The 71,373-nt window shown below is 48.5% G+C and overlaps 2 protein-coding genes across 3 annotated transcripts in view; one reads left to right on the top strand and one right to left on the bottom strand.

Annotated features, from left to right (window-relative positions):
• The first annotated feature begins 34,778 nt into the window (after positions 1-34,778).
• Acan (aggrecan) lies at positions 34,779-68,718 on the top strand. 2 transcript variants are annotated; one of them, XM_027408304.2, is made up of 18 exons: positions 34,779-34,845; positions 37,281-37,664; positions 39,415-39,589; positions 41,634-41,761; positions 43,160-43,453; positions 44,788-45,186; positions 46,341-46,515; positions 46,912-47,039; positions 47,961-48,254; positions 49,987-50,202; positions 51,201-52,157; positions 52,398-54,887; positions 62,188-62,301; positions 65,355-65,513; positions 66,083-66,165; positions 66,977-67,121; positions 68,003-68,185; positions 68,642-68,718. In XM_027408304.2, exons 1-18 carry the CDS (start codon positions 34,779-34,781, stop codon positions 68,716-68,718), a joined length of 6,468 nt encoding a protein of 2,155 aa, XP_027264105.1. The 2 variants fall into 2 exon arrangements, with proteins under 2 accessions (XP_027264105.1, XP_027264106.1); XM_027408305.2 differs by lacking the exon at positions 62,188-62,301.
• A 1,883-nt stretch (positions 68,719-70,601) lies between these two features.
• The window catches only part of Hapln3 (hyaluronan and proteoglycan link protein 3), a 12,182-nt gene continuing 11,410 nt past the window's right edge, over positions 70,602-71,373 (bottom strand). Inside the window, exon 4 of the mRNA XM_027408183.2 lies at positions 70,602-71,288. Coding sequence (XP_027263984.1) covers positions 71,005-71,288 — 284 coding nt within the window. The 3' untranslated portion in view covers positions 70,602-71,004. The remainder of the gene's footprint in view (positions 71,289-71,373) is intronic.

Here is a 71,373-nt window from a genome sequence, read left to right as displayed (position 1 = left end):
TCTCTTAGGATCCAGAGCAGAGGACAGAAGGGATCAGGCCCCCCAAATGCCACAGGGGCTGCTTACGAACTCAGGACAACAAAAACCTCAGTCCTCCTTTCCCAGAATGCTTGGGAGATGATGATGATGGTGACAATGATGACAAAGAATGACAGGGTGGTGGTGATGGTGATGCTGCATAAACCAAGACAGAAGCACCCTACTCAGGCCCTCCCCACACGTGGATTCTCAATAGTAAATTCATGGAGGAGGCATGACTAAAACACTTGTGATAGTTTCCATTTATAAACAGCAGGGTTTTGCTGAAATACCAACCTACTATGAATTCAGGGAGAAGCTGCAAACTGGAGCTTCCAAAAATGCCAGTTTCCCTAAACATGCCCTTCCAGGTCTGTGTCTTAAGTGACGCAGAGTTTTCCTGTTCCCGTGTGTCATCCTTGCACACAGACATGTGGGGACTTGGAAGTGTTTCATTAAGTTACCCCGTGTTCTTTATTCTTAGAACATTTTCCTCTTCAGTCGTCACTTGTACAGTGTTAAAGTAATAAAATAACACTTTCCAAACATGCCACTGGGGACCAGGAGGCTTCACTTCCTGGCCTAATTCTGGCCTGAGAAGGGTTTTCTGTACTATATTTCTATGACCCTTTGCCTCCAGAAAAGATGGCAACCCCCACCTCTCATTACAGCCAATGTTTATCATTACTGTGTTCTTATTTTTAGCTTCTTTTTACAAATGCAGACAGCAACACACACACACACACACACACACACACACACACACACACACACACCACAGGTAAAGCTCTTTATAAGGGTCTAGGAGAAAGGAGGGAATTGATCACACTGCCCCCAAAGCCAGTCCCTTCTCCAGGTTCAGGTGCCAAGAATCCACATCTTACTTTAATTCTCAAAAATCTCTGGGGTGTCTTCATTTACAGGTTGAAAACAAAGGTCCAGGGGGTTAAGAGAGTTACCCAAAGTTTCTAAACAAAACTGAAATTTGTATCCCAGGCTGTCAGACATGTGAGGAATTGTCCTGGTCCTTAACTGTTTTATAGCTTAAGATAGACAGGAAACCTCTTTCTTGTGGCCTATGGGAAAATAGTTGGATCTCATTTTGTTTTGTTTTATGTAATTTATTTGCATATGGGTATTGTATGCTTGGGTGGTTGTATGCTTGGGTGGTTGTGAGTGCTCTGTGTGTGTGTGTGTGTGTGTGTGTGTGTGTGTGTGTGTGTGTGTGCATGAGTGCATGTGTAGACCAGTTTCAATCATCCCTCAAACATCATCTACCTTATTTTCATGAGACTGGCTTTTTCACTGGCCTGGAGCTTCTATAGTGGGAGAGGTTATCTAGCCAGTGAGCTCCCCATATCCCCATATCCACCTTCTAGCCCCAGAACTGCAAGTGTGCCACATGCTTGGGTTTTACAGAGGGGTTCTGCAGATTGAGCACAGGTTCTTATGCTTGCACCCCGAACACTTTAGCCACTGAGCTACCTTGTATCCCCAGTGGTTTGATTGTAATTATCTCCAAGTTTTTGTGTCAACCAAAAGGTGTAACAGTGCTCCGAAATGTGATCATCTCTGGTCACATGAGGAGGAGCTGAACGTTCAAGTGTTAAGAAGGAAGAGCCACCTTTGCCCCTCCCTGGCCAGTCCATACCTGTTGTCAGCTGCCAGTCCTGGCAACTTTATTTCAGAGAGACGGCCACAAGTAGCCATTGCCCAAGACCAAGGAATCCAGAAGCAAACCTCCTTAGAAAAACCATTAAGGACCCAGTAGCCTAGAGCTGTGGGGAAAGAGAGGCATGGAGAGGTCAATGATAGCCCAGTGCAACTCACTAAGCTATCTGTCCTGTATACCTGGGACAGACTGTGTTGCTCCTAAGAGCCCAACTGGACTACTTGAGACAATGGACAGATACATCCATGGAATTCTGTTAGTGGCTCAGACCCACACTTAGCAAGGCATTTACATGGTGTCTCCCTATAAGAAACAGAAGCAAGTATTCTACAGTGACACACTTCAGTGCCCTGTGATATTGCCTGTATTCTGAGAGTCAGTTTAATGGATGGTACAGGACAGCCACCATAATGCATCCAGCAATATTTATCCTGTTACACTATTATGTGTACTAGTTCAGGGGTGGCCTTTGTGATCAATCAAATAGAGAGCAGGTGACATGTGTGTGACTCCCAAAGATAAAAAGGATGAAGAAGTATTCCTGTCCTGCCTGGCCTCTACATCATCACCATGGTAGTAGTCAGCCACCATGTCATAGGCACACTCTCTATGGAGAAGAACCTCGGCTGCTAGTCAACAGCCAGCCCCAAGCTGCCAATCATGTGAGCCAGCCACCTTAGCTGTGGGTCCCGAAGCCTCTGGAAAGCTATTGGCTCACTGCAGCTGCACTGACATCCAAGTGTAACCTCATGAGACAACCCATGCCAGAAATGCCCCGCTGAGTTTCTCCCAAATTCCTGACTGTAAGACCACAAGCAATGGTAAATGATTACTGCTGTTTTAAGCCACTAAGTATGGGGAGGTTTGCTACACCACCATAACAACTAGAACATGGAGCTGTGCCATCCTGGGAGGCCTGCCTCCAGGGTTCTGCTCTAGGCTTTGGCCCCAGGCTCTGTTCTCAGTAGAACTGGACACTGGGCATGGTATGCTGGTGAGCTTCATAGACAGTCTGCTACCGAGAGCAATAGCAACCACATATCACCAAGATACTGTGGAGAGGTGAGCTGAATGTATATGAGGGCAATCATAAACAACAGATAAGACAAAGTTCCACCCATTCATCATACCAGGACAAGCCGCAGGAGATGGGGGGAGGGGTCACAGCAGTACAGGTGAAAAAGTTGCAGGCTCAACCTTGATGAGACTATCAGAAAGATGCCAACATGTAGGTGGCATAAACTAAAAGCATGAGATTCAGACAAAGGCAGTGCACACATACACACCTACACACACACTGAACACATCAACAGGACTGAATTCCACTTTAAATCCCTCTTCTGTGGGCAATGCAGACTACCTTAATGAAGATTTCTAGGGACCGCTCAAGATCTGTTGGTTGAGACAAGTGAGAAAGGGTAGAAAGAAGCAAGGATGCCAGGTCCAAAAGAAGGAGGCGCTGGTGGAGAAAACAAAGGCCTGCCATGCACAAGAGGTTCAAGAGGCACAGACAGAGGGTGAAAATGGATCCACTTTATTCCCTGCAGATTCCACACTGAGACAAGAGCACAGGCTGCAACAGAACCCGAGAGAATCCTAAGTGCTAAAAACCACAGAGAAAATGGGGCAAACCATGGATAAGTCCGAGAAAGTGTGCTGCCCAGCCTGTGGAGGTGTCATGGTAACAGCCAGCACGCTATCAGAAGGGGGTGTCTCCTGAGTTTGGTCAGAGCCCTTCGACACTCTGAGCATCTCTGTCTACGGTTCCATGATGTCATGAACTGCTGAGTGATGTCATGGCAACGCCTCTGCTTCAGCTAGTGTGTGAAATAGCTGGGGGATCTTGGGAAAGTGAAGATTCTGAATCTGAAGCTCTGGGGTGGACCTGAGGTTCTGTGTTTCTCACAAGCTCCCTACTGCCATGAGAGTCTGTGGACCACACATTGCGGAGAGAAGTCAGAACTTAACCAGTGACTGCCAGTGTCATCAGGTAGCTCCTCAGAGACACCGAATGACTGCAAAGTAGTTTAGAAAATTACAAAATATTCTAGCAGGGAACAAGTGAACAGAATCAGAAAGACTGCCCAGCGAATGGGACTTCTGTGTGGAGTGGAACACAGTGTCTGTGTGCCACTCGGGGCTTTCTGAAGTTGTGACCTTTGAGTCTCAGAATCCAGTCTTCGAAGAATCGGACTGAGCATCATCTTGGGCTGTCTACATCATCCAGAAGGCAGTGTGGTATCGTATCAGTCTGGCCCCACAGCCCCTTCACCGCTTGGGTGGCCTTCGTCTCTCCATGTCTTAATGTGTACCTGGGAGCCCACAGTGCCACAAAGCATCAGGCATATACAAAATGGCTGCTGTCTTTTCGTTAACCCTTTTAGGTGACCAGTGAACACTTGTTCCCTGCATTACATCGATGAATTATCTAATGACTATTTGTCCTCAGTTTGAATGGCTCTTCATCAAGGCACCCCCACAAAGTATGTCATATACAATCCCACTTTGCAGACAAAGACAGTCTGTTGTCTCCCAGAATGTGACATGAGAAATGCATTGGAATTTAAGAGAACAGTATTTCCTCAAAAAGAAAAATTTTAATTTAATGAATTCATTTATGTGTGTTTCTGTTTTTTGAGACAGGGTTTCTCTGTGTCACAATCTTGGCTTCCTGATCTCACAGGACCCGCCTGACTCTGCCTCTCAAGTGCCGGGATTAAAGGCCTGTGACACCACCACTGGCTTAACTTAAATTTTTAAAAAGGAGACTGATGTTCCTAGAGAGCTCTTCCCCCCCCCTCCAACCCCTGCCCTGACCCACTGACTCATAAGGTTCCATTCCATCCCATTCCTCTAATGAAGGATTACTTTGTTTATTACTATGTGGCCGTTCCTTTTGATGCTCTGAGACTTGCTAACTGTGACCCAGAGAAGAAAACAGGCCAAAAAGAGCCAGCCAACAGAACACCTGAGGCACCGCTCAGCTCTCAGACACTGAAGGTGGCCTGAGTAGCACAGACCACCCTGGGCTTCACCCCCTGTACAGGGGAGAAATAGTCAGAGAATGTCCCCAGCCAGGGCCAGTCCCTAACACAGCTAGCCAATAAGATACCAGATAATCCCAGCATAGTCAAGCTGGGGAAACTGAGGCACCCCACTTCTGACCCTTCCTCCAAGAAAAACCCGGACAGTTCTCTCTGTACTGTATAGTCTGCAAAGAATCCACTTCTTGTCCAGTGAGAGACTGGGAGCTTTCCACCACACTGCCTGAGCCCACTGTGTTTTAATGAGAAGCACACTAGCTTCCTCTCAAGGCCATCAGCAGTCCGAATCCCCAACCCCCAAACGTTCTGCAGTCTGATCAGCTGTTCCTGGGACACAGAGGGTGACCTTGGTTTGAAATTAGCCCCCAACTTGATGGGCAACTCCACCACTTTCCGAGCTCCATGGTATGAGCATCGTTAAGAGGTGAGGGGTAGTGTAGTATTTAACTTACTGGGCAATTTAGAGAAATTAATATACTGTATGTTGCAACTAGCTCATAGTGGGTATTCAAAGACTTAGTTTTTTTTTTTTTTAATTCTTTTTCCAGGAAACAAATTGATTAAAGAGTGCCGTAGAGGCGGTAGCAAGTTCCTGCTTGAGATGTCCTTGGCCTATGCTGAGTTTTGAAGACCCTTACCTAGCCTTGTGCCTCTATGGTTGCCTCATCTCCTCTCTCTGCCCTTCTCTGTCTAGGGGTAACCCACCCCCCAAAACTTTCCAGCAATGCTCCGTGAGGGTTCTTCCAAATCGCAGCCCCAGAATAAGGGGTCCTCCTGCGCGATCCAGCCCCTCTGGGTCCCAACCACAAATCTCCACCAGACGCCTAGGGAACCCTCGGCCTGCTACCCTGGGCACACGCGAGCCGGGTGCTCTCGGCACTCTGCGGGCGCAACCCTCCGGGGCCGCCTGGACTGCGGAGCTGCCGACCGCAATGCAGACGCAGGGCCCTCCAGTGCTGCCCGCGTGGCTTTCCTCCGCCGGTCCCGGAGCTGTGGGGTCCGTGCTCCTCTCGTGCCCTGCGCTCCGGGCGGCTTCCCCAGCTGAGCGCGGTCCCCAGCCCGGGTCCAGCACGCTCTGGACGCCTCTGCCTTCCCCTCCCCCTGCAGACCGGCCCCAGGGGTGGGGTTTCCCTGTGCTCTCGCCCCCTCCTACCCCCACCCCTCATGTGTGCCCACCCCTCCCCCGCCCGCCCCTATGTATGTGTCACTGCGCGCCATTCCCGCCCACCTACCTCCCCGCGGTGCCAGAGGGGGCTCACTGAGCTGAGGACACGCGCAGCACCACTCAAGGTCCCTCACTCTCTCTCCGCACCCTTGCCGGCTGGCATCTGACGCAGGTGCCAAGGGGGCTCCGGGCACCTTTCTGTGTCCCTTCCCTCTATCAACCCTGCTCCGCAACCCAGCCAGCTAGCTGCCACTGCGGCCACCGCCCGAGGGGACCTGCGGACAAGACGCCGGAGGGAGGAGGGGTGCGCAGGGCACCCCCGCGCCAGAGCATCACCGCTGCAGCGCATCAAGACCCGGGGCTCGCAGCCCCCAGGAATCCCTAGCTGCCTCGCCAGCGTTACGGGACTGAAGTTTTTGTAGGAGCAAGTCCAACTCTTCAAGGTAAAGAAAGATCTTCTCTCCAAAAGAGCTCTGTCCCAGGGCATCTGAAAATGCTGCTGAGGCCACGCGCCTATGTGCTGGGGGTGGTGTGCCTCGGTGTCCCCCTTGGGTATGTGTGTTGGGGCTCAGGACCTGAGCTCCAGGTGCACCGAAGTTGAGCAAACTCAACTGCTGCCCTGACTCAGAATGAATGGGAACACGTGGAAGGGGCTCTTGCTCTTGCGTTTACAAGTTTTAGGTCTGGGGGCGCTAAACCGAAGTGTAGACGGAGAAGCAGTTTTAAAGCCAAGGAAATGTGGATTCAAATCCCCCGCTCCCCCGCTCCCCCGTTCCTCTTGGCGCTTCTTGGGGAGGCCAAGTGGCCAGGGAATCAACAAAATTATGTGAACAGCAGATCAGATAGGCAGCAGATACCTGAGCAGGGTTCAGAGAACTAGGGAGTCCCTTTGGCTTGCTACAGGGATCTTGGGGCACCCAAAGCGATGGGGAAGAGCTGGGAAGAGGTTGACAGAACCTGGGACAGGGTTACTGAGCCGCTCCCAGGGCAGACGAGAGCCAAGTTCAGAAATGACTGTCTCTACCAAGATGGCATTTGTCAAGATGGAAAGAAAGGAGGAGACCGGGACGCGCAACTGTCCCGGGGCAGCTTTTCCATGTCTGGGCTTCTCTTCAACCCTTCCAACTCTGGGGCTGGGTGGGAGGGTGACAGCGTGTCAGCTAGCTGTGGGCGTGGAGGGTTCCCTCCTTCAGGAGGAAGGATCCGGCCGAAATTTTTCGGATATGCCGCTCCCCACAGTTGGGAGCTGGGCCCTGGTGGGAGTATCCACTTGAGTTTCACTACCAAACATTTCAGGTCCCAGGTGGCCCTGTGGGTGTGTTGATTCCAGTTCTGTGGGCTGGCAGACAGAAGCAACGGGAGGAAGAAACGATGTGAATTGTCTTAAGTGGTGCCTTTGCCTCTGGATGTTGCAGTGGGTTTTTTGGTGTCTGTAGCACTAGACCCTGAAAAACACCCTTTGCATCTCCTCTGGGAAAGGGAACCTAGAACAGTGCAATGATTTTCTACAGGACATTAGTTTAGGGACAAAGACCAGATTAGGTCTTGAAATCAGTTTCTCAGCCTGATTTTTTTTTGTATTGTTTTGTTTTGTTTTGTTTTGTTGAGTCTGTGTAGCCTTAGCTGTCCTAAAACTAGCTCTTATAGACCAGACTGGTCTTGAACTCACAGAGACCCGCCTGCCTTTGCCTCCTGAGTGCTGGGATTAAAGGCATGGACCACCACCTCCCAGCTTTCTTGGCCTGATTTAAGGAACCAGAAGTCTCAATTCTTCCTTACCTCTGGATTACCATGACAAGGGTTATCAAGTTGCATATATGTACTGGGCAAGGCTAGTTAGTTAGGGGACTCTGGAGATAGGACTGCTGGCTAGACGAGTCACCAACCCAATGGAGATTCTACTCACCTAAAGAAAACCTTACAGAAGGAGTAACACTTCCACCCCCATTGAAAACATTTTAGATGAAGGAATTATCAAAATGGGGGAAATCTGTCTTAGAAATACTGGAATTCCTGAAGTTGTGTTGAATTTAAATATAATTATGTGGTATTTCTAGTGCAGGGCCTGATTTGTTCATTCATTTGTGTACTTTTTTCCAAGTATCATTCAGAAGCCAGGCTCTGGTGGCTCAGCAGGCACCCAGTAAAGAGCTGAGATGACCCAAGTGAAAGGCCAATGCCCACCCATCACCCAGCAAGTACTTGGGGAGTGTTTGCAGTTATTATGCATTTTAATATTGAGTAAGTGTGCTTGTCCTAAATTCTCCATGAAGAGCATGCTTAATCATCTTCATACTGGGACTCTTTAATGTTTGAAAGCCATTGTTACCCCTAGGCGCTCAGGGTACTCTGCAAACCTCCCACCATCCCCTGGCATTATTCTACCCTGGCATACAAAGGTGACCCATATCCCAAACAGCAAGTGGGCTCCAAGAGATAACTTGCCTCCTGAAATGGTGGGGAAATAGATTAGGGTTCAAACACCGCCACTTAATGTTACATGAGTTTGTTAAGGTCTTGAGCCTACTTGAGGTTCAGTTTCCTGTCTCTAAAAAAGGCAAGAAAGGGGGACCTGTAGGAGTGGATTTCTTCAAAGATTAAAGGGCAGAATGTGGGTGCCTTTTTAAACCCTCTACAGACATTATAAACCTTAGCTCTCCCTTACTGCGTCACAAATCATAAGCTCTAAGTAGTGCCACTTTTGAAAATTCTTTGAGACTGCGTGTCTAAGTTTTGGTGCGGATTTTTTAATGATACCTTCTAAAACTGGATCCTTCCCAGGCTCTGATGGTTGGACATTTGGGGCGCCTTGGCTGAGCCTGGCAAAGCCCATAGACTTTGGCTTGGAGTGTCATTGTGATTCCATGACTGCCTACAAGATTTATCCAACCTCAAGCTGTAACGCCAGGTTGGGGGGGGGGGGCTTTAATGAAATAGTAGATAATATTATGTTGCCCATAGAGCAAGGGCAAGTATTATTTCTAGAAATTTTCATTTCTGTTATGTGTTTTGCAGCCCTCTATAAGGCTATGTGTATTCATAGTATATATGCAAATAGACATACATTTTATATTTGCATGATGTGTTTCTTGCTGCAAGTTGTAGTCCATAAAAATTTGGAAGGTATCAGCTGCAGCCCAGTGTGATGATGGTACACTGTAATCCCAGCATTTGGAAGTCTAAAGCCATCCTGGACTACATAATGTGTTGGAGACAAGCCTAAGCTACATTGTGAGATCCTTTGTCAAAAATGAAGGATTACAAATATAACTCAAAAACAGAAAGAAAGGGAGAGGGGAAGACAAGACACCAATAGCAATGGTGTTTCTGTCTGAGAAATTCCTGCCTCGTGACTCCAGGTGGCAGGCACTCGCGTGACCTTGCTGCAATTGTACCAACACCTGGCCAGACTGGAGGCAGCTAGAGGTAGAACCTGGGGATAGGGAAGAGACAGGTTCAATAAAGAGAACACTCGGTGTCAGAGGGGAACCAAGATATTGGAAGACAGCACCAAGTACAGGTATATAGGTAAGTGCTGTCTTGAGATGTGGTGCAGAAACATGTCTTAGCGATAGTAGTGTTTCTTTCCTGCTGTCAGGAAGTCACACTCTGGGCCTCTGTGTCCCAGGAATATAGGATGCAGTTTCCTTTAAGATTGGCATCCTCCCCCTTCCTGGACACTAACTGACTGGATGCCTGTTAGAAGAATCTGGAGAGAGCTGGGGGCAAGCTAGAGAGAGAATGCAGGCCAGAAGAGAACCGAACCAAAAGGGAAATTTGTAGGGAAACCGGTAAAACGGTTCCTTTTTTCAAAAGTTGAATCCAGGGCAAGAACGGAAATGGTTGAGTTTACTTTGAAAAACTCAGAGCCTCCTTGTATGTAGCTCTGTGTGTGTGTGTGTGTGTGTGTGTGTGTGTGTGTGTGTGTGTGTGTGTGTGTGTTGGAGGGCAGGCTCTGTGGGCTGGCTGGGCTGTGTGAGAAGCAACGTTGCTCCCTCAATGGCCTTACAGTGTATCCTAAAGAAGCTTTTTGTTAAACTTGTGAATAGGTGGATTGGGGGTGAGGCTGGACATCACGAATTGGCTATTTGATTACCTTTGAGGCTCCCTGTTTTTCCTTTTTAAGACATCCAACCAGAAAAGGACTCTAGTCTGGGGGGGGTACTACAGGGGCGGGTGTTGGGGGGGCTGCCTGCCTCCATAATCCCTTTGGCTGAAGGAGCAAAAAGAGGAAAGAGACAGGACTAACCAGGTCTGCAGTGCCTGGCCCGGAGAGAACTATCTTCAGATTTCTGGTCTCTGGGTATCTCCAGACCATGGATGCTCAGGATCTTCAAGGCCTGTAGTGATCCTCATTTAAGTGAGTGCCAAGGGGACTTGAGGAGGGGAAGGATTGACCCTGGGTCACCCTGGGACTGACCCTGTATAGGAACCCAGAGCATCAGGATTTTATCTAGAACATTCCACATCCACAGCTACCATTCATTCATCACCAGTGCTTGCTCCAAACTGGGCTCTGTGTGTAACTGATACTGCCCTCTTCTTCATGGCTGAATAGGAGCAGGAGCTGTTATCAACTTGACCCTAGCTCGTCATTTCTATAAAAGAGTGGTTCTCAACTGGGAGTTCTTTTGTTCCCCTGCCTGAACATGCCTAAAGTTATTTTCTGTTGTCACTATTTGAAGGGGCATGCTACCCACATGCTGTAGACAAAGGCCAGCAAAATTGCCAAATGCTTTTTAATACACAGGATGGCACCCCACACACACACACACACACACGCACACGCACACACGCACACACCTACACACACATGCAGCACAAAATCCAAAATGTCACTGGTGCCAAAGCTGAGGGGGAAAAAAAAAAAAGGCTCTAGACCTTCATTCAGTCCCTGGGTCAAGCTACACCCAGCAGAGTAAGTGTGACAACCAGAAGCTAGAGTGAGGGTCTGGTTAGCAGCCAATAGCAGACAACAAATGGGAAGTGAGGGAAAGCAGGGCCTCGGTGGCCAATAGAAAGAACATGGTCCATATGAAAGTTGAAATCTTAGCTGGGTGCCTACAGCAGTGTGCTTCTGAGCCTGTTTCTGCACCTATGAAATGGGCATGGACATTTCTGCATCTATGAAATGGACATCCAAGGTAAAGCAAATAAAGATGCTGTCACAGCCGTTATTATCTTTGAGGCTTTTCAAGGTCCTGCTATGGAAAGTTACAGCATCAGCAGGTGAGGACATGTGATCTCCAAGCCAAAGAAGGTTTCTGTTTGGGGCTAGTTGCCATGGTGATGTTTTCTGCTGGGGAAGGGGAGGGAGTGTGTGTTATCAGCACCTCCCTCATATGCAGCTCTTAGCTGAGAGTGAGAAGGCCTCTAGAGCTTGCTCTGGATGAGAACACAGAGGTGTCCAGGGTGGGTAGTGAAAGCATTCCCAGACTTGGAGTCACAAGACAGACACCAGTTCTGTGTGACTGAAGCTTCACCCCTCTGAGCCCTGTGTTACTTATCTATAAAATGGAGACATAGTGAGACCCTGAAAGAATCCACTGTCTGTGGAATCCCTTATAGGGTTGTCTGGAAGTCAAGGCAGGGATTTTATGTCTTGTATCTAATTCATTGCCAGGCACACATGAATGGATTGAGTGAGTCAGTGAATGAATGAGAATATAGGCAAACAGACTACTACACTTTACATTTCTTTCTTGACAAGGAGAAGACCTATAACACCCAGATGGGCAATCCCCCACCCCTCAAAAAAAAAAAAAATGGCAGCCTCTGGAATCCAGTAAAGTCTGTTGCTCTGCTCCCTGGGAGGCAGCACCCTCTAGAGCTCACTGAAGATACAGCAGTTGGCTCCTAGTGGGTCTGGAAAGCATCTGAGCCGAGGCCAGCCCAGCTCCAGAGAAGAAAACTGAGCTAGGACCAGGAACTCCTTGCAGGGCTAGCCAAACCTCTACTTTGAGAAATAGAGTTGCAATAAATTAAGGCCCATCTGAAAGCCACTAGACAAAGGAATGGATTTTGGTAGCTCACTCAGTGTCCCTGAACCTGCATTTTATGGGGTCATAAGACAATAAAACAGAAAGGGTTTTAGTTGTCATCGCATCTCCTTCTTAATTAAGCTGGCAGGGAGGTGGAAGGGGGCACTTGAATGGAGGGAGCTGCTTTTGGCACAGCCTCAGCTTCAAACAGACTTCTGACCCATCTCTGCTCATTCTGCAAGCCTCCTGAAAAGCAGTGGGGGCGGGGGCATCATAGGAGCACTCTGTCATTCAATCAGATCTCAGTCAAACTGGATGTGGTGACACAGGCCTACAGTCCCAGCTCCCAGGTCTCTAAACCCAAGAGGATCTTGAGCTTGAAGTCAGCCTGGACTAGGTAGCAAGATCTTGTCTTTTGAAAATGATGTAGCTGAATTATCAGAGTGCTTGCCTGGTATACACGATGCCCTGGGTCCCGTTGAGTATGGCAGTGCACAGCTGTAATCTAAGTACTCAAGACGTAGAACCAGGAGGGTCAGGAGTTAAAGATCTTCCTCAGCTACTTAGCCAATCTGAGAACATCTGGGGCTCCATGTCTCAAAAAATAAATAAACAAACAAACAAAAAACAACCAAAGTGTATGGAGAAGAGTCTAACCACAGATAATCCTGGGACCACCCACTGGCATCCACCCTTGATTCGTCTTCTGGCTCTACCCTCTATATCCTAACTGCCTGGCTTTAGAGCCACATTAATGAATAAAGCCTTTTGTAGGAGAATGGTCCAAGAAGTCCATCCCAGGCTCTTGCCTGCCTTAGAGCATATCTTTTCCTGGTCCCAGCCACCACCCTAGTCACACGGTTTCCCCATAGAGCCGGCACCCTTGGCTTGGCATTCTCCATCATGTCACCCCACTCACACCTTTCATCTTCCAAGCCAGGACTGCCTCACTTCCCAGCCTTGCTGCCTCTCCCTCTATGTATGGATGGCTGAGGGGAACAGCTAGACGTTTTAGGATTACTCTAAGAGCTGGAGGATGTTGTCCAACTTGACCAGACACCAAAAGGGAACTGTTGTAGAGAGGAGGGTCACTTTCAGTCTGGGAATTAGAACCATCTAAGGAGCTGTTGAGCACTGTGGATGGAGTCAGCCTCCTCTGTGGGATAAACAGTGGTGACAGGGATCTGATTTTTGACATCATTTCTGGCGATTCTCCTAGCCTGAGCCACTCATTGAGAGCCTAGTGGCTGATGCTGCAGTTCTGCTCTGCAAGGGAAGGGCAGAGACAAGAACTGCTTCGTCTGCTCCCTCTCCCATGCCTGAGAGAGGGCCTCACTTGAAGAACACAGCTGTTCTTGACCTTGGATTAAATAAGTACGTTTTTCCCTAGGGGCATGACAGAGGTTTTCCCAAAATGGCTTCTACAAAATATGCCTCAAGGACAACAGGCAAAGTGTTTCATTTTGTTTTTTTAAAAAAGTGTCCTCTCTTAGGGAAATTCAGAAAATAAGCAGGTCCTTTTCCTACTGGACTTCTGTCAGTGGACTGGAACCTCCTTCAAGTCTCTCAGGCAGAATTAGATCAACTAGAAGCCCTTTCTTCCTACAGCAGATTGAGGGACTCAACCTAGAGAGATGCTATTCTGGCAGATCTGTAGCAGGAAAGGCTGCTGCACTGGGCCAAAGGGGCAGGCCAGCGAAGAGGCAGGCCAGCTGGTTGTCTCCAGCAGCTGCGAGTGTGGCTCCTTGGCAGAGTGTTTGCCTGGCATGTGCAAAGCCCTGAGCTTGATAGTGCATGCTTGTAATCTCAGCCAATCAGAGTCGGAGGACTTCAAGGCCATAGTGAAGTCAACCTAGGCTACATAAGACCCTTTCTCAAAAACAAAACCTCCATCTGCTACCATCACTGGCCAGAAGTTCTCTCCACCCTCCTGCAGGCTGGATCCAGCCTCTTTTTCACACCAGCCACCTTCTATTCAAAGGCCTTTTGGGGGGGGGGTGTGAGGCTACACACTCCTTTTGGCTCCTTTTGTTGCTGTTGTTTTCTGGACCTAAAGGGAGGAGAATTCAGTGTGGTTTGTGGGTGGAGGGTGGGTGCAGGACCTCAAGCCAGTCCCTGCTACTGGATTGAGCTCCCTCCAAGCCTCCTAATGAGGCTGAACCCTGTTTACTCCATTTTCCTCTTGGGCGGCACCATAGGCCATGTGTCTGTGGACAGCATCCCTAGCAGGTGAGTAGTGCCTCTCAGCCCAGTAAGGAGGTGTGACATCAACACTTGCCTCCATCACCCCATCCACAGCGTCACCCTCACCCAGGCCCACAGGGTACAGCCAGGAGCTCTTTAACCACATCTCAAGGTATCTGCCCCCAATAGCTTCACTCTGGGATATGAACTTAGCTCTCCAAACCAACCCACATTGGCTACTGTAGCTTCTTTTGATATTTTAGTAGAGAGTATCTGTCCTCTCTACCAAATAGACCTCTAAGACCTGGTTGCTTATTGTGACCGTCTCCATTCCTGGGGCACAGGAGTGTTGACTCTGGCTGGGGTAAGGCTGGGGAGGGCTATAGCCAAGGAAAATCTTGGCACTGGGTTATGGCCTGAGCTTGGTAGACCTTCCCTGAGCTTTCCCATTGCCCTTCTCTTGGGAGCTCCATCTACCATCTCAGGTACTTAGGGGCTTCTGGTAGATCAGGAAGATGCTCCCCTGCCAGATAAGGCTCTGGGAACATGTGATGGCTGGAAAAGTGTAACTGATGTTGCAAAATATAAATAAATTTAATATAATGAGTTTATTTCAAGTGGTTTTTAATATCACATCTAATTTAAGACAGCAGCTTAGGAAGTATTTTATAATATTTCAAAATAATGCATGAATAGTTTCAAAGTTTAAGAGTATGATTTTATAAATATGAGGGCCTTTGGAGCTGATTGCCCAAGGAAACTGGCTTTTATGTACACCGAAGATAAGCACATAGAAACAGTGCTTAGTCACCTGGCTCCTTAGTCACCATAAGCCCTGGGTGGAATGATCTATCCTTAGGTGGATACATCAAACAATCGATCAAAGCTATCTAGATAACACTTCTCAGCACTGCATTGCAGAAACTTTCAAAAGACCTGGAGTAGGCCTGTCATACATGTGGTCAGGTCCAGTCCTCTTCTGGAGCCCATGGGGCCCTAAGGAGCTGGTGTGCAGCCAAGCCCACATGGGAGCCTGGCAAGGTGGCACATGCCTTTAATCCCAGCACTCAGGAGACAGAGGCAGGTGGTCTCTGTGAGATCAAGACCAGCCTGATCCACAAAGAGAATTCCAGGCCAGGGCTGTTACACAAAGAAACCTTGTCCGATAATAATAATAATAATAATAATAATAATAATAATAATAATAATAATAAATAATAATAATATAACCCAAACCAGACATGCCTACTCGGTCTCATTTCCCCATACCCTGCTAGCCACTGGGCTCCTATTCTGGCCTCAGGGCTCTTCCATCTCTGTTCTGCAGCCTGTGTGCTCTTCCCACTTGGTTATTTGGGTTCTCCTGTCACTGTCATTTTGGCCACCCCATTAGAAGAAGACAAATACTCCTGCTCTCATGCTCTGGCTATCTTTTTGTTGTGGCTTTTGTTTGCAAGTTTCCTTGATAACTCCATCCCTTTCCACACCACTGTCATATGATGGGCAAACAATCTCAACCCAGTGCTTTTCACTTTGGGGGGCTCCCTCTGTCAGACTCTGTTAGGATCACCCCAGTTTTGAAAATCAGCAATAAGGTATATTCTGTTCTTGTCATAGTTAAGACACTGGGATCCAAAAAGAATGTTTCCCCAGCCTAGCCAGAGCTCAGGGACTTTGCACAGCTACCTGCGCCGTGTTCTGCCATCAGTGGGGGACACCAATGACCCAAAGAAGAGCGGGCTAGCCACGCCCATACTCCAGCAGTCTTCTTCCCACATCCCCTTAGCGGCTTCAACTGGCTCAGCAACATGGAGCAGCTGTTCTAAGGGGTCATTCAGACTTTCATGCCACCTTTGGGGCTCAGGTTCTATCCCCCAGCAACCCCATGTGTGTCTTGTATCGTCTTTCCTCTGGTAGTAGTTTTTCCATCTTGTGAGCTCAGGGTCCCTGTGCCATCTATGGATATAGCAGATAGGAAGCAAGCCAGGTGCTGAAACCAAGGAGACAGGGAATGGTTTCCCAGCCCCTCCGAGTTCAGCATTGACGATTCCATAGACACCAAAGAGCCTTGCTTCTAGCTGTCTTTACTGAGGGATGCCCCATGTTCCCCCTCCAGCTTCATCTGTAACTGTCTGCAGGCTCAACGCCTGGGGACCTCCTAGAACCACAGCACTATCTTGTCATCTTTCAGCTCTAGTTTTGTTGGCAGCCCCCTTCCTGATGAGCTCACGAAAGAAGTCTCGAGGCCACTGTCATCCAAACACAGATGGTGTAGAGGGGTTCCAAACCTAGCATGGAGTCCATTAACAGTGTCAGTTCATCACCCTGTACCCCCAGCTCTTTATCTATGAATGGAGTGTAATCACTTGCCCCCAAGATTGGGTAGTAGGGTGTGATGAGGTGATGCAACTAAGCCATGGTACTCCACACAGAGCAGATGTTCTCCAAACTCCAGCTGCTGTTAACCCAGAGGATCCCAGCTTCATTCTTGGCATCTTAGCTATCTCTGACGGCCCGAGCTGAAGCTGCTTTCTTGTCCACTCAGGCTCTTAAGATAGCTTAACCATCTTAGAATAAGAACAGAAGTGCTGTATGTATTCTACCAGCCCAAAGCTGGCTGGGAAAAGGTAGATGGAAAAGCATGGTCTGGCTCCTGACGGGCCAGTAATGACAGTAGGCCTCCTACCCAGGCTCCCACATGGCATAGCTCCAGAGGGTCCACTGCAGTTCACAAAAATAGTAGCACCTGGAATGCTCCAATGAACAACTTTCGCAATCTTCCCCATCATCCTTGATGATTCTTCACTCCTGCAGCCATTCTCTGAGGATGCTGCCCTGCAAAAGATGAGCTAGTGAGAATTCTGGTATAGGTGCTGTCACTGCAGTCAGCATGGCTGTTCCATTGGGAAGTCAGTCAGTAGCAAAGGGTTGGTGTCCTTCTGGGAGTTGCCTCTGGCTCCCCTTCCCTCCATCCTCTTCTCTGTGAACTTGGTATTAGAGGATTCTAAATATTCCAGGAGAACAGTTAATGGCTTATATTAAGTTAAGGCAGCCAAGCATGACTCTACCTCTAACCAAAACCATGCCCTATATGAACTCCAAAACATGCCCTGTGTGAACCCCAAACATACCCTATGTGAACCCCAAATCATGCCCTATGTGAACCCCAATCATGCCCTATGTGACCCCAAATCATTCCCTATGTGAAACCCAAAACATGCCCTATGTGAACCCCAAAACATGCCCTGTGTGAACCCCAAACATACCCTATGTGAACCCCAAAACATGCCCTATGTAAACCCCAAAACAGCCCTGTGTGAACCCCAAAACATGCCCTATGTAAACCCCAAAACAGCCCTGTGTGAACCCCAAAATATGCCTTATGTGAACCCCAAAACATGCCCAGGAAGGCATACTTTGAACCCAGATAAGACAGAAAACATTAGGAAACTGGTGCTTCTTCATCTCTAGAATTTTCCTTAATAAAAGGCAGAATCCAGATTAGGATCTAGTGTGTGTGTGTCTGCATCTACATGGAGCCCATGTGGTTTATCAGGGAGCTGCAAAGAAATGAGGAGGTCCCATGCAAGCCTAAGAGCTAGGGGGCCGGTCTAAGAAAGTCCAAAAATTGGATTCCAATAGAAGGGCTGTTACACAGTTCCAGAAACAGCATCAAGAACAATCCCAAGACCAAAAAAGTTTTGTCTCTACTAACAAAACAAAGATGGTAAAGAGATCAGGTAAATTATAAGAAATAATAAAACTCCCCGAATCTAAGTGATCCGAAGGTCCACTGTCAAGTGAAAGGAGAGTAAGTAGCCCCTTTACAAAAGAAAAGGTTAAATCAGTCACAGCATTGTGATCAAAAGTTGCCCCTCCTGTTCATTCTCTAGAGTTGCATAAAGAGTGTGCCATGGAGTTGGACAGTTTAAACAATAGAAATTTATCATCTTATAGTTCTGAGACCTAGATGCCCTTAGTCAAAGTGTCAAGAATGGACATGTTCCTTCCAGAACCTGGAAGGAAAACCCCCACCCAGTGCCCTTCCAAGTTTAGTGGCTCATGGCATCCCCTGTATGGCTGCTGCATCATTGCTCTAGGCTCTGGCTCCAGTGTCTCAACCTGGTTTCACCCCAGTGTCTGGATGTCCTCCTCTTATAAGGACATCAGTAATATGGCATTAAGATCCCATCCCAATGACCTCATCTGAACTTAACCACACCTGAAAAGACCCTGTTTCTTAATTAGCTCACATTCATAGTCACTAAGGATGAGAATGTCAATATGCCTGTTGGAGGGGAGGGTACACCAGTCAGCATGTAATACTCTTGACTGGCTTGCTACTGTGTAATACTCTTGACTGGCTTGCTACTGTGCTTTAGACCTTTAAATCCAGACAGTTAGAGGGAGCTCAATTTAGAGACACAAGTCCCATGTTTTAATGCTCAATGAAGACTGAGAAAGGACAGAAATATCCTCATATGGTCTGAACTGATATCCCCATGTGCATATTGCCACCCCCATGGAGAGAGAGAGAGAGAGAGAGAGAGAGAGAGAGAGAGAGAGAGAGAGAGAGAGACAGAGAGGAGAGTTTTCAAGTATATACTCACCTGTCTGGATTCCAGAGGTCAACTCTAGATGTCATTCCTCAGCTACCGGCCAACGTGTTATTTGAAACAGGGTCTCTCATTGGCCTGGGGCTCATAGATTCGGCTACACTGAGCTCCAGGGATGTACCTGTCTCCATCTCCCCAGCAAGCATGTGCCACCATACCCGTTTTTTGTTTGTTTGTTTGTTTGTTTGTTTGTTTGTTTGTTTAGGTGTGTTCTGGGGCTTGAATTCAGGTTACCATGCTTGTGCCACCAAGTGCTTTACCAACTGAGCTATCTCTCAGCCCAGAGTCCCAAGAGTTTTAACACATAGAATGAGTACTTTCTCACCCATCAAGACACCCCTTCCCCTACTGTCCCCATTGGCTGCCAACTTGGTTACTGAAGAGTCCATTGGTTTTAACACAAACTCCTGTTCTCCTAATTGCCTCCCAGGTCTAGAATTGACTTCCTCCTGTGATTATATTGAATTGAATGCAAATTTTTCAAAGGTTTTAAATTTTTTATTTATTTTTTTAGAAACTCCTTTCCCTGTCAAAACTAGTAAAGGACAATGTAGAAAGTTTGAGAAAGACAAGCACTGAGGTGAAGAAAATGAAATCTACTGTAAACTTTCCACCCCAAATGTAACCAATGTCACACTCCTACTTCTCCTTCCCCATGAATATACCTAAGACTAGAATGGGGTTTTATCCTACATATTATCACCTGGCTGGCTCCTTGTGCTTAACATCCAAATGTTCACACTTGGATGTTTCTATAATGAAGTGTTTTCCACACCAAACTCCTTTCTGGTCACAGTAGGGGACACAATGAGAGGAATAGGAAGCTTTCCTTGTCCTCAAGAGGAACTGGTAGTGTGGGTGAGAAACCATCTGCCGGGAATTCTTGGCAGCATGGTGCAGGGAGTCCTAGCTCTTTGCCCAAGTCCCACTACTGATACTGAAACCACTGGTGAATTTTTCCACCAAGAAAAAAATAAAACATCACAGCTTCCAGTTCAGATGGATCTGGGGGTCAAGTGAGGTACAGTTTCATGTCATTGAGGTTTGCAGCAACCCCTCCCAGTGGATATATGTCCCCCCGTAAGCCAGAGACCCCAAAGTTGCTGCTCTGAACCGGTCCTGGTTCCCTTGTCCTCCAGTGAGCATCCACCACTGAGTGAAAAGTATCTCTTATACCTCATGGTCCTTAAACTAAACTAATCCATATGCTGCTCAGATAAAGAATCAATAGCCTGACATCACAATTGAAGAAAGATGGGTTGTGCTGGACTCCTTGGCAGACAATGTGGGTCCCCAATATGCCACATGCCGAGGAGATTTCTGGGGGAAATTTTGGTTTGTTTGTTTGTTTGTTTGTTTTTTGAGACAGGGTTTCTCTGTGTAGCTTTGGAGCCTATCCTGGCACTCGCTCTGGAGACCAGGCTGGCCTCGAACTCACAGAGATCCGCCTGGCTCTGCCTCCCGAGTGCTGGGATTAAAGGCGTGCACCACCAAGGCCCGGCTTCTGGGGGAAATTTTTGATCAACCTCCCGTCTGCCTTCCGTGATGCTTCAGAACCAATATCCACAAAGAAACAGCCCTGCTGTGGAATGTGAGAGATGTCCCCTACTGTGGATATTGCTGGCAGTGTGGCACCTGAGACGACCCTGCTCATGGGTATCTTCCTTGAGTATTTAAGGGACTCCAGAAGACATGAAAGTTGTCCAACTGAGATAGGATGGGAGGAGATCTAGAAACTGTGTTGGGCGGAGCTGTCAATTTCCCCCTGCAGGAAGAGAGGTAGGAGTCCAATTCTCAGGGACGGAACATAAAGAATGCCTGCCAGGAGCTGGGAGGAGGGAAAAATATGGGGTGGCTGTTTAATCAATACAGACTTTCAGTTGTGTAAGAAGAAAATGGTCCAGGAGATGGATGGGGCTAGTGGGAACTCAACAGGATGGCTACTTGAGGCTGTTAACTTGTATCCTTAAAGTGGTTGAAGTGATACATTTTACAATACGAGTATTTTAACACAGTTCTAGGGGGAGATCATTAAAAAAAATTAAGCAGGGCTAGGGATATAGTTCAGTTGGGAAAGTGCTTGCCTAGCATACAAAAAGCCCTGGGTTCAATCCCCAGCACCACACAGGCCAGGTGTGGAGGTTCAAACCTGTAGTCCCAGAACGTGGAAGGTCAAGATGGAATCAGCAGTTCAAAGTCATTCTCAGCTACATTTGAGGCCTAGGCCAACCTGAGGTTGCCTGAACCTCTGTCTCAAAATAAGATAAAATAGAGGGAAAGGAAAGGTAGATTTGTCTATGAGCCCAACCTCAGGAATGAAACACAGTTTAAGAGAGAGTCAGCAGTGAGGAGCTACAGATTTGGCATCCTGCTGAGAGGTTCTTGGACACTGTAATCCTGACAGTCTCACTTAGAGCAGTCATAAAGAGGATGGGGACATGCTGAGGACAACTGGGAAGGGAAGAGGTAAGGAGGAGACAGTTTGTGAGCGATTGTAGCTCTTTGTTCTGCTTCAAGCCCTGATTACAAGGTGTTCTGTGAGGGACTTAGAGATAAGCCCCACCCCTTTAAGGGCCTTCTCTACTCTGCGGCTGGAGTTGCCTTGGTCCTCCAACTTTGAAACAGAGCCAATCTGATAACCCTGTAGCAGGCACTCAATGTGTGTCTCTTAATTTGTGGTCCTACCCCCTTTGGTGGTGCTAAGAATCGAATACACGCTCTGAGAGTATTCTGCCCCTGAGCTACAGACTTGGCTCCTTAATTCATTATTTTTTAATTTTTATTTGATTCTATGTGTCTGGGTATTTTGACTACATGTATGTATGTGTACCACGTGTGTGCCGGGGGAGACCAGAGAGGGCATCAGATCCCCTAAAACTGAAATTACAGACAGTTGTGAGCCACAGTGTTGTTGCTAGGAATCAAACCCAGATCCTCTGGAAGAACAGCCAGTGCTCTTATGTGCTGAGCCACCTCTCCAGCCCCCTCCACCTCTATCCACGATTTAAACAAATGTGGGGCTCTATGAGATGGCTCAGCTGGTAAAATAGCTTGCCACCAAACCCGACAATCTGAATTTAGTACCCCCTGGGACTCACAAGGTGAAAGAAGAGAAATGACTCTTTTAAGTTGCCCTCTGACCTCCATATTCATACTGTGGCAACTACACACACACACACACACACACACAGAGAGAGAGAGAGAGAGAGAGAGAGAGAGAGAGAGAGAGAGAGAGAGAGAGAGAGAGAGAAACAAAAAACAAATCTGGAATGATACCTTGTCAAAGGCACTTCAATGCTACTATTCAGCAGCATCTTCAGAAGTAACCCCCCTTGCATGTGTTCAGAAGCAGGGAACTGGTTAGCATGTTTAATCCTGCTATGATATCAGAACCATCTGATTTATATTCTGGCTCTGTTGCTCCTTGGCTGTGGGAGGTGAGGTTAATCACCCCTCAGAACCTCTACAGTAGCACTGGTGACAGTGATCCTCTCCCAAGACTACTTTTTATTCAAGCTCTGTTGGTTACCACACCTAACACAGGGTCCAGCCTCCATCTAGGAACACCCTGAGGGCAGAATTGAGGTCATGCCTGTGGAGGAAGAATGGCCAAGGATGAGTGAGATCGGTGCCTGTCCCCCGTGCAGTCTCTTTACAGAGTCAAAGGCACTCTCTAGGCAGTGTATGTTCCTGTTGTGATTAAGAACAATGGTGAACTCGATCATGACAGCAGTTCTTTGGACACTTCATGTAGAAGAGGTGACCTAACAAAGATGGTATCCTACCTGGCTATGTTATCCTCTCTATCCTCTCTACCCACACCCAGGACTGCATCATCCCCTAAAACACTGAGCCTTGCCACTGCCAATGCCATGAAGTGCTTTCAGGAAGGCTCTTCAGGACCCAGCCAGGGCAGTTTCTAACCTTACTCAATCCTACAGACTGGTCCATCTGTGGAACTCATGGCACAAGATGTCCATTACAAATCCCCACAGTTAGTATAGACTGACCACCCTGGCCCAAGGCCCCCAGGGAAACAGTCTCTCTTATCAGGTAGGGCAGTCTTTTGTTGTTGTTTTTGTTTGGGGGGTTTTGGGGTTTTTTTTTCAAGTCAGGGTTTCTCTGTGTAGCCCTAGCTGTCCTAAAACTCACTCTGTAGACCAGGCTGGCCTTGAACCCACAGAGATCTTCTTTCCTCTGTCTCCAATGCTGGGATTAATGATATGCACCACCACACCTGACTCAGGCAGGACATTCTAAGAGCTCAGAGCTCATCTCCTGGGAGCTGGGAGGAAGAGCTAAACTTTGTCTTAGGTAGAGTCAATTCTCTACTGCTCATAGGGTTCATTCTGTGATAACCCTGATCGGCTACACAAAATCCCACGAACATGGGCACTATATCCCAAGAAGTTTGTCCATGACTCCCATCAGCTCTCAAAGGAAAATATGACCCAAAAGGAACTCGATGTATGTTCTCTGTGAAGTCCTTCCCAGCAGCCAAAATCAGAGGTGCACTGGGGTCTAAGAAATGCAGTTTGATTCCACACAGCCCACCCCCATTTCTTACCCTCGTATGGATCCTTAAACTATTCTGCACATTTGTCCCAAAAGCTTAAGGAACTGGGCTGATTGACCATCATTCTCACTTAGCTACATCCCAAGCACATGGCCTCTGCTTTTCCAGGAGCTTGGCTGTCACCCCACACATCTGACGGCAGCTTCTTTCAAGCAGGTATTTCCACCAAGACTCTCTGCTTTCATTAATCTTTATTAAAGATCGTTTTGGAAGTATGGGCTCAACTGCCACCCAGAAAGGACATTGAGGGTATCATCACTCTAGGTGAAAGCCCTCCCCCAACATCTCCTAGTCTTGCCATTGGCAGTGAGCACTGAGTAGCAGGAATTCAGCTCTTGGCCCAAGATTCCTGCCCCAGGAAAGGTGCTCACCCCTGATGGAAAGCTGGGCTGAAGGACGCTCTTTTCCAAAGACCCAAGTCTGATATTTACACAAAGTCTGAAATTAATGCAGAAAAATGCCGGAGTTCCCCAGGCTGGAGTGGAGGGCTGAGACAGGAAGAGGCAGATCGCAAGCACTCGGGACTTTTCCACAGAAGAACGGGGCAGAGCTGAGTGGTCCTGGGTGGGTACTCCAGTAGCCAGAAACCGAACCCAAAGCTCCTCCAATTCAACAGGAAATTCCAAGGACTCCGAAAGTGAGCACGGGATGGGTGGGAATGCTTGAGTCAGTGCCCACTTTTCTCCAGGCATTTGTGTGAGAGTCATAGATGACTATAGGCATTGCTCCAGCACCCAGCCCTTGTGAAGTCCTCCTGCCCAGTGCCTGGATGTGGCCTCCCACTCCTCAGACAGGCAGCTTTAGTCAGGATGGAGCCCAGTTCTCAATGCTGCTTTGTCCCTGTGTCTTTAAGGGCACACATAACTCCCTATTTAGTGCTCCCTGACCCATCCAGCCTGGTTCCTGGTCCTCTCTGAGCAAGGGAGGGGTGAAAAGGATAGTCTCCAGGCCACATGTATGCCTCAAGCTTCTTGACAGCCCTGCATATGCTCCTAGAGGCTTCTGAAACTCCCTAGGGCAAGGGATGTAGGTGGGTACTATAGTAACCACCATCCTTAAGCTTGGCACCTCTTCCATTCCCAGAACGAATTCAGAAGAGTCATTCATTCAGTCTGTCGATAAATACTGACTTTCTCAATATGCCAAACACTGATGTAGACACTAGGAATAAAGCAGTCAGTAGAACAGACAAAAGACCCTCCTTCATAGAGCATCATTCCAGCAATAGAAATAGGCAATTAAAAAAACTAAACAAAGACAGTGATATGAAATGATGGTACAGACGGAATATTTCTTGAGAACCAAAGGGTTTCTGGTATCAAGTTTTGCTTTTGTTTTGTTGTTGTTGTTTGGAGTATCTGCATATGCATAGTGAGGTACCTAGGAAATGGGTCTTAAAGCTAAACAATAAATTCATTTGGTCCATCTCCACCCTATACATAGTCTGAAAGTGATTTGGGACACGGAATGAAGTTTCATGGTGAAAATTTTGACACGTGGGGAATTTGTGTTGATACTGTTTTGGATTCAGTAGCTTTCTGGATTTTTCAGATTAGAGGTACCCCAATGTGATGCTGTACATTAGAGGTACCCCATGTGTGGTGCTGTACATTAGAGGTACCCCATGTATGGTGTGATAGCTTTGGGGTACTCCACATGTGTTGAATGAATGAGCTATAATGAGTGGATGTGATAAAGAAGGAGTATATGTAAGGAAGGAAACCTTTGAACTAGAGCTGCATACTGAAAAGTGGACAGCCAGGGAAAGTTGGGAAAGGGTGCACCAGGAAGAAGAAACAGCAAAGACAAAGCCCCTTAGGAGCAACATTCAATATGCTGAAGGCACAGTCAGAAAGTAACTGGAGTCAGGGGCACATGGGATAGAGGTGTCACACACGGTCCAAGCAGGAGCAGAGGACATTGTGTGGGGCATAAGAAGATTTTCTGCTGTATTCTGGGGACACTCATCCTTATCCAAGAAGTCTCTAGGCCAAGTTCTCTGGGTGGAAGCTATCTGCCCCATGCATGGCACCCCTAACTCATTTGAGAAACGCAAATGAGTTGAAACCAACTCCCTTTCTCCCAATGCCCTCTGTCCCCTCCCAGCAGCATCTGATTATCCAGGGGCCTTAGAGACTCATGGTGATTTGAAAGGATGAAGGGGTGTTTCAGAGCAGGTTATCACAGGAAGTCATTCCCTGCCTCCCACCTATGGAAATTTCCAGCCAGTGATGTCAAGAAACCTGCTCATGACCACAAAGGTAGCAGGTTTGAAGACAAGGTATGAATGCATATTGTGTTCTTAAGGCACTCATCTCCCACAGTACTGCACTGTCTCCTAGGAAACTGAGGAAGAGGTTGTTTGGGGAAATATTGTGGAGCCTGTGTTCAGAATGGACCTCACAGTGTAGCCAAGGCAAGAGATACTAATAGAGGCATATGAATCTGTGGGGTAAAGGGAATCAAGAGAAGTCGGAGTCCTAAAGTATTTATGGTCTGCTTCTGCCAGCATTCCCTTGTGCTCCCTCTCACCTCCACAAACAAAGCACCCCCTACAATCATTCTTGGTACCAACCACCCTGACTACCCCTAGAAAGAAGGGATCAAGGCCTGCCTGTACCCTAGCTAGGGAGTTGTGGGTTTGGATGCTGGCCATCTACCTTATAGCTCTTTGCAATTGGCCTGATGAATGCAGTCAGGAGACACCATGTTGAATGGTAGATACGGTCCTACAGTGGATTTCTGACTTGCAGTTGAGTGCTGGGAAAGAGAGGACCCAGAATCCAGCAAGAGCCCTCCCTGTGTATGAGTACAAGGTCCAGAGTGAGCTGGAAATCCAGCTTGCCAGCTGCCTCCTATAGACTGGGAGCAGCAGCAGCAGCAACAGCAACAGCCTCCCCTAACCCTGCATCCTCCTGCCTCAAGGCAAACTAGAATTCATATCAATTTCTCTGTTTTATAAACTAAGTATATATTCACTTAATTCTCTATATTGTACATCCTTCTTGTCCTACTCCTTGCTGGCTTCCTTTCATTTCCTTTGTGGATTTCTGAGCTCTCCTATTTCTCTCTTTAGGATATGGTCTGTGTTTCCTTATTCTGACTCTCCTTCACTGGCTCACACTGAGGCAGTCTCTAGTCTGCCATCTTACCTGGAAGCCCCTTCCTTCTAAATCTACTGTTCCTCTCTCTCCCCCATTGGTTGAAATCTGTTTGCTGAATGAATAATGAATGGTGAGACTGACAAATGTGGAGGGCCTGGGAATGTTGAAGGAAACATTTGTAGCCATGAGATCTGTGCTTCAGACCAGTCCAGCTGCATACAACCTGTGAGCTCTGAGCAAGTCAATTAACCATTCTGTGCATTCACTGTAGCCAAGCTTTCTTGGACCACCAGCCCCAAACCATGACATGGAGACTTATTACTTGTGAATGCTTGGCCTTAGCTTAGGCTTATTTCTAGCTAGCTTTTTTTTTAACTTAAATTAACCCATTTCTATTAACCCATGTGCTGCCCAGAGGCTTGCTTACCTCATTATGTACTGCGCATCCTGATTTCCTGATTCCTCAATATTTGACTGGCTGGCCACTGACTGGCTCCCCTTTTCTCTCTGCCCACCAGCCCCACCTATCCCTCCTCTGCTTATCTATTGGCCATTCAGCTTTTCATTGGACCAATCAGGTGCCTTAGGCAGGCAAGGTGAAGCAGCAACACATCTTTACATAATTATACAAATAATCTGCAATCCAAACAAATACGACACATCTTAACATAGTTAAACAAATATTCCATTCCACAACAATTTATAGAGGATAGCAGTATTTATCTTTTGCAAGGTGCTTTGTTTGGGTTTGTTTTGTTTTATGAGAGTCTCACGGAGCCCAGGCTGGCCTAGCTCTCACTGTATAGCCAAGGATGACTTTGAACTTGTGATCTTCTTACCTCTATCTCCCAAATGCCAGGGTTCCAAGCATGTACCACCAGGCCTGACTTGGAAAGTGGCCCTAAAGATGAGAAACCATCTTGGAAGAGCTAAGAACATAATTCCTGATGCACAGCAGGCCCTTTACAACTCTAAATGGTTCATGAAGCCATCATATAAATTGATTCTTGCTGGAAAATGCTCCCTATCCCCTAAGGATAGAGAGCAGATGGCTGTCCTCAGTGATCAGGGAAGTCCTGAGAGCCACTGAGTTTCCTGTCTCAATGGAGACAGAAGTGGCAGCACTTGGCTTCTAATTTATGGTCTGCAGTTTTGCTTGAAGCTACATCCTATACCCAGTCTGAGTGAATGTCAGAGATTTCAGTAAACTAACTAGAAGGGGTGTTCTCATTACCTGCTGTCACTGAGAGTCAACTGGCCATGCACTTGGGGCATTCTTTAAATTAAAACTAGGCATGCATCACACTTGCGTTTCCAAACACTGGATGAGTAAGAGCTTCCTAGGTTCAGAGGCCCAAGGCTCAACACCCATAGTAGGTAGTCAGTGCAGGATGCTAGCTTGCTAAGTTAGATGCAGCAATGGGGGGTGGGTGATGCAGGGGTTCTCTGTGACGGAGAATCCAATCAGGCAAGATTCTAAGATTCAAGGAGACACATCCACTGAAGGCTGTACAGCATGTCTCATTAGATTCCCGCAGCGATCCTGCACTGTGCAATCGATTCTGCCACATCAGCACTGTAGAGGCAGGAAGCCCAGTCCAAGGAGACTAAATAATTGCACCAGCAGCACTGTGTGTTCCTGTGTAAGTGTCACAACTGTAACTTAACAAGATGTATCTGACTCCAGTGCCCTGTAAACAGCTGACCTCATAGATTAAAGCATTTATGAGAGAGAAGCCATCCACAAGGATGTGTTCATTCATAAACTGGTTTTAACATATGAAATGGCAAAGAGCAGCCAAGCCTCATTGTGTAGGCCTATAATCCTAGGTATTCAGGGGGCTGAGGCAGGAGGATCACAAGTTCAAGACCTGTGTGGACCACCCATTGAGTTCAAGGCTAGCCTGGACAACTTAGCAAGACTCTATCTCAAGACAAAAAGTGAAAAAGAGCTGAGGATGAAGCTTGGTGTAGATCTCTTGGCCATCATAGGAGGCTGTAGCTTCCATCATTAGCACCACAAGAGGAGACTGTTTCTAACCAAAGGTCTTAGGACATCTTCCAGATGCTGGGCCTCAAAAGAGGGTCAGACTCAGTCAGGCATAGAGCTGAGAGGAACATGCAGTGCATGACAGAACTATGTGGTAGAAAGGAGGTTGGGAAGGAGCCATCAAAGGCAAACAGAGCATGAAGGAGAGACAAGGCCACGCCCATATGTAAAATCAGAGGAGAAAATAAAGGGCCAAGGACAGTGTGGGTCCAGGTGTAGCTGAGAGACAGACCACAGGGCAAGTCCTTCTGCCTGAAAAGACTCTGTGTAGGAAGTGGGAGCTTCTGGGGTCAGAGGAGATAAAGGACATGCATTCAATAACACAATCAGTCCACCATAAGGTGGACTCCAGTGGGCATGGAGATGAAGGTGGCCCAGCCCTATAAGGCTAGAAAATGCACAGGACAGAGGTTTTGTTGGATGGAAAAAGAGAAGAACCTATTGTCTTTCTCCCATATTGCTTTTCTATTTAGCAAAAGTTATTTCCAGCATGCTGGTAAATCTGCTCTCAGAAAAAGCAAGAGCTTTCACCTCATGGGTGTTTGCTGATTACCATAGTGTAAACACTCCCATAACACCCAAGTGCAAGGTGGGAATATGGCAGTTGCTGGATGTGGAATTGAAAAGAGATGCTTCACCTTAACCATGAAGGGCTGGCATGAGTCCAGTGTAGCACTGCCAAGGTTCTCCTGGTAGGGAAAGACCCTGGTTTGTACTCCTCTGAGCTGTACCTAGACTGTGACCTTCCTGAAGTCGCATGCCATATTGATGTGACAATGCAGTCATGCACAGTGTGAGCAAGCTGTGTTGCTCTAGCTGAGACTTACCAATGTAAAGTGCAGGGAGCTAACTCCTAGAGCTGCGCACACATGAAGGCTGGAGCACTGTAAGCCTCCTGTTCCACCTCCCCACCCTCCAAGACCTCGGGCTGAAGGAAATGACTCCGAAGATGCTCAGTGCTCTCTCTCTCTCTCTCTCTCTCTCTCTCATATCTCTCTCTGTCTCTGCCTCTCTCTGTGTGTATGTGTATGTGTATGTGTATGTGTATGTGTATGTGTATGTGTATGTGTATGTGTATATGTGTGGCACTACACAAGATATTAAGAAGTCAGCAGCAGGGAATAAAACAGGAGCGATCACTGCTTTGTGAAGTTCACGAAGTCTGGGAGTCAGGAAAAACAAGTTCTTAGAATTGGACTCCAGCTATGGCACCACTTTCAACCTGCTGTGTGGTCCTCAGTAAAATACAGAACCCCTTTGAGTCTTGGTTTCTTCAGCTGCAAAATTAATGCATTGGGTTTGAAGTTCACAGTGATCAATCCCAGCTCTGTTCTTCTGTGGCTCTAAGAGTTCTGGAAGCTAATGAAGGGATAAGAATGCCTGCACAGGAGTCCTGTAGGTAGGGAGCACAGCTGGTCCCCGAGGTTGTGTCCTGTGTCTCATGTGGAGTGGATTGTGGGAGCCATGGAGAGATCACGAGTGATCATTGGCAATGAAATGGATCACTGGCTAAACAAGGATTGGATGTGGGACTGGAACCTCCCACTGATTCTCCATTCAGGAAGAGGTGAAAGTCCTGCCTGAGCTACCCGTGCAAGCCTCCTGGAAAGAAGGTCATACTGTGAACCCCACTGCCATCTTTTCTGAAGGAACAAAATTGTCATTTTATCAGCTGAGTTCTGTGGAAACAGAAAATAGGTTGCAAAAGGATGGTAATTACAAAAATTAAACATTGGTGGGATTGGGATGCAGGAAGATGGGAATCCCCAGCCCGGTGCCCTGTTTCCTGTTTCCGTGGTGTTTGGAAGGGTGGTAGTGTTGCTGTTAAAATGAAAACAGTTTTGTTATTTATGGAAACTCACCTAGTCCAATCCTCATCTCAGGTAGGACACTTCCCCCCCACAATCATTCCACACTTCCAAAAGCACGGGTTCTAAGCGGCTCACACAAGCTAACATGTGGGTGGAGGGAGAAAGTGGCACTGGTGGGTGCCTGCTGATGCTAAAGACTGCATGTGTGCAGTGTCAAAGGCATGGTGCCCATCCCAGACAAAAAGAACTTGCTGGCAAGATATCTCACTCCATCTGTGAAGCAGCGTGGGCAGGTCCCATGTTAATAGGCAGTAAGTGGCCTGACAGGGCCAGAGCCTGAGTCTGTCTTAACTGAGCTGTTGGAAAAGGAATTCAGAATGAGAGAATGAGCTTTCCCTTCAAGACTCTGATGGAGTCACTGCCTGCAACTGTGGAGCACAGGCACATGTACACACACACACACACACACACACACACACACACACACACACACACACGAGAGAGAGAGAGAGAGAGAGAGAGAGAGAGAGAGAGAGAGAGAAACAGACACACACAGAGAGACAGACAGATACACACAGAAAGACAGACACACACACACACACACACACACACACACGAGAGAGAGAGAGAGATAGAGAGAGAGAGAGAGAGAGAGAGAAACAGACACACACAGAGAGACAGACAGATACACACAGAAAGACAGACACACATGCACACACACACACACACACACACACACACACACACGAGAGAGAGAGAGAGATAGAGAGAGAGAGAGAGAGAGAAACAGACACACACAGAGAGACAGACAGATACACACAGAAAGACAGACACACTTGCACACACACACACACACACACACACACACACACACACACACGAGAGAGAGAGAGAGAGAGAGAGAGAGAGAGAGAGAGAGAGAAACAGACACACACAGAGAGACAGACAGATACACACAGAAAGACAGACACACACACACACACACACACACACGAGAGAGAGAGAGAGAGAGAGAGAGAGAGAAACAGACACACACAGAGAGACAGACAGATACACACAGAAAGACAGACACACATGCACACACACAGAGAGAGACACACAGATGGAGGCAGATACACACAGAGAGAGACAGGCACACAGAGAGAGACAGAGACAGACAGATACACACATACACAGAGAGAGAGAGCTGAAAAGCAGGTGTCTGCTGCTCTTCCTTGCCAAGACTCCTAACAATTGTCTCCTGACAAGGCCAATCCTTGGCACCAGGGCTCCTGGGGCTTCCTTCTAGGCCGCCTCCTGTGCCTCTGAGCCCCACCACTGTCCATCTCAGGTCTTCCCCACCTCCCCAGCCTCAAGGCCCTACATATGCCATCCCTTCCCACTGCTTTACTTTTCTTCCCATTGAGAAATGTTTCTCTGTCCACGAGCGAGAGAGTGAGCGTGGGCTGACAAAGTCAGTCTTCTCACATAAAGACTCAGTGAGCTCCGGAGAGGCTTGGAACCCAGACAGAAAGGAATTTCTCCCTATTTTCGTTACAACTGAGAAAACACACACAAACACAAGAGCATATTTATTGCGATATTTCTATCCCAAAGTTTTTTAAGAAGAAATAAAATTAGTTTTTCTGCCCACTCTACACAACCCCCTCTCCCCCTCCCCTTCTCATTCCTTCACATTTCCTGGTCTAAGCCAGGGAGAAAAACAGAGCAAGCCCAAGCCCCACAGAGCACACTGCATCCCAGACAATGTCCAGCTTGTTCTGGGAGCGAGGGAAGAAACACAAATCCGAAATGTACACGAAACTTCCAAGTGAAGGGTGTTCTGAGGGAGGAACAGGCTAGCTTTGTGTCTGGGTCTGAGGAAAAGGTCCCTATACAAACACCTCTGGCCGATCTTCTTGACCCTCTTCAGGAAACCATTTCTTAGCCCTGACTGGTCAGCTGACCTTGAACAAGCGTTCCCTCTCCAAATCAGTGTCCCCTCAATGTATTGGACCTGGGGTATGAGATGTTTTTTAAGGTTAATATCTAAGTCAGAAAATCCCTAAGGAGATGTAAGGGGCCATTTCTCAGAACGATGGAACTTTCCAGGCTTCCTACCGAACAGGGGTGACGTGACTCTAAGCCCTCAACCACACAGAAGGGCCTTTCATTTCTCGAGTGATAGATGCGTATGGCGTGGGTAGAGAGAGAATGGATGGCCGAAATATGCCAAGCTCCATGACAGGAAAGGGTTACCTTGTCCAGGGTCCAGACTGCCCCTCCCCAGGCAGTCCTGAATGGGAACACCAGCATCTCCTTCCCCATAGCCTCGTAGCCTAGGTGCTCCTAAGGGAGCCTGCTCCCTTGATCCCTAAGCTCGGCTAGCCAAGTCTACCGTGACTAAGCAGAGAGCGACACCTGCTGGACTGTCAGGCTCTGACAGCGCTGAGGTTGAGGTATGGAAGCCAGGGGTCCAACCTCCACTGAGGATGCTCTGTGTGGCTGCAGGGCCCATCTGCCCCTTCGTTCCCACCGCCCCATCCCCAAGTCTTCCTTTCTTCTTCTTAGACCAAAAAAGTAAATGCTGATGCCGCTGAGCATAGCTCATGGGGTTACACAGTGCAAGTCTCAGAAGGTGTGTGTGTGTGTGTGTGACTTGGTTGTGTACCCTCCAGGGCAGTGGTACCATGACACCCAGACCATTTCTACATGCAGCTGGCTGAAGACCACTGCTCAAGCTGGTAGCTTTAGAAGGTCCCTTATGCTTGCTGGCAGGAGGTGGGGGGGTCCCTACGGTGCAGGGGAGATCTTTAAGTGATGGCTGCAGCCCATCTGTGTACATGAATGATAGCTGACCAGCTGGTGACAATCAGGAAACTTCACTTTCCAGTTCACAAAAAGCTGCATTTGGTCCAGAAGAGGGCTACAGGAGTCCTAGGTTCTCAATTCCTGGTGTTAGTTGCTCATCTCACTCCTGCTTATGGGCTGTCTTGCTGACTCTAGCCAGGGTTTTGACTCTTGCTTAAAACTAAACTAAACTAAATGATCATTGCTAAAATATACAAGGTTCCTGAATTGGAGTGGGTGGCACACCCAGATTCCATCAGGGAAGCTGGATAGTTTGTCATGTCTCTGCATCTGAAGGGCTGTATTAGGGTTCTCTAAAGGGATAACTCTTACCCCTCCACGCTTCCTTCTTTCTCTCCCTCCCTTCTCTCCCCATCTCTTCCTCCACCCATCTTCATCCCTCCCTCCTCCTTCCACCCTCTCTCCTCGCTCCCCTGGGTCATTAGTGTACTTGAACGTGTGTGTGTGTGTGTGTGTGTGTGTGTGTGTGTGTGTGTGTGTGTAATAGAGTTCAATCACTCATCATGGCTGTTGCTGTGTGTGCTTGTGTGTATGGGTGCATGTGTGTGTCACTAGATATCAAGCATGCTAGGAAAACACTTGAGCACTGAACCACATCCTAGCCCTTTACATGGCTTCTGATACAATTAAGATACACAGTAAATAATAAGTGTCTGAGTCTACTTAGTGAGTCCATGGTAAACTGTTTTAATTATATGTTTCTTAATAAGTTGTATTGCATGCCAAAATAATAACATATAGTACAGGAAATACATTGTAACAGCCGTTTATTGTAATTACAAAGTATTACGTACCATATACATAATTAAATTCCCCATACTTTCATATGATTGGCATGCAGTAAATTTGTTTGCACTGGCGTCATTACAAACAGGTAAGAAATGTGTTGCACTGGGACATTACATTGTCACTAGGCAATACGGTGTTTTCACCTCCACTGTAAACTTATTGTTATATATGTGCTCCACCATTGACCAAATTGTCATTATGTACCATTTCATTTTCAGCAGGGGACATCCCCTTGCATGACTGTGTATCTGAGGGGGGAGAGAGGAAGAGAGAGAAAGACAGAGGGAAGGAAGGAGAGAGAATAAGAACAATATAAGTTGAGGCTGTGGCTTCCCAGAGACTCAGACAGACTAGCAAGGAGCTGGTTGACCATCTTCAGTTTGAAGCTCCACATGCTCAAACCCCAGCTCATGCTTCAGGTAAAGTCCAAAGAGAAGAAAAATAGTTGGAAGGCCATCAGGGAAGAAGTCTCTCTCCTCAGGAGAGGGTCCTTTTTTGTTCAAGCCTTCAGAGGTTGTCTGTGACCCACACACACTACAGAGGGAGGTCCATCTCAGTCTACAGATCCCAGTTTTCATCTGATACAAAACCCCCAGCAGACACATGGGAAGAGTGCAGGAACCTGAGCCATCTATGGCTCACCTGTCCTTAGCTACCACAGGAATTCACCAAGATGAGTCTCCACTGGCTAGAAGATGGGAGGACCAGTGTACCAGCCACCTTTGAATTAAGCTTAGAAATGCGTGAAGGTTTCTGAGGGAAAGGATTCTTGGAGGAAACACCACCCAAACCACTGCAGCCTCTTGTTGAGCAATGTGACTTCAGAGCCTTGGTGGTGGATTCTGTCACAGTATCTCTTCCACCTCACTGGGCCTTAACTGTCAAAATAACACCTCTACTGCCTCTTCCAGGTGAACTATGACCACTTTACTACTGGTCTTTGTGACTCTGAGGGTCATCGCTGCAGAAATCTCAGAAGTTCCAGGTGAGGACAATCCCATGCATGGCTCCTTTATTCAGTCAGTAGCGGGCGAGTACTGGGTTCTGAGGACAGGACACAACTTGCTCTGGGATACAGTCCCCTCCCCCTTCTTTTGGCCTTTTCCTGGCCCTGCCCCCTTTCTAGCTACAGTAAGAAGGCACCCACGAATGTGTGCATGAACCCAGAGCCTGGCATACATGCACCCACTCCTGGATGCCCTCTAGCAAGGACACTTGCTGAGCTGAGACTCCTTCACAGCAGCCTCTCCTTGGGGATCTCATTCAGAACTGCTGCACAGTGAGAGTGGGACGGAGAGAAGACATGGAGAACCAAAGGGAAAGGCTGCCAGGGAGCATGGGTAGGGACATCAAAGGAGGAAAGACCTGAGGAGCAGAGTGAGAGGACTGGTCTTTCCTCTAGAAGTGAGAACACAGTCCTGGTGTGAGCCCCTCAAGAGAGCGGTGAAGAACTTTACACCTAGTGTGGAGATCTGGGATCCCAGGGCTAAATATGTTTGTGAGACCTCCCTCACAGTGTGGAATGAGGGGGAACAAGAGGAGACTTGGACCATCTTTCTCCCACCAACCCACTGAGTCCCAATGCAAAACTCTAGAACTTCGGGGTCACAGTAAAAAGATTCTCATGGTCAAATGGAAAGATACACAGTATTTTATTCAGTTACTTGTTGGCCTGATTCATAGCTTTTGATTATGTAGATGTGGGTAGTATCTGGACCTCCATTGGTGCTCAGGGCCCCATGAATATCCAGACGCTGGCCATTATTTGGGGAGATGTGTCCACATCAGCGAAACAGTCCACTGAGAGGGTTGACTGGGAGCTTTAACAACCACTGGGTTGTGCTCAATGGTGGCCTCTGGCTATTCCCTGAGACCACCACTGCAGAGCCAAGCTGTGGCCAGTGGCATCAGGGCTGGGCAGCAGATGGAGGTGTTTGTGGCGGGATAGTAGTATCGTCCACACATCAGAAGGTCCAGGCTGGACTCCAGACATTCCTGCCCTCCCTGCCCGCCTTGTCCGTACTCTACTATAAATCCACCAGCCACATCCATCTTAAACTTTTATTTCAACCTGTAGCATCCCCTGAAAGGAAGGATTCTGTGCATGTAAGACCTTCCATGAAAGGTGTTGTGTAGAAGGCTGTTTCTCTCCCATCCCACAGGATTCAGGAAATACCACATCTTCTCTATTGACACACTCCATAATTTTTATGAAGTCTGGTCCTACCTAGTCAGATTTCCAGATCTGACTCTACAGGCAAAAATGTCTAACCTGTCCTTCCCTCATCTCCTCATTCTTTACCTCAAAAGCCTTGTCCTCCTACAAGGTCCCACTAAAATCCAGAGCAGACCTCCTGGGGTGGGATGGATACATCTCTGAAGTTCTGTATCTCAAGTTTAAAGGTTGTGTAGAATTATGTATATTCCTTGATAACCATTACACCTGACGTGTTAGATGGTTTCTGCCTCTGTGGGAAAATGTCTCAGGGAAATAGCTTGCTTGTGGCAAGGCAGAAACATCATGCCTAAAGATATAGTGGATGAGAGCTGTTTACCTCATGGCAGCCTGAAAGCAGAGAGATGGACAGAGACAGAGACACACAGAGAGACAGAGAGATGGGGAGAGCGCAGTGAACAAGATATGCCTTTCAAATTCACACCTCCTATTGCCCTCCAGTGAGGTTCTACATCCCAGTTCAGCTCTGAGCTGACCAATGGATGAGTTCATTGATGAAGCTGGCATCCTTATAATCCAATCACCTCTCAATAAACACTGCCAAACTTCCCACACATGAACCTTTTGTGAGGAACTCATCATATCCAAAATAAATACCCCAATATACTGTAGGGAGACACCGTAGCCACACCTCCTAAGGGCTGGCTACAGGTGTGCCTAACCATGCCTATTAAGGCGTGGTTAAGGTGAGGTCAGGGTGATGTGGGAGGGCTTCTTAAGCAACCATGAGCACATGGAACGATCTCTTCCCCTTCGGCTGCCCCTTCTCTCTGGCCTCCCTGCCTTGCTGCCCCTGGGCATGCTCTGGCTTTTGTTTGGCTGGTATTTATCTGAATAAAGGTATCTTGAATCTACAAGCATTCTCCTTCAATATACTTTTTTTAAAATCAAACATGTCACTACCCTAAGAATAAGAGTCCTGCTTTTCTATAGTTTGGCATCCCCTAAGTGTCCGTAGTTTGAGGTCTTGGCTGTGATGCCTCTCTCATGCTCCTCTGGAACCAAAGGTCTTGAGGGATGCTAATCTGGAGAGGGTGTTGTGAGGCTCCCTGGGAATCCCCAGGTTCCTCCATGGTGGGCTGGATTTGGGCCTCTCAGATGGCTGAATCTCCAGGACTGTGTGTGTGGCTTGTGGTCTCTGTTACCCTAACATTTTTGTTTGTCCTCCCACCCTTCCCCCACAGATCATGATAACTCACTGAGCGTGAGCATCCCTCAGCCATCCCCACTGAAGGTCCTCCTAGGGACTTCCCTCACCATCCCCTGCTACTTCATCGACCCCATGCATCCTGTGACCACTGCACCCTCCACCGCCCCCCTTGCCCCAAGAATCAAGTGGAGCCGTGTTTCCAAGGAGAGAGAGGTAGTATTGTTGGTGGCCACTGAAGGACAGGTTCGAGTAAACAGCATCTACCAAGACAAGGTGTCGTTACCCAACTATCCGGCCATCCCCAGTGATGCCACCTTGGAAATTCAGAACCTTCGCTCCAATGACTCTGGGATCTATCGCTGTGAAGTGATGCATGGCATTGAGGACAGTGAAGCCACCCTGGAGGTCATAGTAAAAGGTAAAGGTCTCCCACAGGGATGTCAGGTCCTTTGTAGAATTAGAATGATGTCCTCACTGGTGTGGACCTTGGTGGCTAGCTTTCCTACTCTGCCCCTCTGCGTACCCATTTTATGCTGGCTTCCTCTAAAGTGGAGCTGGCAATGCTATGCTATGTGGGATTGGGACACTGGGGGCAGGGCACATAAATACATCCTTGTTATTGGCAGTTAGTGTTTGCCAACAATCCTTGACTTGTTGGGTATTTCAGCTTTTCTTGTCACTGTGGTCAAATACCTGGCAGGAACTGACTTAGGGTAGTAAGGAGTTACTTTGGCTCAAAGTGTGAGGAGAGACAGTCCACCATGGTGGGGACTACACGGCAGCAGGAGTTTGAGGAAGCTGATCATACTGCATCAATAGTCAGGAAGTGGAAAGATGACTCCAAGTGCTCAGCTCACTCCCTTTCTCCCCCCCCCCCTTTTTTTTCTATTCAATCAGGGACCCCAGATCATGGGATGGTGCCACCTACAGTCAGGGTGGGTCTTCCCTCTTCAGTTAAAGCCTCATAGACATACTCGGGGGGGGGGGGGTCCTACATCACAGTGGGCCTTGTAAGTGTGCCCACTTTGCACCGGAGCAAATGATCCGTATTGCATGACTGACCCTAGAAATGAATGAAAGTGGCTTCCTTACATGTCATCCAGGCATCTTCTCCTCCTCCACCACCCCTTTAATTTCAGCTTCAGGGACCAAAGAAATGGCTGAAGACTCACTCCCTGGTCTCCCTTCTCTCTAAGAGCACTCATTAGGATGGCCTGAGCTCCTGGAGACATGGAACCCTTGGTGTCTCCTTCCCTGGAGGACGGGGGGGGGGGGGGGGGTTGATTAACAAAAAAAAAAAAAAAAAAAAAAAAAAAAAAACAGAGGATCCTGGAGTGGCAAAAAATTACAAGGAGATAGCTTTTGCCTTAGTTCAAAGAACTTTCTTTTTTTAAGATTTTATTTATTTATTATGTGTACAACATTCTGCTTCCATGTACATCTACACACCAGAAGAGGGCACCAGATCTCATAACGGATGGTTGTGAGCCACCATGTGGTTGCTGGGAATTGAACTCAGGACCTCTGGAAGAGCAGTCAGTGCTCTTAACCTCTGAGCCCTCAAAGAACTTTCTTATTGTCAGAATTATTACAGGTGTTCTAGAAGGAATGCCTTGTGAGGAGGTGATGAGCACCCTGTTAGGGTGGTGGGGTGGGGTGGGCTGGGGTGGGGCAGGGTGGAGAGGAGACGGGGTTCCAGCAAGAGCAAAAGAACCACAAGCAACCATATGCTGAACTCACTTCAGCAGCTGAGGAGCTATTGACAGCTGATGGCTCTGGAGGGAAGGAGAGTTGGTTTTCTTTAATGATACAGCCCCTGGTAGGTTGATCACACTTCAGTAGATGGCTCCACACCTATTAGTATATAGACAACACAAATTAGACTCAGTGGGAGAGATGGATGGAATATTTCAGGTAGAGCTGGAAGGAGTAGAGAGAGGATTTGGGGGTAAATATGATCAAAATACATTGTTTACATGTATGAAATTCTCAAAGAATTAATAAAATATAATTTTAAAAAGACAGAAGGAAGCCATGTCATCCTGGGCCAGAGAGTGCCCAGGGTCCCCTTGATTCCTGCCGCCATATCTCTAGAGCCGCCATATCTCTAGAGCGTCAATAACCAGAGTTCATACCTAACCAGCCTTCCGGGTCTGTGTTTCCCACAGGCATCGTGTTCCACTACAGAGCCATCTCCACACGCTACACTCTGGACTTTGACCGAGCACAGCGGGCTTGCCTGCAGAACAGCGCCATCATCGCCACACCTGAGCAACTGCAGGCTGCCTATGAGGATGGCTTCCACCAGTGCGATGCAGGCTGGCTGGCCGACCAGACAGTCAGGTGATACCCCCAACCCCCAAAAGAAGAACAGTCAGAGCCTAGCAAGATGGGGCAGGCAACGGTGTGGGACACTGACCAGTACTTAGCAGTTGTGAACATGACCCTGTAGCCAGTCTAGGTTAGGGATCAGGGTCCAGCCTTGTCAGCGTATATACCCAATGTCCTACCCCAGGTCACCATTATTTACTCTCCCAGGAGAAAATAACACCAGCAGCCTTGTTCTGGACTTCACTACTTTCTTTGCCTGTTTTTCCTGTCATCAATGTTTCTTTACTTCTGGTTTGTTTGTCAGTCTTTAACTTTAGAGTTTTATTTACTTTTGTATACTACCTTTTTATAAGATAAAACATATGTAAATTAAGCATCTAGACTCATCTTTTTTCTGAGTGAGTCCTGGGAGCCACATATCAAAGCAGTGTAGATAGAGGCGGGTTTCAAGGATCCCAGTACAATGTTTGAAGCCTGTAAAGACAGGCTGTCCACCCCATGTGCATCATAGCACTAGCCCCAAAGCCAGCACACAAGGCCTCGGGAAGAGAGCTTTGCAAGCTTGGGCAGGTCAGGGGATCGTAGGTCACAAGGCCATACAGCATCATTACAGTTTCATCTCTGATGTTGCGATGCCCACACGCTGATCAAAAATAACTTGGGGAGGAAAAGGTTCATTTCAGCTTACACCAGGTCACAGCCTGTCAGTGAGGTGAGGGCAGAAACACTGGGAGGCAGGAACCATGGAGAAATGTTGCTTCTGGCTCACTGTCTGGCTCATTGTCTGGATCACCCACAGGCATGCTCAGTTGGTTTTCTTTTTTTAAATTAAAAGTTTATTTGAATATAAAATTAGGTATGGTTTTACACAGATGTGAATGTTGAATAAAGCAATCTCATCTTTAGAGAAAAAATATGTATACTAAAGAAAAAAACACACACACACACACAAATGACTTGTAAGGTTGACCAGATCACTACAGCACTGGGAAACATGAATTCGAAAAGTAGGACTTTGTAAATAGGAAACAAAATAAAACCAAACAAACAAAGAAGGGGAAGGATCATTTTGGAAGTGAAAACTAAATAACAAGGAATCCACTGGGGAAAGTAGGGCACACAGGAGAAAACAGAATAAGAAAAGTGAGCAAACAAAAGCCAATAGACTTTAAAAAAAATTAAGTAGAGGTAAAAATGATAATAAGCAGATAGGTGCAGTGATGCAAAAATAACGAAAGGCCAAAAGCTTTAAAATGTGCTCAGTTGCTTTTCTTATACAACCCAGGCTCACCTGTCCAGGCTGGGCTCTGCTACATGATCATAGACTGAGATGACCCCTCACAGACATGGCCGCAGGCTAATCTGGGTGATTCCTCAATTGAGACTCCTCCAGATGACTCTAGGCTGTGTCAAATTGACAGTTGAGGCTAACTGGGGCAAACCACAAAAATCAGTAAATTTAAAAAAAAAAATGAGACAACGATCTAATATGTCAAGAGTTCACATATTGGCCTCGGAAAGAGCTAGACCCAAAGCCGAACACTGGAATTTAGAAGCTGTGTGACTTTGAACAAGTCAATTAACCTTTCTAGACCTTAGTTTGGCCAGCTTCTGCCTCACTTGGTAACATATGACTCAACTGGTACAAAGTAGGCACCATGGCCAAATTCAACCCAACTCATCCTTCGTTTCTCTAAATAAAGTTGTGTTGAAATATAGCCATGCCCACTTGGTTACATGTAGCTGCTCCATGCTGCTACAGTGGAAGTGGTCAACACCGAGGCCGGTAGATTACAAAGCCCGAAAGATTCTGGCCTTTTACATGAAAAGTGTCTGTCCCCGGGGGAGAGTGTATTTGGTACCAAGAATGTGCAGACAGAGGCTGTCTAGCCAGTGAGTAGCATTGAGACTGGAGGGGAAACCTGTTTTCAGAGCGAGCTTGGGCAGAGGTAGTGTTATGCCTTTACTGCCTCCTATGAAGGTGAAGGCTACACGAACAGTGACCTTGGGCTTCCTCTGTTCCCAGTGTCACACTCCCATGTTGGCTTCCCAATAGGTACCCCATCCACACTCCCCGGGAAGGCTGCTATGGAGACAAGGATGAATTTCCTGGAGTGAGAACCTACGGAATCCGAGACACCAATGAGACCTATGATGTGTATTGCTTCGCGGAGGAGATGGAGGGTGAGGCAACACCTCCCATAGTGAAAAACCCAGCTCCCTTTGAGATGTGTTTCCTCCCTCATCACCCAGCTCACATTTGGGATAGCTACACAAGGCCTCCTCTAGGCCAGAGCCCTCACTCAGTCCTCTCCTGCCATGAAGGGCATGGTCTTATGCTAGAATACTCACTATCTACTTTGGAGGGGGCCTCAGTAGCCACAGGCATCTGCAAACCATCTGGTGTTCCCAGCAAACCCCAAATTCTAAAGTCCTGTCTCCAGAACCTCAGCATCTCTGGCCAACCCATCCCTGTCTTAAGGTCCATGGTACCATCAAAGTCAGGCTTAGGACTGGGGTGTAGCTCAGTGGCAGCCCAGTGCTCCATTTCCCACTCAAGAGGGACACCCTAGGCCACACTGGGGCACACACCACAGACATGCAGTTTCTGAAGAAACATGCTCCCCAGCCACTCTCTCTCCATATCCCTGACCCCATCTTGAGGTTCTACCTCAAGCCATTTGATGGGCTGTTTGAGGGAGAAACCTACATCATTTCTCTCTTCTTTGAGGGTACTAATTTTGAACACAGTGTTACCCTGCCATGTAGATGACACCCCTCTCCCATTGACACCCATGGATCTCTCTGGACATCCCCCACACTCTCTGAGCATGCCTCCCATAGCTCCCAAACTCCTCCAGCTAGGACAAAAGCTGGTGGTGACATAGCCCAACTTTCTTACCACAGAGGCCTCCTTCTCGTTCTCATCTCAGAAGCCAAATCCTCTACTAAATAACAAGCAGTTGTGCCCCATGTTTGACTAACCCAAGACAAATAAAACAGTTGTTCTGAACTGTCCCTGAACAAGGACACCTGGAACCAATGAGTGATCAGCTACTCCCCTACCCCCACCCCATCCTCAAGCACAATCTTGGCAGGTTTTCAGAAATATTGTTTAAAAGCTAGCAGACCTAAAATTATCCCATAATGGCCCCTTTGGGTACGGTTGGCCCTGGTTTGGGAGCCAGTACTCAAAGAGATCAAAGGTGAAGCCTGCTTTTCTAAGCAGAATTTGAATTTGGGATGGTTTGGAGTGAGCAGTGCCTGTGTTAAAGGAAAGCTCCCCTAGTGGTGGGAAAATGAATAGCAGTCACCCGGCCCACAGGTGCTTCCGATTTTACGTTGCTCTTTTGGCAGCGTTTCTGTTTTAGGGAGGAGATCCTTATTAGGAGATTAATGGCATCCTGCTCAAAAGTTCAGAAAGGAATGGAGACTGGGGAGTGATAGAGAAGCTATTAGATACCAACGTTGACCCACGGCGGGGAAATGATAAACCTCCGAGAAAACATGTGGACCTCTTGGGGACACAGGCAGGATGAGATGGGAGTGAAACCCTCATTCAGTGTTTTGTGTCCTTCACAGGCGAGGTCTTTTATGCAACATCCCCGGAGAAGTTCACCTTCCAGGAGGCAGCCAATGAGTGCCGGCGACTGGGGGCACGGCTGGCCACCACGGGCCAGCTCTACCTGGCCTGGCAAGGCGGGATGGACATGTGCAGCGCCGGCTGGCTGGCGGACCGCAGCGTGCGCTACCCCATCTCCAAGGCTCGGCCCAACTGCGGGGGCAACCTTCTGGGTGTAAGGACTGTATATCTGCACGCCAACCAGACAGGCTATCCGGATCCCTCATCCCGCTATGACGCCATCTGTTACACAGGTGGGGCTGGTGCTGAAGGTGGGGAGGGAGGTCTGCCACTGAAATCAGGTCCCAGTAAGATCTTGGGAAGGTACCTCTGAGTTCCGGGGCCCGCATTGTTATCATCTCCGTCCTGGTTGAGACAATGGAGGTCACAGTGCATCCAGCTCTGTTTGCATCAGATCCACACAGAACAGCGTTTATAGCATATGCTCCAAAGAGTTGCTGTTTCCTTGGTTTCAAAACACAGCTCTGCCCCCTTGCTGCACAAGGCTGGAGAAGTCAGGACCAGGAACCCCTCTGATAGAGAGGAGATGGGGCCTGTCAGAGGGCACGAGCCCACCGGTACCTTCCCTTTTAATCTGGATGCACCTAAACAGTGTTTCTGTAATAGCAGCAGAAAGTTTCGTGGCTTCATTTGGAAAAATTGGAACAAAGTTTTTTAAGTAAGTTTTTATCTTCTATTTAACACACTGTAAGTTATAATTAATTCCTAATTCTTGGAGGGAAAAAATGAACAGCATAAGTTAGGCAAATGTATTGCATACATTTTACAATCTGATTAATGACAATACAGTGACAGCTCATTTCATATTTGACTTCCACGGCCTGATCTTACATGAAGAGGGACACCCTCTCTCCCAAAAACCTCTATTCACTTTTTGATGGTCTCACCACTCTTTGGAAGTATCCCCCTCATGAACATCCTCTTTATTAATAACTTCCCCATGTCTGCCAGCCCCTCATTTGTCCAGGACTCTGAGGCAGGCAGCTCTCCAACAATGCCTGCATCAATTGCACAACTCACATCTGCAAGACTCAGGATTTCCCTAATCATTGATTCACCTGGTCCCATTGGACACACAGGGGGCAAAGTGGCAGCTGGTGGGGAGGTGGAAATAGGAACTGATTTTATTTGATAAGCAGTGAACTAGCTGACCAATATAGCTTGAGTATCCTAGGGCTTCTACAAATCCAGCCAACTGCATCTATACTGAATGTGTGCAGAATTTTTCTTGCCATTGTTCCCATAAACAATAGACTGTAACAGCTACTGAAATAGCACTTACACTGTATGGGGAATTTTAAGCAACCAAAAGATGATGTCAGAGTCCAGCAGCGGTACTTAGGTTATTTAAGGGACTCTAGCATTCCAAGAGTTCAGCACCTGTTGGAGGTTCTGGAACCACCCTGAGGGTATGGAGGAGCCACAGAACCTAAGGCCTTTGTGGTGGGCAGGGCCAGGTGCCTGGCTCCAGCCAAGGAGAAAGAAGTGGGGCACACACATTCAGCTTCCATCTCATAGAAACAGCCCCAGGCTGAGCACTGAAGTTTGTCTTTGCATCCTGTCCCAGGTGAAGACTTTGTGGACATCCCAGAAAACTTCTTTGGGGTGGGTGTCGAAGATGACATCACCATCCAGACAGTGACCTGGCCAGACCTGGAGCTGCCCCTGCCCCGAAATACCACAGAGGGAGAAGTCCGGGGCAATGAGATCCTCACTGCAAAGCCCTTCTTCGACCTGTCCCCCACTATCTCAGAGCCAGAGGAGGCCCTCACAGTTTTCTCTGGTGTGAGGGTCACAGCCTTCCCTGAGGAAGAAACTGAAGAAACCACCAGGCCCTGGGCCTTTCCTGAGGAACACACACCTGGGCTGGACTCTGCCACAGCCTTCACCAGTGAGGACCTAGTGGTACAAGTGACCCTTGCCCCAGGTGCAGCTGAAGTCCCTGGCCAGTCCCGCTTGCCAGGAGGTAGGTATACTCCTGGGGGACAGGCAAGGCAGTTATGTCCACTCTTTGACCACAAATAATTGACTCCAAATGAAGTCAACTATGGAAACCAAACTGTATAACAAGTAGATGACAGCTCCACAAAACAAAACAGACCCACTTGAAAACCACTGCTCTGGGTGACCCCAAAGCCTCCCCTGGTCTGGTCCTCCCACTAGGATAAAAATCAACAAAGTAAGCCAGGCAGTGATGGAGCAGGCCTCTAATCCCAGCACTCGGGAGGGCAGACACAGATGGATCTCTGTGAGTTGGAGGCCAGCCTGGTCTACTGAGCGAGTTCTAGGACAGCCTTGAAAGCTTCAAAGAAATCCTGTCTCAAAAGCAAACAAACAAAAAAATCAACAAAGTTTAGTGAACAAGCTGAATGTAGCTGCTCTGAAGTAGCCTGTGAACTAAGAATGCCTCCACATCCCTAAATAATTAAGGAAGGGGGCTCAAAGGGAAAAAGATATTTTGTGATGCATGTAAAATCATGTAATTTTCAAATTTCAGTGCCCACAAATAAAGTATGATTAGATCAAAGCCACACCCCCATGTTTAAGACTTTGTCTGTGGCTAATTCAGGACAGCTGCAGCTGAGTTGAGCAATCATAACAGAAATGAAATGGCCCGCAAAGCCTGTCCTCGAGACCAGGTATGATGGTACATATCTGTAACCCCAGAACAGGAGGCTGAGGCAGGGGAGTTGTGAGTTCAAAGCCAGTCTGGTTTATATAACAAGACTATCTCAAGAAGAAGAAAAGCCTGATATAGTTATCTTGTTCTTTCTAGAAAACCCTTGCAGCCCTTGGCCTAGGCAAATGGTGTTCTCTATGCTCAGGAACTGTGACAGGGATGTCACTCAGCACAGAGCCCAGCTGATCCCCAAATGCAAATATACAAATGGGAAGAACATTCTAGTGTAGCCTCCATAAAGGGTCTTGATGGTGTCCCCACATGAGATAGACAAATGGACACTGCCATTTACCATGACACTCATGATATCACCAAGTAGAACTTCAGGTGGAATTGCTCGGATCTACCCATTATGTCTAAATGGAGGAGCTAAGCTTAGAACAGACCCCATGAACAGCAATCTTACCTCTGATTCTTTTTCCCCTCTCCTCCTCACCCAGGAGTTGTATTCCACTATCGCCCAGGCTCCACCAGATACTCTCTGACATTCGAGGAGGCGCAGCAGGCCTGCATGCAAACAGGGGCGGTCATGGCCTCACCCGAGCAGCTCCAGGCTGCCTATGAGGCAGGCTATGAGCAGTGTGATGCCGGCTGGCTACAGGACCAGACCGTCAGGTAAAGGATAAGCCTATCATTCCCAGCCCCAACCAAGAAGTCCCCAGCATGGTGGTCACCCAGCACTTGGTGGATTAATGAAATCACTACTGACTGCATAGTTCCCTGAGTTCCACACACACCCCTAAACCAAGACATATTCTGGAAGATGGTGGCAGGAACTGTGCTATGCCAAGTTCTTAGTCATTTCCCTCCAAGAGACAAACAGAAGAAGCTCCTAGAGACCCCATTCAAGCACACCCATGCCCTGCAGCTTGACAGAGTGAACCCTTGTGGAGGAGGCTCTCTACCAAAGGCCACCAGATGCTCAAGAGATATGATACATGAACATGACCCAAGATATGCCTTTCTTAACCTCAAGACGGGCGCTCACCCCCTTCCCATCCTCTTTCACAGGTACCCCATTGTGAGCCCACGGACCCCATGTGTGGGTGACAAGAACAGCAGCCCTGGAGTCAGGACCTATGGTGTGCGCCCATCATCAGAAACCTATGATGTCTACTGCTACGTGGACAAGCTTGAGGGTACAGGCCATATTATCACGTTCCCATTTTCAGGCCAGCAGAGACCAAGGGAGAGTCATGAAAGAAGGATAGAATTGCCACCACCCACCCAGGCCTGCCCCCACACAACTTTCCATGTGGAAAGGAGGCCCACCCCTCACCTCTTTCAATTCAAGTGCCTCCTCTCCTCCAAAGGCTTATAGCCCCCCCCATGTTGTAGTGTGACAGTGGTCCTTGGGAAGTGAGTTTGGTGGATGAATTGATCCATTTCTATCAAACAAATGTTAGACATACCCTCTGCCTTATAGAGTCCCAATGCCATGACAACATCAGAGGCTGTGAGAAGTCCTATAACCCCAAACCTCTTTAACTCTCTGTAACTTAGGATTGCCCCTAAGTGAGCCCCCTAATCCAGACAGGGTCCTGGGTGATATGTGGCTGCTGAGACACAGAGGACTGTGTGCCAGGTCCACAGCAGTCACAGCTCCATGAGGGATCTGGGGGATCAGGGAGCTAAGAGTGCTTGACGGTTTGGGTAGCCAGCTGAGCCAGCTCTATTAGTCAAGGGAAGAATGCCTGGGTGTGACTGGAGAATCTAAGGAGGGGTAGAAGCCAGCTCCTCATAGACTGACTAGCTCAGCCCAGCTCAACTGTGACATTGTCTGTTTTTAGCAAGGGATGTCCCAAGTCCCAGGAAAGTCCCACTCAATACAAAGTGAAGCCCCGGTCTCTATTGCTCAGGATCCCAAGAGATCTAAGGGGTGTGGCCTTGGGGTGTGACTGAGTGGAACGGGGCTCTATAGGAGTGTGTGCCACATAGATTGGTGAACAGCCCTGGTGAGCAGGGTTAGGGGTGCCAGGAGTTCTGCCCCAGGACAGTGGGAACAGAACTCTGCTGATGACACACATGAACCATCACACTGCCATTGTCTCTGTCCCCAGGTGAAGTGTTCTTTGTCACACGCCTGGAGCAGTTCACCTTCCAGGAAGCACAGGTCTTTTGTGAAGCCCAAAATGCCACCTTGGCCTCCACTGGCCAGCTCTACGCTGCCTGGAGCCACGGCCTGGACAAGTGCTATGCTGGCTGGCTGGCAGATGGCAGCCTCCGATACCCCATCGTCACCCCTCGGCCTGCCTGTGGTGGGGACAAACCGGGTGTGAGAACTGTCTACCTCTACCCCAACCAGACGGGCCTTCCAGATCCATTGTCCAGGCACCATGCCTTCTGCTTCCGAGGTACGTAGTCACCCCCATCTGTCTGGGAGGACTTCCTTATTGCCTTCTCTATAAATAGTGACAAATGGTCCCTACTTCAAAGGAAGTTGCATACAAATATCAATTGGGGTAGTGTATGTGAAAACACTCCATATGTGTTTATATATAATGTTATATAGTGTTTTAATCTGTACTTTTCTTCTTGTAAATATTTTGGTGCTGAGTTTAATCAGATAATCCTGGTGTTCTTTGCCAAGCACCAGCCTCCTACATGCTTAATTGATGCACACTGTGTAGGCACTGCCACTGTGGTATCAGCCATCATTGCCACTTACACAGCTGAGAGTGAAACGCTGGGCTCTGATTGGTTGAATCTTCACAGCATCCATGTAGGTTAATGATGCATCCACCAGAATGGAAATTGCAGGCTGCTACCTGTTTTCAACATAGCACACCAAAGCTGAGTGTTCTTACAGTTTCTTGTGAATCCCCAATTACCTTAACTGTTTAAGATTTATGTTTACCATTTTTAATTGTGTGTATGGGGAGTGGGTATGTGCATGTGAGGGCAAGTGCCCTTGGAAGTCAGAACTCTCTGGAGGTGGAGTTCAGACAGTTATGGGCTGCTGTTGTGGGTGCTGGGATCCGAACTCAGGTCCTCTGCAAGAGGATACACATTCTCAACCACTGAGTAATCTCATCAGCCCTCCAGAATTTTTTTAACTAAAGGGGGAAAAAATCTGATGGCTTCCAAGTTTCCCAGACTTCTAGGGACACATTTTAACTTTATTTTTTGTATTTTGAGAAAGGGTCTCATATTGTCAAAGTTGGCCTTGAACTCCTGAGCCTCCTGCGTCAACTTCCTGTTGCCCCTGTCCCAGACTAGGTCTTTGCAGTGGGCAACAGAGGTCAAGCCAGTAAACCCTCCCCATAAATTTACAACCATAACTTGCACTGCCCACCCCACACCTTCAGGGGACTCAAATGTCTTTTTTGTTTGCTTATTTATCTGTTTGTTTTAAGACAAGATTTCATTATGTACCCTTGGCTGGCCTGGAACTTGCTATGTAGAACAGAACTGGTCTTGAACTCATGGAGATCTAACTGCCTCTGCCTCCCAAATGCTGAGATTAAAGGTGTGAGCCGCCATGCCAGGCTTTAAACCTCTTATCACCCTGTAGAGAAGTTCCTTCCTGACCTCCTCCAGGTTGGGGGCTTCCCCCAAATCAGAAGTTAGCCCTTATCAGTGAATCCTGCCATCACCCTGCCCACTGCAAATACCATGATAGGTGGGTGGAATTTAAAGATAAGCCTCGTGTTTCGGGACCTGGCACACTCAGAACCTAGCTCTGCCTTCAAGGCTGGCACTATTCTGTTAGATCTTGAACAGAAAGATTAGCCCTGGTACTTGTAAGCCATTGACCTTGGCCGAGTCACATAACAAGTCCCCAATTGTTAGGTGAATCTCATCTTTATTAAGGTAAAACGTGTTTATAAGTATAAAAGTTTTATTTGGGTCCAGCATATATGATAGCCTGTGGAGAGAGACATCCCAGACCACTCTGTCCTAAGCTGCTAGGGACAGAGGATACACGGTGACATTATACAATAGATGCGATGGCAAACAGCTGTCTTGCTGACTTAGAGGTTGGGGGGTGGTCAGCAAGGCTGGTCAGCAAGGCTGGCCAGGTGGGCCTCAGGGTCTGCTTGCTTCCCTGTGTCAAAGGCAGGACCTCACCTCCCACATCTTCAGGTGTGTCAGTGGTACCCTCTCTGGGAAGAGAAGAAGGTGGCATGCCCACATCACCTTCCGACATAGAGGACTGGATCGTCACTCAAGTGGTGCCTGGTGTGGATGCCATCCCATTGGAGTCAGAGACAACAGCAAGGCCAGACTTCACCACTGAACCAGAAAAACAGACTGAATGGGAACCAGCCTACACCCCAGTGGGTACATCCCCACTGCCAGGTGGGTATAGCTAGGCTCTGGACCATGCCCTGAAGCCATGTACACTGAACCCACATAAATGCCTGCTAGGGAATGCCCACATGAGGGTGGGAGTTTGGTGGGCACCCTTGAACTCACAATATAGCCAAGGCAGGTCTTGACCTTGAAATCCTCCTGCTCCTAAGTAGCCTGGATTACAGTCTGCACTACCAAACCCAGATATAGGTTGTTTTGAAAATACCAACAAAAACAAGACAGAGGGCGGGGGCAGGGGGGGTGTAACCATATTTTAAATGGTGAGGTTGTTGTGGTTTTCTTCTCTACTTTTCAGATCCTCTGTAATAATAGGCACCTCAGCTTGAAAGTGAAGGAGTCTTTATAAACAGCACCACCTGCCTGGAGATGGGTTCTCCCACTCCAACAACACCCGCATCGCTGGGAGGGCTCAGGAAAACAGTTCCTAAGCTTGGACACCCCGCCTCTCTATCAGCAGAGTGCTGGGGTAGGGGCTTGGAATTTGCCTGTTGACCAAGACCCCAGGAGACACTGAGGATGGGAGCCCAGGGACCACACTCTGAAAACCATGAGTTACATATGAAATAATATAAAAGCTCTTGAAGGAGGAACTTGATTTTCTATAGTGGTGGCCCCAGGTCCAGTGGGTAGTGTAAACGGTGGCCTTTAGAGTCCCACGAAGCACAGTTCATACAGCCTGTGGCCCTGAGGGTGTAGAAGGAGCTTCCCAGTCCACTCTCCTCCTTTTATCCACCCACCTGCCCTTCCTTTTTTCTTCCTTCCTTCCTCCTTCTCCTGTCTCTTTTTCCTTCTTTCCTTTCTCCCCTTTCTGCCTCCTCTGCTAGAAAAAAAACAGATCCCTTAGCAGTCATCTGACACATGCCTGCCCTCTTGAAAGATACTTTCTGTGCGAGGGAGAGAGTTCAGATCCATGTATGACTTTGAAATGGAGCAGAGTTCACCCACCATTCCACACTTCACCTTGACTGCCTTCTTTCCTCCAGGAATCCCTCCCACATGGCTCCCCACTATTCCAGCAGCAGAGGACCACACTGAAACCCCCTCTGCCACTGAAGAGCCCTCTGCCTCAGAAGTGCCTTCCACCTCAGAGGAGCCACATACAACGTCACTTACATCACCAAGCGAGACAGAGCTGCCAGGCTCTGGAGAGGCACCAGGGCCACATGATCTCAGTGGTGACTTCACAGGCAGCGGAGAAGCTTCAGGAGGCCTTGGCTCCAGTGGGCAGCCATCAGGAGTCAGTGAAAGTGGACTTCCCTCTGGTGACCTTGACTCCAGTGGCCTCAGCCCCACTGTGAGCTCAGGCCTGCCTGTAGAAAGTGGACAGGCCTCCGGGGATGGAGAAGGAGTGGGGTGGTCCCCTACTCCCACAGTTAGCAGGCTGCCCTCTGGAGGTGAGGGCCTAGAAGGCTCTGCCTCTGGAACAGGAGAACTTAGCGGGCTACCTTCTGGAAGGGAAACGATAGAAACGTCTGCTTCTGGAGCAGAAGGTATCAGCGGGCTTCCTTCTGGAGGAGATGGTCTAGAAACTTCTACCTCTGGTGTAGAGGATGTCAGTGGGATTCCTACTGAAACAGGAGGTCTAGAAATATCTGCCTCTGGGGTAGAGGACCTCAGTGGACTTCCTTCTGGACAAGAAGGTCCAGAAACATCTACCTCTGGAATAGAGGACATCAGTGTACTTCCTACTGGAGGAGAAAATCTAGAAACTTCTGCTTCTGGAGTGGGAGACCTGAGTGGACTTCCCTCGGGAGGAGAAAGTCTAGAAACATCTGCTTCCGGTACAGAGGATGTTACCCAGCTTCCTACTGAAAGAGAGGGTCTAGAGACTTCTGCCTCTGGTGTAGAGGACATCAGTGTGCTTCCTACTGGAAGAGAAACTCTAGAAACTTCTGCCTCTGGAGTAGAGGATGTTAGTGGGCTTCCTTCTGGAACAGGAGGTCTGGAAACTTCTGCCTCTGGAGTAGAGGATGTTAGTGGGCTTCCTTCTGGAACAGGAGGTCTGGAAACTTCTGCCTCTGGAGTAGAGGATGTTAGTGGGCTTCCTTCTGGAACAGGAGGTCTAGAAACTTCCACCTCTGGAGTAGAGGATGTTAGTGGGCTTCCTTCTGGAACAGGAGGTCTAGAAACTTCCGCCACTGGAGTAGAGGATGTTAGTGGGCTTTCTTCTGGAACAGGAGGTCTAGAAACTTCTTCCTCTGGAGTAGAGGACATCAGTGTACTCCCTACTGAAGCAGGGGGCCTAGAAACTTCTGCCTCTGGAGGCTACGTCAGTGGGATTCCTTCTGGTGGAGATGCTACAGAAACCTCTGCTTCTGGAGTAGAGGGTGTGAGTGGTCTTCCTTCTGGAGGTGACGATCTAGAAACTTCTGCCTCTGGAGTGGAAGATCTTGGTCTTTCTACCAGGGAAGATCTGGAGAGTTCTGCTTCAGGAGTAGGTGCTACTGGGCCTCCTGCTGAAAGAGAGGATCTAGAGACCTCTGTTTCTGGGGTAGGGGATGACCTTAGTGGACTTCCATCTGGAAAAGAAGGCCTAGAGACCTCAACATCTGGGGCTGAAGACCTTGGTGGGTTGCCTTCTGGAAAAGAAGATTTGATAGGTTCTGCTTCTGGAGCCCCAGATGTTGACAGGCTACCTACTGGAACTCTAGGAAGTGGCCAAACTCCAGAAGCAAGTGGCCTTCCCTCTGGATTTAGTGGTGAGTATTCCGGAGTGGACGTTGGCAGTGGCCCATCCTCTGGCTTGCCTGACTTTAGTGGACTTCCGTCTGGGTTCCCCACTGTCTCCCTAGTGGACAGTACCTTAGTGGAAGTGGTCACAGCCACCACTGCCAGTGAGCAGGAAGGAAGGGGAACCATCGGTATCAGTGGTGCAGGAGAAGTGTCAGGGCTGCCCCTCGGTGAGTTGGACAATAGTGGGGACATTAGTGGTGTCCCTTCAGGGACTGAACTCAGTGGTCAGGCATCCGGGTTGCCTGATGTCAGTGGAGAAACCTCTGGATTTTTTGATGTTAGTGGACAACCATTTGAATCTTCTGGTGTCAGTCAGGGAACATTTGGGATTCCTGACACCAATGGGACATCTGAAGTGACTGAGCTTAGCGGACTGTCCTCTGGACAACCAGATGTCAGTGGAGAAGGGTCTGGAGTTCTCTTCGGCAGTGGCCAGTCCTCTGGCATAACTTTTGTGAGTGGAGAAACCTCTGGGCTTCCAGACCTCAGTGGACAGCCCTCAGGGTTGCCAGTGTTCAGCGGAACAACACCCAGAACCCCTGACCTGGTTTCCGGCAGCATGAGTGGCAGTGGGGACTCTTCTGGCATTACATTTGTGGACAGTGGTTTTGTTGAAGTGACCCCTACCACTTTTAAAGAAGAAGAAGGCTTAGGATCAGTGGAACTCAGCGGCCTCCCTTCGGGGGAGATGGACCTGTCTGGCACATCTGGGACAGTGGACATCAGTGGCCAGTCTTCTGGAGCAATTGATTCCAGTGGATTCACATCCCCAGCTCCAGAACTCAGTGGCCTCTCAAGTGGAGTAGCTGAAGTCAGTGGAGAATTCTCTGGAGTTGAGACTGGGAGCAGCTTGCCCTCAGGAGCATATGATGGCAGTGGACTCACCTCCGGTTTCCCTACTGTGTCTCTTGTAGACAGAACTTTGGTGGAATCTATAACCCAGGCTCCAACTGCTCAAGAAGCTGGAGAAGGGCCTTCAGGCATTTTGGAACTCAGTGGTACCCATTCTGGAACACCAGACATGTCTGGGGACCTTTCCGGGTCTTTGGACCTAAGCACACTGCAGTCTGGGCTGGAACCCAGCACAGAGCCACCGAGCTCTCCGTATTTTAGTGGGGACTTTTCTAGCAGCACTGATGTAAGTGGAGAATCCATAGCTGCCACAACTGGCAGTGGGGAAACCTCAGGGCTTCCGGAAGTCACTTTAATCACTTCAGAGTTAGTGGAGGCTGTGACAGAACCAACCGTCTCCCAGGAACTTGGCCAAGGGCCCTCTGTGACATATACTCCAGGGCTCTTTGAGGTCAGTGGGGAAGCCTCAGCATCTGAGGACCTTGGTGGAGCTGTGACAAACTTCCCTGGGTCTGGGGTAGAAGCATCTGTCCCAGAAGCCAGCAGCGAGTCATCGGCTTACCCTGAGGCTGGACTGGGAGCATCCGCTGCCCCTGAGGCCAGCAGTAAACAGTCCGGGTTCCCAGATCTGCATGAAATCACCTCTGCCTTCCATGAAGCAGATCTGGAGACAACAACCTCGGGCATGGAGGTGGGCAGCACCTCTTGGACCTTTCAGGAAGGCACCAGGGAGGGGTCTGCTGCTCTGGAAGTGAGTGGAGAATCTACCACTACCTCCAGTGTAGACACAGACACTTCAGGCATGCCCTCTGCCACTTCTGTGACTTCTGGAGACAGGACTGAAGTCAGTGGGGAATGGTCTGACCACACCTCAAAGTTGAATGTTGTCATTAGCACCAATCTCCCAGAGTCTGAGGGGGCCCAGCCTACCCAGAACCCTGCAGGGACACATGGAGAAATCAAATCCCCGATCTCCTCATACTCAGGAGAGGAGACCCAAACACCAGAAACCACCATATCCCTGACAGACGCCCCCAGCCCCTCTTCTCCAGAAGGCTCAGGGGAAGCAGAGTCAACTGCTGCAGGTATGTTCGGAGGTGGTCTCCCTTTAACTGTGTTTGGGGTGTGAGCAAATCTAATCCGGAAGGAGGTGTGGTAGCTTTAAAGTTCAAAGGTCAGCTGGGCAGTGTCAGAGAATGCTCTAAACCTCTCTGAGCCTTATCCATGAAGCTAGAGCAGTACCAGAAAAGACTAAATAGGATATAGATGTGAACAAAGCAAGCCCTGAGCTTCACACCATGCCCCAGCATGAACTTGTGAAGATGAAAGACTTCCTTCTGTTGGGATTAGCGCATGTGAGCATTCATATTCGGGCTTCACTATCTGTACTTGGCTCAGGAAGAGCTTACCTGTCCCCAAATGAGTGTGAGATGACAGAATACATCTGCTATGGCATTTATGTCCAAATATGTGGTTTTTGGGGGGGAGGGGGGCTAAAATCTGCATGGTTTGAGGGACTGTGAAGTCTCTTTGGCTCTGTGTCGACTTTAGACTGTGTTCCCACCCCGCCCCAGTCTGTCAGGACTCCCTGTGCTGTTACAGTGTTTCACCTCCACCCACTCCCAGGCACCAAGCTCCAAGAGCTCTAGAACTTGGGGACACTTTGATCCTCCCAAGGTATTGGGACAGTTTTCGCAGAGAAAAGTACCCAACATGTTAGGGGCTGAAAGTACAGGAAGGCAGGATTGCCAGGCTGAGCTGAGGCAAAGCCACCCTTCAAGGACTTGGAGGACCTCATCCCCCAGCACGAGGGCTCAGAGGCCATTCTGGTCTCCAGGCAGCTGGGTTCTTGGCACTATTCATCCACTAAATTCTGTATAAAGGAGCCCTGTGGCCCAGGGACCTACATGGAAACATGCTTGTGGCACACTGGCCACACTGACAAACACTGTGACATAAGAAAGCCCTCAATAGCTATGAAAAGCAGACAAATACTAGACAGACTGACTCCTGCAGAAGCTGACCAAGGAGAGGTAGGCAGTGACGGAATTAAAAGGCATAAGTTAGTTAAACACGACTTGTCTTTCTAGAGAAATAATTGAAAAGATTAGGAGAAAAAAAAAGCCAAGTTCAGCAATGCACTGGGTTAGTGGTCTTCCGTTAAGCTATCAGTTGTCTCAAAAGTAGAGTACTTTTGAAATCTAAAGGTTGAGGGGATGGCTCAGTCAGTAAAGAACTTGCCATGAAACCATGATGACTTGAGTTCAGATCCCTAGCACCAATGTAAAAGCCTAGGTATGGTGGTGCCCATCTAACCCCAGCCCTAGCCAAGGGGCAATATCACAAGAGGGTCCCTAGAGCTGACTGACTGGCCAGCTACTCAGCTAGTCTAGCCAAATTGGTAAGTTCCAGGGTTGATAAGAGACCCTGTCTTAAAAAGTAATGTGGGGGGGCTGGAGAAATGGCTCAGAGGTTAAGAGCACTGGCTGTTCGTCCAGAGGTCCTGAATTCAATTCCTAGCAACCACATGGTGGCTCACAACCATCTGTAATGAGAGATGATGTCCTCTTCTGGTGTGTAGGAATATGGAGACAGGATACTGTATACATAATAAATAAATAAATCTTTTAAAAAAAAAGTAATGTGGAGAGCAACAGAGGAAGACTTCCCCCACACACACATGCATGAGTACTTGCAGACACATATATGAACATTCCCACATGAACACACACACACACACCAAACAAATAAGCAAACCTTGAGACTTCAAAGAAATGTTGAACTTGGGGTGAATATCAGTAGAGCAGACACCCTTCTGCCTTGATGTAGAATTCCTGTCTCTCATCATAAAAGCTCAACCCACCAGAAGAGCTCCTGTAGCCCTCCAGGTTTGGGTAGGATCTAGGTCCTCTTCTTGACACCCAACTTAGAAATCTGCAGCTGTGACCAGTGTCATTTTTCCCATGGACTCCCATCACCTTAGAACAGTGGTTCTCAACCTTCCTAACACTGAGTCCCTTTAATATAGTCAGTCCCTCATGTGGTTGTGACCACTAACCATAAAATTATTTTTGTTGCTATTTCATAACTGTAATTTTGCTACTGTTATGAACTGTATTGTAAATATCTGTGCGGTGACCCCTGTGCAAGGGTTGTTCAACACCTGTCCCAGGGTCAAGACCCATAGGTTGAGGACCACTGCCCTAGAGGTTCTCTTTGGCTTTTGATGTGGGCCAAGAGCTGGTGAGTGGAGTGAGTAAGGAAAGTAGGGATGCTCTGATTGAAGGTTACTCCCCAAAATGAGATGCTCAGACTCCACCCACCACTATATGGTCACTTCACATCTTATGTCTTCAACATCAAATGCTCCCCTGTACCTTCAAGCCCCTAACCTCTTGGGTTAAGTCTCTCCACTTCCCCAATGTCCTTGTCCCCAGCCTCTCTACTAAAGCAGGGGCTCTCATAAGGGGCTTCATTCCTGAGACACACTCAAAAATGGAAGAATGGATCCTAGGGGAAACCCAACTAACTAGATTTACCTGGTGGCCAGGTAAATCAAACACAAAAGATTCTGTATTCTTAGATATTAATATGCTTGCATATTAATGCTTCACTGTATAGTACACATTCATATATAGTGAACATGCTAAGTAGATGTGTACAAATGGTAGGCAGCTACCTACCCACTCTTCACCTCATTGGGGTCACTCCCTACAGACCAAAACCTGAGGGCACTGTGGGCCCCCAAGGACAGAGAGTGTGGCTCTTCTTACTGCCCAAGTGACAATATTTCCTTAAGGCCCTAATGATGATGTGGCCAAACCCCTCCATACCTGGTCACTCCATTCTCAGCAGCTCCTTCTAACCCACAAAAGTCACAAACAAGACAGGTGTGAGCTGCCATGTAGGTACTGGGAATTGAACCCCGGTCCTCCAGAAGAGCAGCCAGTGCTCTTAACTGCTGAGCCATCTCTCCAGCCCCTCATAAACAAGTTAATTGATAAATTTGTATTCAGTACTTTTGACTTCAGAATAAATATATAAAACAGTGTGTGGTAATGCACACATATAATCTCAGTACTTAGGAGACTGAGGCAGGAGGATCAGAAGCTCAAGGGTCATCCTGGGCTACAGAATGATTTGAAGCCAGCCTAGGATAAATTAAACCCAAACTAAAAATCGCTACAACAATAATAATAGAACAATAATAACAATCAAAACATTGGCTTCATGAATGTTCAGATTCTTAACCTGGTCCAATTAAAAATTAGCAGCCTCGGGACTGGCAAGATGGCTCAACAGGTAAAGGGGCTTGCTGCCAACCCTGACCTCTTGAGTTCAATCCCTAGAATCCACAGGGTAGAAGAAAATAACCAACTCCCACAAGCTGGCCTCTGACTTCCACACTCATGCCACAGCAAGCACCTCCCCTCCACATACACATTAATTAATTAAATGTAATAAAAGCTTCTTCCTGCCTTGTTACTGATGGCAAACACACAAGTAGGCTTCTGACTGGGGCCTCCATCTCCATACTGCTTAAACTCTCCTGGGGAGCTCCTGAGTCAGACCCTGCCTGGGCACCACCCCGCACTGTTGTTCTGGGGCTGTTGGTTGGTCTGGAGAGAAACTCCACCACTGGCATCTTTTTAAAAGTCTTTGCAAAAAATTAACTGTTCCAATGGTTATAAAGTGTGAGCATGGTTGAAAAATACTGCTCTAACCAGACTTCACTATGCATCCAAGGCTGGCCTCCAACTCAGGGCAGTCCTCCTTAACCTCAGCCTCTTGAGTGTTGAAATCACAGGTGTGAACCACCACACCCAACAAATAGATATAATAATAGATAATATAATATAATAGTATAATAACAGATGTAATACTATATACCTTCTTGACTTCATTTCACCAAAAAGTCCATAAGCAGGTCTCAACTATTTTAGCTGGCAACTAACTGACTTGAAAAAGTAGCATAGTGAAGGTATATTAAAGAGCAACTTTCAAAATGTAGAAGACTTGGAATGTACAAATAATAATAGTCTACTTCTAAATGTAAAGATCATTCTTTCAAAATGCAAATCAAGATTGATAAATATACTTTTATCATCCTTCTCGCTTCTGTGTGAGACACCCAGCCAAAAAATCAGAGTCTAAAAGGATTTATTAGGGTCAGGATTTTTTTTCTGTACTTGAAAAATCTCCCATCCTTGTCTCTGGAAGGCTATGCCCAGGGTCATTCACTACAAATGTGCAGGCTATGTACTGAGTAACTTAAAGAGTGCCATGGGTGTTGGAGGGTTTTGTCTGCCTTTGTTTGATGAGTGATAAACCATTTAGTTGGGCTATCATTTGAGGAAATCACTCTCCATTCAGCATTTTCCAGGAACCATACTTAGAGGTCATGGACTCTGATTTAGGACAAACCTAGATAAGACCTACTCAAAGGAGAGGCCTGACATGTCTGGGTTAGACACCAAAGTATTTGCAAGTCTGTCTCCTTCATACTTTACTAGGAGGCCCACAGTTGTCTTTCTCAAATTAGAGACATTGCTTGGGGGCCTTGCCCAAGAAGCACACAGTGCCCCACCCCCATTCAGTGACCACACACAAGTTCTTGGGGAAGAAAGCATAAATGATAACAAGATGCTGACAATCCAGGAGCCAGGTCTCCCTTCACCTGCAACAGAGACTCAGCTTCCTGTTTTCATTTCCTGCCTCTCCTCCATCTCTCTCAATCTGTCCCCAGACTTGCCAATGTGTACAAACCATTTCACTTGTCTCCCTGCCACCAGCGGCATAATAGTGTCCATACCACTGCACTGTGAGAGCCAAAGCAGGAAAGGGGGGAGGGGGCCATGGCATCCATTATTACCGGACATTGGTCCCCTCTCTTCGTCCATTAAGGCTGCCATCGCCCAGAGCCTTCCCTCCCCATACCTGCTACCACCTTGTCCAGAACACCTTAGAAGGTCCCAACTACTTCTCTTAGTCCCAATAACCAATAGATGTCCCAAATACCTGACACAGAGTTGCATGCTGTGCGATTAGGTCCAGAATAGCTCTTGTAGGAAGAGGAAGAGGAAGTGAGGTGCTCAAGTGTTTCTGAGCGAGTCCTGTGCGGGATAGCCGCCCTCTCCCATTGCTGCAGAGACTCATTGGCCTCTCTAAAGTACCCGGTGCTATACACTTTTATACAGGACTGTGGCTCATCCTCATTTTGGTATTCAGGTCCCTGAAGCAATTCTCAAACTTCATACCCTGGCCAAACACGGAAGGAAAATAACACAACTTCCCATACCCTGGGCCAGATGAGAGCCCTCTCTAAGCTTTTGGAACAGCTGGAAGCCACCTGGCCTGGTCTCCACCAGGCCTCTGCCTTTCCTCCCCTTTGTCTCATGGTTCGGCCAAGGACCCCAGAGTTGATGTCTGGCTCTTTTACCCTGAGCCCGCCCCACCCCTGCTCTGTACAACTGCTTTAGCGCCTCCATTTGCTTAACCCCCTTGCCCTGGTGCTTCCCATCTCCCATAATGAAGCTAATGGACAAAAGAGAACACAACTCGCTTTGCTGAAGCAGGAGAGCTGCTCCCAGCTTCCTCTCTGCTGACTGACCTGACCTATTGCTGCTACTGCTGCTGCTACTGGGAATCCTGGTGCATGCTGGGAAACCAAGTGCATGCCGGGATTTCAGTCAGTTCCTCCATGCATTTTGGGGTTGCTTGGAACTGTGAGTTTCTAATCCATGGTGTGTGCTTCTTGAAATGAAGCCAAGAACTTCACAGGAAGAGAAGAGATGCCAGCAATATGGAGAAGGGGAGCAGCACAGGTTGAGCGAAGTACCTAAGAACCAGGGATTCTCGGGCGACAAATTGCATAGACTTAGCCAAGATAATCCAGAACATGAAGATCCAGAGGCGAGTGCATTGACCATCCTAACATAGGACTGGCATGAAAGTCAAGATTGCTGTTATAGGCAGCAAGATCTAAGTCCTAGGATGAATTAAGATCCTGCTCTAAAGTCAAGACTCTGCTGGTCCCAAGGAGACCATCCATCAGCATTCAGTTGGATCCTGGATCTCAAGTAAACATAATTCCAAATACAAAGAATTAGCCTCTTCCAGGTTGGCAGTGTAGCTCAGTTGACAGAGTGCTTGCCTGGAATGTTCAAAGTCCTGGGTTGGATCGCCAGCACCACATAAACCTGACATGATGATGCACACCTCCAAGTCCAGAACTCAGCAAGGGAAGGCAGGAGAATCAGAAGTTCAAGGTCACCCTGGAGCACACAACAAAGTCAAGGCCAGTTTCGGAGTCATAAATATGAAGATAGCAGAAGTCTTCCTCAACCCCTCCCCAGGCCTCCTGGCTTCCCAGAATGGGGCAGAAAGACGAGTCTAAGAGATGCAGTTCTCACTTTGACTGACTGTTGATAAGTTGAAGAAGAAGTTCACGTAGAAAGAATGCCTTGGAGCCAAAAGAGCAGAAGGGACGAAGAGTCTGGCTGAGACAGAGGGATCTGGGCACCTGACTGAATCCCAGGCTGGTGATGGGTTGGCACCCACTAACCAAGCATCTAGGCAGACACTAACTAAGCCAACTTCTCATGTTTGCCTGCCCCTAGCCAGGCTGGGTGCCCATCTAGAAATTATGACTCATTGAAGATGCCCACCTTTTGAGGCTTTAAGCTGGAGGGAGACCACAATGTAGGGTAAGGTTTTGTTCCCTATCTCAAAACAAAGACTGGTGTTTCATAAATGCTCTTAAATGCTTACTGAAAACAAAGACTATCTACAACCCTGGAAATCTAATGAGTTTCCTGCAAAAATCCCATATGGCCATTTTCTCATGGCTCTATACCCTTCAGACCACTTCTAGGTGACTCATTCTAGAACATGGGTTTGCTCTCATTTCCTTGTCTCACAACTGTAGAGGAAGCCAGGAGAAGCAAGACTTCTAACCAAGCTTTGAGAACTTCACTTCCAGTTTCTTTGCCCATGACCAGTTCAAACTTCTTGAAATATTCATGAGAGAAGGTATCTTGAAGGAGCTTCATTCTCAGGCTCACAAAAGGCATTTGGCTACAGAAGTACCAGATCTCTTCAACCTGAAAAACTAGTTCCAAGGCTGCAAGTTTGCCCATCAAGAACCACAGACATCCAAAGAAAACAGGATCTTTGGTTCAAGCAGTCCCAGATGGTGGTGGCAACAGCAGCAGCAGCAGCAGCAGCAGCAGCAGCAGCAGCAGCAGCAGCAGCAACAGTTCTCAGGAAATCCAGCCAGGCTTCTTCCAGCCTCTGGAGAGCAGCAGGGCTGGCCACCCTTAATGAAGCCATGGTGCTTGTGAATTGCCGACAGAGGTCCTAATGGTGGCCCTTGGTTTCTTGCAGACATTGATGAGTGCCTCTCAAGCCCTTGTCTGAATGGAGCCACCTGCGTGGATGCCATCGACACTTTCACATGCTTATGCCTTCCCAGCTACGGAGGGAACCTGTGTGAGATCGGTACGGCCGGCCGTCTCGGCTTCAGCTAATGTTACTAACTGCTGCCCTCCTCCTTCCTCACCCTTCCCTGCTAACCACAGGTTCCAGGCCTGGACTGGAGCCCACAAGTCTACTTGGAGAGCCATTCTGGGGAACACAACTGAGAAGCCTGCACCCCCCACCCCCGATTTCAACGCGCTTGTCCTTGCTCTTTCCCTCTGGGAACCTGCCTCTGAAATGTTGGCTGATCTGATCGCAGGAGAGATGCATACTTTACATCTTGCAGACCTAACCTTTTCCAGGGCTTGCAGACTTGCTGGTGTGACCACAGAGCTCAGTGCATGGGTCCCGCTAGGACGACACAGCAGATTCTGTGCATCAGTCTTGAAGAAAATGATGGGTAGGAGCAATGGGTTCTCACTCAACTGGTGGCCATGGATTTTCTCTGCAGGATCATGGGCACTGTCTACCTTGCCGTGTTCTCTGTGGGACTTTCATGTCCTTTCCATGTCCCCAGAGAGCCACAATGCTGTGCTAACAAAGCTGCTTTCTTCCTCTTCTCCTGGCATGAGGGCTGTGGGTGATCTACGTGAAGAGGACTTGTGTCACCAGTATGCTCCAATCATGCATGAACAGGGACTGTGCATGCCATTCTCTCTTCATCACACCATAGCGGCTGCTCTCTGAATGCTACCTTGGCCCTTTCTTGTTCCCTTGTACAAAGCAAAAGACTAGTCTGCCAGAGAGGTCTTGTTGGAGGCACAGGAACAGAGTTTCCTCTGGTGGACCTTGCCAATGCCTGTGCTCTGCACTGGTGGGCCAGAGGCACAAGGCAGGACTTGGCTAACCCCCAGAGCTCTCACTGATCATGCTCTCTAGGTTCCCACCAGCCCCAAGCCTTCCCAAATCAGAAGAGGAGGCTGGAGGCTTTAGGATGCTGGTAGCAATGGCTCATATGGGACTGGAAATGTACACGGGCTCAAAACCCTTTTCAATGAACTCTTGCTAGAAAACCTTCTAGAAGGCAACTGAAACTCCTGGGAAATCTCCCTTTGAGCCTGAACAGGGTGAGGAACTAACAAGAATTATGCATTCCTTAGAAGCTTGCCAAGAGTACACACTGATGGAGGAACTTAAGGTTTCTATAGTAAGAGACTGGGACACTCATCTTCCCTGTGGCCTTCTATCATACACCCCAAGACATCAGGTGCATGCATGGGGTCTTAGTTGGGTGGGAATAGAGAGTACAAGGATTTCCCCTCCAGGATGCCACAGGGGAGAAAGGTCTAGAACATCCACACAGACAACAGCTTGGGAACTCATCTGAGAAATAGAGACTCTGCTGCAACATGGGCAGAGTTCTGCATCCTGAGAGACCAGGAAAGTGATTCCAGAGCCACCTGACTGGGCCCCAGGCCTGAGTGCCCAGCTATGCAAGGCTCTGTTGCAACCTGGAATGCAATGCCCTGTAGGATCTTGTACCTTGTCTCAGGTGTCACAGCTTTGTCCAACCTCTTTGGAAGTGTGTCCTATCCTCACAGCCTCTACTGGCATGGTCCTCCCCAGCCACACCCATCTCCTGTTGTCTCTGACTCTACCTGCCTAGCTTAGCCCTCAGATGCTGAGGTGGCCAAAGCTCTGGCCCACAGGCCCAGGGATGGTGCCTCTGTCTCAGTGCTGAGCATCCTCTGAGGCCCCCTTGGCCTCTTTCCAGACCTTTATCTCCTCCCTTGTGGAGGGCACCAGTAGGTAGCAGGAGGACCCTCTTCCTCCCAGTCTCTGCTTCTGTCTTCTCTAGCTCCTGGTCCTCTATCCCCCATCTCTTCACTTCCCAGCCTTGCCAGGCACCCCTTAGCCCAAGGAAGACTCCTTCCCCTCAGGGAAATTCCCCTGTCCTTCTTTGACCAGCCCAAGTATTGAAGCCACCTGGTTGTGTAGCTGCCACACATCCTGAGATATTTGTGGCAGCTCCCTGAGCCCCAGGGTCCTCCCGTCCATATGGAGGCTCCAGGCAGGGAAATGAAAAAAGGAAACATTTAGGCTTCCCTCTGTCCAGTGCTCTGTTGATGACTGTTTAGCTACTGACTCTCACAGAGGAGAGGGAGTCCTGGCTAGGGCATCTTTCCAGCCCAGAGGTAAAAACCCTTCCATCAGGGCCAAACTACAACCATTCATGAGCTGCCACAGAAGGTAGTTAGATCACAATCCCCTCTTCCAATCCTGATGACCTGACTCCAACATGTCCCCACTTCTGTCCCCAAAGACCACTCCAAGACTCCAAACCAGGCCCTCCTCCAGCACACAGCAGCTGCTGCAGATGCTGCTTTCCCCTTCTCAGCTGCCACCAAGATGTGAAACAAAATAAAGACAGGGCCCTGGGTCACAGACCAACCTCTAGTTGGCAGGTAGCTCTTTAAGAGGACGACATGGTGGGCTCTGCTAGAGCCAGCTCAGGGACCTGGGCAGAAACACTTGTCTGGCATGCAGGAGGCCCCGGTCTTCATCCCAGCAATGCACAAGATAATTAAAATTAAACTAATAATAATAATAACGGCAGCCAGCTCAGATCCATCGCCCAAAGCTTGTTCAGGACCCCCAAGAGACTTATTTCTGGGGATCTCTGGCCTCACCCAAGATTCTGTGGGAAAGAGGCCGAGCCTCTTCTCTTGCCTCCACCTGCTGCCCACAACTCATTTTCCCAGATCTCTCAGACACCCTGAACTATGCCTTAAATTAAAAAACCTCCTACCTGACTGTCCCTTTGTCCCTCAGCCTACCAGTCCTCCATCTACCTACTCAGGGCAGGAATACAACCACAGGAGGAAATCTTGGAGGTCAGAGTGCTACATCGGGGAAAAGAAAGATCTTTCCCCAGGTGGCCTGCACATGGAGGCTCCCAAGAGTCAGATGTTACTGGCTTCTTACTCGAGCCTCTGTCCAGCTGAGCCTGTTGCCTCTCTCTGGGGCACAGCCTTTTAGGTGGACTGAACATAGAAGTACATGCCACAAGACTGGCAGTGAGCACACACCCAGCTGGCCTTGCCCCCTCTTCATGACCCTGACCTATGTTACAGACCAGGAACAATGTGAAGAAGGATGGACCAAGTTCCAGGGCCACTGTTACCGCCACTTCCCTGACCGTGAGACCTGGGTGGATGCCGAGAGACGGTGTCGAGAGCAGCAGTCACATCTGAGCAGCATTGTCACTCCTGAGGAACAGGAGTTTGTCAACAGTGAGTGTGGCAGGGGCTGTGGAAAGCAGCAGTGAGAGCAAAGGGCCTTATGGGTCAGAAATGAGCAGACTGGGGACTGAGACTGTAGCTCAGTGGTCAGCTACAAGGTCCAGCGCTGCAGGAAGGGAAAAAGAATGAGGGAGGGAGGGAGAGGCAATGAGAGAGGAAGGGAGATAGAGAAAGGGGGTGTGCTGCAAAGGGGATGCAGATTGGGCTTGCTGCAGGGCAGGGAGCCAGAAGAAGAGGGTCAAATGCTCCCACAGTTTTCTCAGAGAAGATACAGATCACTGGGACCAGCAGTCCCAGCCGACGCAGGACAGACCCTGCCAGACAAAGACAGTCCAGGCTAACCCTGTAGCTATCACCTGCCTATGCCAGCCTGAGGAGGTGTTCCAACATATACCACAAACATGCATGTCCTGAAAGCCTTGCAAGGTCCTCAGAAGCCAGTGGCATGGGCCTGGGAGTCATTTGCTTCCTTCCACCACACCCTTCCCTGTCCACGAGTTCCAGTCCCCAGACGGCCCAGGGCAACCAAGACCAGGTGCAAACCTATCTTCCTTTTCCAGAAAATGCTCAAGACTACCAGTGGATAGGTCTGAATGACAGGACTATCGAAGGGGACTTCCGCTGGTCTGATGGACACTCCCTGGTGAGTTGCCAGAGAATAAGAAGTGGGATAAAGAACCCCAAGAACAGCATGCATTCAGGTCTCACGAAAACTCACTGAGCAGATAGATAACTTGGCAGGCAGGAACTCTGTAGGAAGGGATTGTGTCTCTTTCCTCTCTGCCTCTGGAGACCAGCCGGGGGCTGGGTGGACTTCATGAGGAAAAAAAAAAAAAATGGCCGGGCTTTGGTGGCTCACACCTTTAATCCCAGCACTCCGGAGGCAGAGGCAGGAGGATCTCTGTGAGTTTGAGGCCAGCCTGGTCTCCAGAGCGAGTGCCAGGATAGGCTCCAAAGCTATAGAGAAACCCTGTCTCGAAAAAAAAAAAAAAAAAAAAAAAGAAGAAGAAGAAGACAGCAAGCCATGATGAAGAATAGATGACATTTGAAAGAGTTCCCTTATGTGCAAAGGGCTAGTGTGTACTCAAGGCATAAAACACAGAGATCAAGTGGACAGATGGACAGCAGCCACAGGTCAGTGAAAAGGGCCTTACAGGTCAGAAATGAGCAGACTAAGGATTCCCCACTGGGGAATGAATCCTTGGGGGTTGTGAGTACCTGAAAAGGACCAGAGTCAGCCTATGTAACCAGTTCCCTAAGCTGGGATCCATAGCATCTATGACCCTGATCAGATGACCAGATTTCCAGCAGCCCTTGCTGCTGCCTTATAGCCCAGATGCTGGGTGAAAGAAAAAAGAGAATAGGGGAGGAAACTGATTGGGAAGGAAGTGGGGGCCAAGCCAAGCCATACCGCTTCAACCTCCCCCTTACTGTTTTGCTTCTCCTGCCCACAGCAATTTGAGAAGTGGCGTCCCAATCAGCCTGACAACTTCTTTGCTACTGGAGAGGACTGCGTAGTGATGATCTGGCATGAGAAGGGCGAATGGAACGATGTCCCTTGCAATTACCAGTTGCCCTTCACATGCAAAAAGGGCACCGGTAAGAAGGGATTGGGAGGAGGTGGGGGTGGGGGTTCAAATAAGCCCTTCGGCTGTAAGGGAGCCCCTTGCTATGTGAGCTGGGGGGACTTCTCTTGTCTCCTGACTACTGGGGGCTATGAAAGCAACCTCAAGAAGCTCATGGGTGCTGATGTGAGGGCCCCCCTCGCTCCAGGATCCCAGAGCTAACAGCAAGAACAAGCTGACTCCTGGGAACCTTTCACAAGGACAAAGAGAGGATGCAAGTCATGGGCTAGAGGATAGGATCCTCACCTCCATGAATACCACAGTCCCTTGGATGTCAGCAACAGAAAGTCACCCATAATGGCCACTGGGTGGACCACCCTTTCTTTGGGGCCCCAAAATTTGTAGTCATAGAATCAGAACCGCCAGGTTTGGATTCTTCAGCTTTAAGGTCGTGGGTCTCATAATGCTTAAAAATGACCCACCCTCCTGCTCCTACTAATGGCCTGTGTCCCCAGGCCTCCTTTGGGCCCCACTTTCCCTGGCTTTGTACGTTTTCATAAAGAAGCCACAGGCGTCCCGCTGGACTGTCCTCTTTCCCCACCTTAACCCCTCCTTTTTATGATCCCACCATTGTCCTAGGGCACATTTATATTCCCTTCCTGCCTCCTAGTGCCACAGAGGAATCCAGATGTTAGAACTGGATGCCTCAGGATTCTTAGCCCTGCATCTTTACACACACACACACACACACACACACACACACACACACACACACACACCACTGTCCAGGATGAGAAGCACAACCTGATCTCTTTCTCATCATACCTTGGGCTCTGGGTTAACCTTGTCTCTGCCTACATGGGCTATCACAGAAGACTTCATGAAACCCCTTCCTAAAAGACATTTGTCCCTCAGTGGCCTGTGGAGACCCCCCAGTGGTAGAGCATGCCAGGACCCTCGGGCAGAAGAAGGACCGATATGAGATCAGCTCCCTGGTGCGGTACCAGTGTACTGAGGGCTTTGTCCAGCGCCATGTGCCCACCATCCGGTGCCAGCCCAATGGGCACTGGGAAGAACCTCGAATCACCTGTACAGACTGTAAGCATTATCTCCCTGGTCCCTCACCTGCACAGAGTCAGACTCCACTAACAGGGCCTCCTTCTCCCTTCCACCAGAGATTAGTGGTAGTTGTCCTGGAGACTCTGTGCCATGCTAGGGGTTAAGGAGGCAGGGAAGGTACTGGGGGTCTGCTCTGTAAGTGTGCGTGCGTGTGTGTGTGTGTGTGTGTGTGTGTGTGTGTGTGTGTGTGTGTGTGTACATCCCTACCAAAGGGAAGGTCCCTGTTCCCTGAAAGGAGATAAGAAAACAGTGACTGTTTCCTGAGCCTAAGGAAGTTTAGTGAAAACTTCATCCCAGGGGAGCAGGATGGGAGCGGCTTCAGGCCCTCCGTAGGGAGGGCACCTGCCAACACAGGAAGGCTACAAGAGTCTAAGCTTCACTGCCGTGCTTCTTCCTCGCTCACTGTTTATTCTCCATCCTACCCGCTCCCTGCAGCCACCATGTACAAGCGCAGGCTACAGAAGCGGAGCTTAAGACCCACACGGAGGAGCCGTCCCAGCATGGCCCACTGAGAGGAGCTTCCACCATGTGCCCCAGGATGCTGAGCCCAGCGGCCAGCCAGGCTGACCGTAAATCCCAGCCAGATGATGTCTTCTTCTTGTCGCTTTTTGTCATATAAGGAATCCATTAAAGAAGGAAAAATAAAATACCCCACATTGTGTGTGCCCCAACTCCCCAGACCACCCAAATTATATCTAATTTGTTCCCTCTGCCCCCGCCCCCAAAAAATGCCAAAGCAAATTTACTGTAACCCGTGGACTGAGTTTAGAGACATTTCTTCAATCTCCCACCGTGCCTTTCCAGGGACCAGTGCAGGGACAGGGTAAGAAGGAAGGGGTTAAATTAATAAAGAAGATTATTTTTTTGTTTCCTGACTTAACCCAAGAAGAGTGCAATGGTTATTTCACCTCCAGGGAAAGTTAGGGAGGTAGGAGGAGGAGCTGGAAGGAGACAGGACAAGGTGTGGGGGAGGTAGGGTGGCCCCAGAGCATGAAGGACTCAGAAGAGACTAACTATGGCTTAATATGTTGGACAAAAGGAACCGAGGTCTGTGCCATCTATGAGGGAAGGAGCCTGGGGTGGGGGACAGGCTGGCCAAGGGGAAATGAGGTTGCCTTCCCTCCAGGGCCCCTCTTCTAGTGACCTCTCACCTGGGTCAACCATCACCCAAGCAGCTGTCATTCCTCGGCTGGACTGGGTAGGGGCACTTCCATCCCAGGGGTGCTCCACCGTCCCCTTCCCTCTCCCCACCCCGGGACGGTGCAGGCACCAGTGTTCCGTGCACCTATTTATATTTTTGAAAACTAAAGATTATGATAATTATAATAATAAAGACATTGGAAGAGATCTATTTCCTTTCTTTTCCTTTTTTTTAAGTTTATTTTATTTCTTATTTAAGCAAAAGTTGAGGTGACCATGATCTGGGACCTCCATGGAGTCATGCTTTGATCTCAAATGACCCCAAAATCGTGTGAGTCCTGTGTGTCCAGTCACATCTGTTCACCTCATTCTGGCTGGAGTGAAACCATGTTTGATGAACACCTGGATAAGATACAGGTCTGGTTCCTGAAGCACCATTGTTGGGGTGAGGAACAAATACACTGCATGGATTCTCAGCATCTGAGACCCTTCAGAAGGCACTGGTGCCCCTGCCTCACTAAAGGCACCTTCTACTCTACTCCTGAGCCCCTGAAAAATGGGCCATCATGGGGTGGTGATGGCCAATACAGGAGCCAGAACCCCAGCAGCTGGGCCAGCACCCGAGGCAGGGTATGCTGTAGGATAGACAAGGTCAAAACCAAACCAGCATACAGGGGCAGCCCATGGGAAGACAAGAAGACAGAAGTGACCCACACGTACCCTGGGTCGAGATCCAGTCCCGAGACTGAAGGAGACAATGGGTCAGACACAGAGGTCGGCTAGAAGGGAAGGAAAGAATCATAGCACCATTTATTGGCCAAAGAGAGTTACACACACCCAGAGGGTCACTCCCAACAGGGACATGGAAAGGACAGTCCAACTCTAGAACCAGGAGAAGAGGGAATGTTCTCCCTTCCCTAACCCTCCCCACAAATCTAAAGACCTGTGCAGAAATAAAAGACTCAGCACTCAGCCTTATGCCTCCTAGAAGCCAAGGAAAGGGGGATAGCTGCAGCTACTGCTCATGCTGGGCACCAGTTTCCCCAGGTTAGAGATGCCAGCTGTACCAGACATGGCAGAGCCTTTTAAGACCAGTGAACTCAAATGCCCTAGACAGCGATGCCAAGAGAATTAAAAGTCTGGTCTGTAAAAAAAAAAAAAAAATCATAGTAATATCTTTAAAATGTTTACATTGTCAGGCAGTGGTGGCCAATGCCTTTAATACCAGCACTTGTGAGGCAGAGGCAGGCGTATCTCAGTGAGTTCAAGACCAGTCTGGTCTACAAATTGAGTTCCAGGACAGCCAAGACTGTTACACAGAGAAACCCTATCTGAAAAACAAACAAACAAACAAAAACAAAATGTCTAAACTGGGATGTATAAAAACAATACAAGCCGGGCAGTGGTGGTGCATGCTTTTAATCCCAGCACTTGGGAGGCAGAGACAAGCCTATCTCTGTGAGTTTGAGACCAGCCTGGTCTATAAGAGCTAGTTCCAGGACAGGCTCCAAAGCTACACAGAGAAACCCTGTCTTGAAAAAAACAAAAAACAAAAAACTAAGCAATGCCAACCCACAAGAGATAAGTGGGCCCTTGTGTCAGAAAGTCGGCCCAGGAAGTCAGGGGCAGGATAGGATGCGCAGCTGGCCATCCTGATGCTAGCGCTGGCGGTAACAGTAGACACCATAGCGGCTGTGTGGGTCTGGGAAACCGAATGTCCGTACTCCAGGCTCAGGGGGCCCGCAGTTGGGACGGGGGTGAACTATGGGGTAGCGGGCACTTCCATCTGCCAGCCAGCCAGCATCACAGCGATCCAGGCCACGGAACTTCCAAGCAGCAAAGAGCTGGCCCACGGTGGAGATCTGTGCGCCATCTTCCTGGCAGGCCTCCCTGGCTTCCAGCAGCGTCAACTTCCTGGGGTGCTCCAGGTAGTACACCCACCCTGTGGGAAAGTGGGGCATTTGAATGCTGTAAAGCAGAGGAGGCCGCAGGGCCTGTTACAGGCAGGGAGAAACTGCCCTATGGAA

Source organism: Cricetulus griseus, chromosome 3, assembly GCF_003668045.3.
Source record: "Cricetulus griseus strain 17A/GY chromosome 3, alternate assembly CriGri-PICRH-1.0, whole genome shotgun sequence".
In the NCBI taxonomy this organism is placed as follows: domain Eukaryota; kingdom Metazoa; phylum Chordata; class Mammalia; order Rodentia; family Cricetidae; genus Cricetulus; species Cricetulus griseus.
The sequence above is the reverse complement of the archived record's forward strand: the minus strand, read 5'-3'. Positions and strand labels throughout refer to the sequence as shown.

Coding starts and splice junctions, on each gene's coding strand:
- Acan (XM_027408304.2), top strand. CDS start 34,779: ATGACCACTTTACTACTGGTCTTTGTGACTCTGAGGGTCATCGCTGCA. Junction 62,302..65,354: donor AGGGAACCTGTGTGAGATCG/GTACGGCCGGCC, acceptor CCTATGTTACAG/ACCAGGAACAATGTGAAGAA. Junction 68,186..68,641: donor TCGAATCACCTGTACAGACT/GTAAGCATTATC, acceptor CGCTCCCTGCAG/CCACCATGTACAAGCGCAGG.